This window comes from Cydia amplana, chromosome 8 (genome assembly GCF_948474715.1).
Source record: "Cydia amplana chromosome 8, ilCydAmpl1.1, whole genome shotgun sequence".
Taxonomy (NCBI): Eukaryota; Metazoa; Arthropoda; class Insecta; order Lepidoptera; family Tortricidae; genus Cydia; species Cydia amplana.
This window is the reverse complement of record NC_086076.1, coordinates 19,824,652-19,895,918: the sequence shown is the minus strand read 5'-3', so window position 1 is coordinate 19,895,918 and position 71,267 is coordinate 19,824,652. Positions and strand designations below refer to the sequence as shown.

At 46.9% G+C, this 71,267-nt stretch overlaps 4 protein-coding genes across 4 annotated transcripts in view; 1 reads left to right on the top strand and 3 right to left on the bottom strand.

The window, feature by feature from the left end:
* LOC134650140 (uncharacterized) overlaps positions 1–2,623 on the top strand; it is a 12,720-nt gene extending 10,097 nt beyond the window's left edge. Inside the window, exons 7-8 of the mRNA XM_063504997.1 lie at positions 1,215–1,370; positions 2,564–2,623. Of these exons, the coding sequence (XP_063361067.1) occupies positions 1,215–1,370; positions 2,564–2,623 (216 nt within the window). The remainder of the gene's footprint in view (positions 1–1,214; positions 1,371–2,563) is intronic.
* Positions 2,624–14,079: 11,456 nt separating this feature from the next.
* Positions 14,080–17,935, bottom strand: LOC134650523 (probable cytochrome P450 313a1). Its single transcript, XM_063505479.1, has 4 exons — positions 17,688–17,935; positions 17,007–17,158; positions 16,226–16,405; positions 14,080–14,312 (listed from the first exon to the last, which is right to left on the bottom strand). The coding sequence occupies exons 1-4, from the start codon at positions 17,933–17,935 to the stop codon at positions 14,080–14,082; spliced, it is 813 nt and encodes a 270-aa protein (XP_063361549.1).
* A 250-nt stretch (positions 17,936–18,185) lies between these two features.
* On the bottom strand, positions 18,186–23,327 carry LOC134650522 (cytochrome P450 4C1-like). The gene is made up of 6 exons (XM_063505478.1): positions 23,080–23,327; positions 22,119–22,208; positions 21,808–21,921; positions 19,498–19,683; positions 18,750–18,946; positions 18,186–18,311 (listed from the first exon to the last, which is right to left on the bottom strand). Exons 1-6 carry the CDS (start codon positions 23,234–23,236, stop codon positions 18,186–18,188), a joined length of 870 nt encoding a protein of 289 aa, XP_063361548.1. The 5' UTR covers positions 23,237–23,327.
* Positions 23,328–31,903: 8,576 nt separating this feature from the next.
* On the bottom strand, positions 31,904–70,820 carry LOC134650519 (uncharacterized). The gene is made up of 23 exons (XM_063505476.1): positions 70,684–70,820; positions 69,735–69,898; positions 67,863–68,012; positions 65,796–65,984; positions 65,313–65,498; positions 64,798–65,135; positions 64,546–64,696; positions 64,265–64,453; positions 59,628–59,888; positions 57,408–57,608; positions 57,106–57,313; positions 54,099–54,250; positions 50,984–51,175; positions 44,723–44,877; positions 42,705–42,795; positions 42,059–42,308; positions 36,381–36,619; positions 35,934–36,265; positions 35,508–35,726; positions 35,232–35,346; positions 34,623–34,693; positions 33,935–34,013; positions 31,904–32,050 (listed from the first exon to the last, which is right to left on the bottom strand). The coding sequence occupies exons 1-23, from the start codon at positions 70,739–70,741 to the stop codon at positions 31,904–31,906; spliced, it is 4,137 nt and encodes a 1,378-aa protein (XP_063361546.1). The 5' UTR covers positions 70,742–70,820.
* Between the last annotated feature and the right edge of the window lie 447 nt (positions 70,821–71,267).

The window sequence follows — 71,267 nt, the reverse complement described above, 5'->3', positions numbered from 1 at the left end:
GTACTTGAATACTAAATAAATACCCATACTCCTATAAAATATTACATACTTAAACTACATTAAAACTGAATATAGGGAATAAATAAATTTGTGTTTTCAAGTACTTATTCACACCAGAGTCACGTTTATACATTATAGGTATAGGTATATATAGGTACATTATAAACTGTAATAGATGTCATATTCCTACTAAAGAACGTGATCAAGCGGAATCCAACCATCTTCTTCAGCTTCCGCGGCTAACGTACAAGGAATATAAACCAGAAGTAGGTAGGTATAACATTTCAAACTATGAAAGAGGTCGCATTAGGGTTGTCAGATCAAATGACCCCATTAATCTACTTTTGTCGGGAGAAACAAAAAAAAACAAATTAAACCAAATATTAGATTTAAAAAGAAGCGGCCAAGTGCGAGTCGGACTCGCCCATGAAGGGTTCCGTATTTAGGGGATTTAAGACTTATTAAAAAAAACTAACTAGATCTCGTTCATACCAATTTTCGGTGGAAGTTTGCATGGTAATGTAGGTACATCATATATTTTTATTAGTTTTATCATTCTCTTATTTTAGAAGTTACAGGGGGGGGGACACATTTTACCACTTTGGAAGTGTCTCTCGCGCAAACTATTCAGTTTAGAAAATGATATTAGAAACCTCAATATCATTTTTGAAGACCTATCCATAGATATCCCACACGTATGGGTATGATGAAAAAAAAATTTTTGAGTTTCAGTTCTAAGTATGGGGAACCCCCAAAATTAATTGTTTATTTTTTCTATTTTTGTGTGAAAATCTTAATGCGGTTCAGAGAATACATCTACTTGATCAACTTTCAACAGTATAGTTCTTATAGTTTCGGAAAAAAGTGGCTGTGACATACGGACGGACAGACAGACGGACAGACAGACAGACATGACAAATCCATAAGGGTTCCGTTTTTTGCCATTTGGCTACGGAACCCTAAAAAACAACAACATTAACTAGAGTACTTCAAACTATAAGTATCCCTGGGACATTTTTAAAAGTAAATTTTAGGAGGTCAATACCTGAATATAATAGATCATACTGAGCAACTTTATTAACAATGGGACTAGCCTCAAATTCGCAAAAAAAATCTTTGCTCCTTCACACATTGATCAGATAGGTATTCGATGTTTTCATGGGAGACCCAAAAATTGTTTCGTGATTACGGGTCGTACTTATATTTATTTTCAGAGCGAGCAGCTAATCGACGCCGTATATGCCACACCATGGGAACAGATGGACAAGCGCAACCGAAAAACGGTGATGTTCTTGATGCACAAAATCCAGAGGCCCGTCAGCCTGAAGGCTGCTAAGATGGTACCGGTGGGAGTCAACACTATGTCCGCGGTAAGGCTGCTCCCCTCTATTAGTCTCTCTGTATCTCTCTGCTGGGCCTCGTCTTTGAAGGCCTGATAGAAGATGGAGAAGACGAAAATAATTGTATTCAGCCTGCTTACTATATAATTAAAAGACTTTTCACCACACCAGCTGGTAAAGGCTCTCTTGATTGTTCCAATACTGATAAAATAGTTGAATTTTATTCACATGTGAAGCAAAGTAATCAAATGCAAATTTTAAGTTGTTTTCTTATGTTTGCTTATATAATTGACTTTTAAATGATAAATATTTTTTCTACTCCCGTACTTTTATTTGTCATATATATAAAGGGTCGTGCACACATCTTTAAAACCCTACCTTATAGTTGTCAAGACAAGTCTTTAGTCTATTCCCTAAAATCGCATTTGTGCATACCTACACGCATTATCTTTTTGTCCACTTTTCGATACTTCCGTGTAATGACCATTTAAAAATATTGTATGAAATAGGCTATAAAAATATTGCCAACCTTATTTTAAATGTCATCTCTGACAAATGAGTGAACCATAGACATTTAAACAACGGTTGCATAAAATACTATAATAACATTAATTTTGAATCGATTACCTATCTTTGATTTTGTTTGATACTTTACAGTTAGTATTTTCCTTGTCTTTGTGTGGTAAAATATGTTGTGTTTCACTCGGTGGCAAATTTTCGTGATTTGAAACCCTCGCAACGCTCAAGATTCCATTTTTCGAACCACTCGCTACGCTACGTGGTTCATATTTGAAATATTTCGCATGCACGGTATCAATATTAGCACGAGCTTGTCCCCCTTGAAAAACAAATAACTATTAACTAATATATGTAAATAAATCTGTTGTTTTAACTGTGTCACTCGAGTAACATGTCAGCGACCTTGACTCGGGTCTTCCATGTAGCTAGGTAGATCTAAGAGTGCAGAGTTCGCGTCAGAACGTAAACTTACGGGTAGTTCTTTAGTTGAATTGTTCAAAATTTAGATACTAACACTGATTTAAGCGTCACCATTTTTACACATTATTATTTATATCAATAAAAGATTAGAAATGGAAAATACAGCTAAAATATATTTTTATTTAAAAAACGAAACAATGTTTACTCTTTTATATATTATAACTTGATGTGTAAGAAGTACCCTACCCTTAATATTATCTTACTTAACTAGGATTGTGTTCCAGGTTCTGAAAACTACGTTCTCGTTTTACATGGTGCTGAAGGCTTTAGCTAAAGAACGATGAATCTGGCAGGAGCGGCGGCGGGGAGGGGAAATCATTTGCTAACACATTTTACACATTCCAAAGCCTTTATCGACCACACTTATGGGGGAAACCAAGAAAGGTTATAAAATTGGGCATATATTTATCTCTTATACTTCATTGCTTTCACCATATTTCCACGGTTTCTTATTTTTAGTGCAACACGAGTACCTAATACCTACGTACCTGTCCTATAGTATTTTTCATTTGAATAAAAAGAAGATTTCAAACTAAAATAACATCCCGTGTTCAGCTTTAATTACAGGGTCATTCCATTCTACTTTTTACTGAAAGAAAGTATTTATGTTTATATTTGTAAATTATTATTATGTCTTATGGCTTTATTCCTGAATAAATACGTAAAATTGTAGTGTAAAATTTATATTTGAGATTATGTATCAACATAAGTAAATCACGTTTTAATGCTATACCTTGTACCCAAAATAAAAAATATTTTATCTTAATTTACTTTTTTATTTAAGTAACAAAGTTGTCATTATGAGTAGGTACCTACGGTACTGGGACGGTAACATGCTCCAGGCTATAGGTACATTCTAAAGATAATAAATACAAAGCCAAGGGTCAAATTGGGGCCTATTATATTATTCTGTGCAAAAAGAAAAGGTATTTATAGTTTACTTCTAATCTACAATACATATACCTACATACAATGATATATAGTAATGGACCCTATAATGGACGTGGAACCGGTAATCTATATATATAAATGCAAGTGTCCTGACTGACTGACTGACTGACTGACTGACTGACTGATTCATCAACGCAGAGCCGAAACTACAAAAGCTAGAAAGTTGAAATTTGGACACGAGGTTGCATTTGTAAAGTGTACACGAGATAAGAAGCGATTTTGAAAAATTCAACCCCTAAGGGGGTTAAAAAGGGGATGAAAGGTTGTATGGGGTTCAAGTTTTAGTTTAAGCTAGGAATTTGAAACTTTGTGAAAATGTATTATATTAAAAAACAAGAAAACTAATTTCAGCGTTTTTGAAAATTCATCCCCCAAGGTGGTGAAAAAGGGGTTGAAAGTTTGTATGGAGATCAAATATTTTTGTGAGTGTGGAACTTGAAACTTTGTATATGGGTATATTATTATAAGACAGGAAAAGTAATTTCAGCGTTTTTGAAAATTCATCCCCTAACAGGAATAAAAAGGGGTTGAAAGTTTGAATCCATTACAAATGCGTTGAAACTTCTTAGAAAGGCATAATAGCCGATTACAAAACAAAGTAATTGCGACGTTTTAGGAAATTAAACCCCTAAGGGGGTAAAAAAGGGGATGAAACTTTGTCTTGGGGTGCAAATTTTATTTTAAGCTAGGACCTTGAAACTTTGCAAAAAGGTATTAAATTAAAAAACAACAAAACTAATTTCAGCGTTTTTAAAACTTCATCCCCCGAGGTGGTGAACGAGGGGTTAAAAGTTTGTACGGAGATCAAATATTATTGAGGGTGCGGGACTTGAGTCTTTGTATAAAGCCATATTATTAGAACTCAAGAAAAGTAATTTCAGCGTTTTTAAAAATTCATCCCTTAAAAGGGTTAAAAAGGGGATGAAAGGTTATATGGGGTTCAAGATTTATTTTAAGCTAGGAATTTGAAACTTTGTAAAAATGTATTATATAAAAAAATAAGAAAGCTAATTTCAGCGTTTTCGAAAATTCATCCCCCAAGGCGGTGAAAAAGGGGTTGAAAGTTTGTATGGAGATCAAATATTTTTGTGAGTGTGGGACTTGAAACTTTGTATATGGGTATATTATTATAAGATAGGAAAAGTAATTTCAGTGTTTTTAATAATTCATCCCCTAACAGGGTTAAAAAGGGGTTGAAAGTTTGAATCCATTACAAATGCTTTGAAACTTTTTAGATAGGCATAATAGCCGATTACAAAAAAAAGGAATTGCGACGTTTTAGGAAATTCAACCCCTAAGGGGGTAAAAAAGGGGATGAAACTTTGTCTTGGGGTGCAAATTTTATTTTAAGCTAGGACCTTGAAACTTTGCAAAAAGGTATTAAATTAAAAAACAACAAAACTAATTTCAGCGTTTTTAAAAATTCATCCCCCGAGGTGGTGAACGAGGGGTTGAAAGTTTGTACGGAGATCAAATATTATTTAGGGTGCGGGACTTGAGTCTTTGTATAAAGCCATATTATTAGAACTCAAGAAAAGTAATTTCAGCGTTTTTAAAAATTCATCCCTTAAAAGGGTTAAAAAGAGATGAAAGGTTGTATGGGGTTCAAGATTTATTTTAAGCTAGGAGTTTGAAACTTTGTAAAAATGTATTATATAAAAAAATAAGAAAGCTAATTTCAGCGTTTTCGAAAATTCATCCCCTGGCGGTGAAAAAGGGGTTGAAAGTTTGTATGGAGATCAAATATTTTTGTGAGTGTGGGACTTGAAACTTTGTATATGGGTATATTATTATAAGATAGGAAAAGTAATTTCAGTGTTTTTAATAATTCATCCCCTAACAGGGTTAAAAAGGGGTTGAAAGTTTGAATCCATTACAAATGCTTTGAAACTTTTTAGATAGGCATAATAGCCGATTACAAAAAAAAGGAATTGCGACGTTTTAGGAAATTCAACCCCTAAGGGGGTAAAAAAGGGGATGAACTTTGTCTTGGGGTGCAAATTTTATTTTAAGCTAGGACCTTGAAACTTTGCAAAAAGGTATTAAATTAAAAAACAACAAAACTAATTTCAGCGTTTTTAAAAATTCATCCCCCGAGGTGGTGAACGAGGGGTTGAAAGTTTGTACGGAGATCAAATATTATTGAGGGTGCGGGACTTGAGTCTTTGTATAACGCCATATTATTGGAACTCAAGAAAAGTAATTTCAGCGTTTTTAAAAATTCATCCCTTAAAAGGGTTAAAAAGGGGATGAAAGGTTATATGGGGTTCAAGATTTATTTTAAGCTAGGAATTTGAAACTTTGTAAAAATGTATTATATAAAAAAATAAGAAAGCTAATTTCAGCGTTTTCGAAAATTCATCCCCCAAGGCGGTGAAAAAGGGGTTGAAAGTTTGTATGGAGATCAAATATTTTTGTGAGGGTGGGACTTGAAACTTTGTATATGGGTATATTATTATAAGATAGGAAAAGTAATTTCAGTGTTTTTAATAATTCATCCCCTAACAGGGTTAAAAAGGGGTTGAAAGTTTGAATCCATTACAAATGCTTTGAAACTTTTTAGATAGGCATAATAGCCGATTACAAAAAAAAGGAATTGCGACGTTTTAGGAAATTCAACCCCTAAGGGGGTAAAAAAGGGGATGAAACTTTGTCTTGGGGTGCAAATTTTATTTTAAGCTAGGACCTTGAAACTTTGCAAAAAGGTATTAAATTAAAAAACAACAAAACTAATTTCAGCGTTTTTAAAAATTCATCCCCCGAGGTGGTGAACGAGGGGTTGAAAGTTTGTACGGAGATCAAATATTATTTAGGGTGCGGGACTTGAGTCTTTGTATAAAGCCATATTATTAGAACTCAAGAAAAGTAATTTCAGCGTTTTTAAAAATTCATCCCTTAAAAGGGTTAAAAAGGGGATGAAAGGTTGTATGGGGTTCAAGATTTATTTTAAGCTAGGAATTTGAAACTTTGTAAAAATGTATTATATAAAAAAATAAGAAAGCTAATTTCAGCGTTTTCGAAAATTCATCCCCCAAGGCGGTGAAGAAGGGGTTGAAAGTTTGTATGGAGATCAAATATTTTTGTGAGTGTGGGACTTGAAACTTTGTATATGGGTATATTATTATAAGATAGGAAAAGTAATTTCAGTGTTTTTAATAATTCATCCCCTAACAGGGTTAAAAAGGGGTTGAAAGTTTGAATCCATTACAAATGCTTTGAAACTTTTTAGATAGGCATAATAGCCGATTACAAAAAAAAAGGAATTGCGACGTTTTAGGAAATTCAACCCCTAAGGGGGTAAAAAAGGGGATGAACTTTGTCTTGGGGTGCAAATTTTATTTTAAGCTAGGACCTTGAAACTTTGCAAAAAGGTATTAAATTAAAAAACAACAAAACTAATTTCAGCGTTTTTAAAAATTCATCCCCCGAGGTGGTGAACGAGGGGTTGAAAGTTTGTACGGAGATCAAATATTATTGAGGGTGCGGGACTTGAGTCTTTGTATAAAGCCATATTATTGGAACTCAAGAAAAGTAATTTCAGCGTTTTTAAAAATTCATCCCTTAAAAGGGTTAAAAAGGGGATGAAAGGTTGTATGGGGTTCAAGATTTATTTTAAGCTAGGAATTTGAAACTTTGTAAAAATGTATTATATAAAAAAATAAGAAAGCTAATTTCAGCGTTTTCGAAAATTCATCCCCCAAGGCGGTGAAAAAGGGGTTGAAAGTTTGTATGGAGATCAAATATTTTTGTGAGTGTGGGACTTGAAACTTTGTATATGGGTATATTATTATAAGATAGGAAAAGTAATTTCAGTGTTTTTAATAATTCATCCCCTAACAGGGTTAAAAAGGGGTTGAAAGTTTGAATCCATTACAAATGCTTTGAAACTTTTTAGATAGGCATAATAGCCGATTACAAAAAAAAGGAATTGCGACGTTTTAGGAAATTCAACCCCTAAGGGGGTAAAAAAGGGGATGAAACTTTGTCTTGGGGTGCAAAATTTTATTTTAAGCTAGAACCTTGAAACTTCGCAAAAAGGTATTAAATTAAAAAACAACAAAACTAATTTTAGTGTTTTTAAAAATTCATCCCCCGAGGTGGTGAAAAAGGGGTTGAAAGTTTGTACGAAGATCAAATATTTTTTAGAGTGCGGGACTTGAATCTTTGTATAAAGCCATATTATTAGATCTCAAGAAAAGTAATTTCAGCGTTTTCAAAGATTCATCCCTTAAAATGGTTAAAAGGGGGTTAAAAGATTGTATAGGGTTTAAACTTTATTTTAAGCTACGAATTTGTAACTTCGTAAAAAGTTATTTCATTAAAAGAGAAGAAAACTATTGTCAGCGTTTTTCAAAATTCAACATTTAAGGTGTTGAAAAAAGGGTTGAAAATTTGTATGGAGGTCAACATTTGTAAGTACGGGACTTGAATCTTTGTATAATGACATATTATTAGAATACAAGAAAAGTAATTTTAGCGTTTTTAAAAATTCATCCCTATAAGGGTCCAAAAGGGGTTGAAAGTTTGTATAGGGTTCAAATTTTATTTAAAGCTAGGAACTTGAAACTTCGTAAAAAGGTATTTTATTAAAAAACAAAAAAAAACCTATTCAGCGTTTTTAAAAATTTATCCCCCGAGGAGGTGAAAAAGGGGTTGAAAGTTTGTATGGAGATCAAATATTTTTGAGAGTGCGGGACTTAAATCTTTGTATAAAGCCATATTATTAGAACACAAGAAAACTAATTTCAGCGTTTTTAAAAATTCATCCCATAACAGGGTTAAAAAGGGGTTGAAAGATGGTATAGGTTATAATTTTATTTAAAGCTAGGAAGAAGTTTCGTAAAAAATATTTTATTAAGAGAAAAGAAAACTAATTTCAGAGTCTTTGATAATTCATCCCCCAAGGTGGTGAAGGGGGTCGAAAATTTGTATGGAACCCAAATATTTACTTGAGTGCGGGACTTGAATCGATGTATAAAGGCATATTATTACAATACAAGAAAAGTAATTTCAGCTTTTTTAAAAATTCATCCCCTAAAAGTTTAAACAGGGGTTGAGAGTTGGTAGAGGGTTCAAATTTTATTTAAAGCTAGGTACTTCAAACTTCGTAAATAGGTAGTTAGGTAGTAGGTTTTATTAAATAGTGGACTTGAAAATCTTCTGGGGGTTGAGAGAGAGATTATATCGAGAACAATTTTATTCAGTTAGGGCAGCGGTCGGCAACCTTTTAGCAGCCAAGGGCCACATAGTAGCTAACGTAGGTGACGCGGGCCGCACTTTGTTAATTTTTATGACTTGGTCAGACATTGTCGTTTGTCAATATTACATACAAAATAGCCAGGGAGGCTCGCGGGCCGCAAGTGACAGGTTCACGGGCCGCATGCGGCCCGCGGGCCGCGGGTTGCTGACCGCTGAGTTAGGGGCTTGAAACTTCGTAGCCAGGTTGTGAAAGACAAATCTCATGCGTTGTATAATAATTAACAAATGATTAACCGTCCCTTCTGCTATCTTTTGCTGCATAATGTTCTAAGCTAATGTAGAATTTATAACCACCAATTAGTACGTAACAATAAGTATGTGTAAGTACGTAAGAAGCAATCTAAGCTCTTATAAAACCCGTGAGCAGCAGTCGGGTAGAAGCACGCGCGGTGGAAGTCTCATTCTGGTACCGGCCCATACTACCGCTAAAGCTAAGAAATCCCTTGGTGTTTTAGGCGTCAGACTGTTCAACACGTTACCTGCTGAAATCAGATATGTCCTTAGTGATGTCACATTTACTAGAAAGATTAAAAAAATGTTATTGGAGATGGCCTGCTACACGATCGACGAATTCTTCGACAGGGTGTCATTGATCCATACACACAATGTGAAAGTCTAAATCACTGTTTCGATGGGACCATGATGGGACATTACTTTCACTGTAAAATGTTATTTTTAATTTAGATATTTTAATATGGATTATTAGAAAGCCTTAATGTAACTATTTAAAATTATTTAACGAAACATGGATTTATTTTAGTTTTAAGTTTATAATTATGATCGACACGACATATGTATTTCTGTTCTGCTTTTATTTGTTGTTAAGTATGTTTACATTTAGTGAAATGTAATTTTATTTTATGTACTTACTCCTAACATGTAATTAACGTTATCAATAAAATATGAATATGAATATACAAATCCACGCGTACGAAGTCGCGGGCAACAGCTAGTGGGACATAAAACCACAAATCCTCTAAAATAAGTATGTAAAAGTAGTTTATAAACACTGGCAATATTTTACCATAAATAAGAGTCATAGAGCTGTTTAAGTTTGACTTTTTATTAATTTCGGTTACTTTTTAAGAAATTGGCGCCAACCCAAAAGTTGTCGTGTCACTGGAAAAAAAGCGGCCAAGTGCGAGTCGGACTCGCCCATGAAGGGTTCCGTATTTAGGCGATTTATGACGTATAAAAAAAAACTACTTACTAGATCTCGTTCAAACCAATTTTCGGTGGAAGTTTACATGGTAATGTACATCATATATTTTTTTTAGTTTTATCATTCTCTTATTTTAGAAGTTACAGGGGGGGGGACACACATTTTACCACTTTGGAAGTGTCTCTCGCGCAAACTATTCAGTTTAGAAATAAATGATATTAGAAACCTCAATATCATTTTTGAAGACCTATCCTATATATAGATACCCCACACGTATGGGTATGATGAAAAAAAAAATTTTGAGTTTCAGTTCGAAGTATGGGGAACCCCAAAAATTTATTGTTTTTTTTCTATTTTTGTGTGAAAATCTTAATGCGGTTCACAGAATACATCTACTTACCAAGTTTCAACAGTATAGTTCTTATAGTTTCGGAGAAAAGTGGCTGTGACATACGGACGGACAGACAGACGGACAGACGGACAGACAGACAGACAGACATGACGAATCTATAAGGGTTCCGTTTTTTGCCATTTGGCTACGGAACCCTAATAACCAGTAAGAATTCTTAACAACTTCGCTAAGAGAGGTGAGTTCATATATTAAATTGTAATTAATTATTACTTGGTGTAAACTAGAATGTGTTTTGTTAATTGCATTTACCATGAGATAAGGTATACAACACATTATGTTGTGACTCTAGAGATGTATAAAAAATAGTGGTATTTTGCCCAATCCCATTATAGGAGCTGTAAAACTGCATACCTCCTATGATGGGGTAATTTACATAATGATGCTTGCCATGGCGTAATTTCATGTTTAAACAATACAGAAGTATAATGTAGTTACTCGTACGAACTATGTCAGGAGGTCTTCTCGGACTTCGGATAAATTAATATCGTTTTTACAAATTTTTATTTAACTTGCCCTGTTAGTTTGTATACAGGGTGGATTTTCTTTTTGGGTCAGTGAGGGCAGCTACCAGATCCCGTGCTGCGACGAGAAAACGGTCTTAGAAAACCTTCCCTCGATTTCAAATTAATTAAGATTGGCTTTTACAGATTTTGGAAAAAACATACAGGGTGCGAGAAAAAGGTAACTTTTGACAATCTTTTTTTTGGTGCCAATCGATCCCATTCCTATTGAGGATCAAAAGCTTGTATGGAACTAAAAAAAAAAATCCCTAGAAAAGCCACAAATCGAGGAAAACTTTTCCCATACAATTTGTAAGTTGACCCCAAAAAAACTATTGATACTGGATAGGAATGGAATCGATTGGCATACAAAAATAGCATATGAAAAATATAAGTTTTCATTTTCATACAAATTGTATGGGAAATGTTTTCCTCGATTTGTGGCTTTTCTAGCCGGATTTTTTTTTGTTCCATACAAGCTTTTGATCCTCAATAGGAATGGGATCGATTGGCATCAAAAAAAAAGTTTGTCAAAAATTACCTTTTCCTCGCACCCTGTATGTTTTTTCCAAAATCTGTAAAAGCCAATCTTCATTAATTTGAAATCGAGGGAAGGTCTTCTAAGACCGTTTTCTCGTAGCAGCACGGGATCTGGTAGCTGCCCTCACTGACCCAAAAAGAAAATCCACCCTGTATTAGTTAGTGTGGTTCAAATCTTGGAAATGGCATTTGATCCACTTTCGGATTTCCGATTGAGTTGAAATTTTGGATACGTATGCAAATCGGATGACAATGCAATCGGGTGACAAAAATGACTAATAACTAGTTTTTTGCCAAAATCTTATTCCCTATTCCAATATCTTATACTGATAGGGTATGCCCATTATAGGGGGCCCATTACTGGATCCACGTCCATTACTGGGGTTCCATTACTGGAGCTTTGGTGTCCATGACTGGAGAAAAAAAACATACTTTTAATTTATTAATTATGTGGAAACTAACTGCAGTATCTTTGATACAACACGCCTGAAACATGAAAGAAGGATAGGATAATCATCTTTTAACAAGCTAAGCGGTAGAACTTTTACATGTATCAGGGAAATATCACAAATACTCCAAATTTCCTCTTAAATGTCCCATGACTGGTGCCGTTACTATATGACCTACAACAAAGATATACACATATATATATATATATATTACAAACATACAAAAAAACTACTAGACTAAGTGGATGAGCTTTCTGTAACTTTGACGAAGCCTGCGCTGTAGATCTGAGGGCATGCTATTTTTTAGGTAAATAAAGTGTTTTTTGATTTAAAACTATAATACCACACACATCATTTAAATTACATAATTAGTTTCGTCCTAAAGCCATAACTTTTTTTAATTCGCCTTTAGCGATGCGACAGATTGACACTGTCGACGAGAATATGGTAAAATTGGACAGTAAGCCGTGAAGGAGTTGTATATAAGAGAGAGAGATTCGCACTGGAACGAAGTCGGTACCCGAGGGGAAGAAGGAGAAAACAGGACATTCAAGAGAAGGGAAAGTATATGGATGTCTCTACGGCGGATGGGCAGCCACTTGGACGGAAAGATGATATGCTGTGGTCAAATTTAGGTACCTAGGTACGTAGGCCAAAAATATGTCTGAGGCACATTTTGCAAACGTTCAATCTTGTCAGCCAGTTCCTCAGTGAGAGTGAGATCTAGAATGGCCATATTCGCATAAACCAGAAGTGGAATCAAAAGAGAACGTGCAAGCATTAAGTACTTTTGTGTGAGTAGGGAGGAAGCTTTGGAGACGACGAAGCGAGTGCGACGTGTCAGTCGCATGGGGAGCCAGCAAGAAGGGGTCTGATCAATGACGATTCCTAGATCCCTGGCGGCAGAAGAGAAAGGAATATGTTCATCGAAGATGATTTCAGGCATTGTCACTTCAGACATGTTGGAGATGAAGTGAGGAGTTATCAAAACAATTAAGGCTCCGTTAACGATTTTAGAGCCAAAATGTAAAATTGATAGATTTCGTTGTTGAAATTGTACACATTTTGTTACGTAATATCTAAATAACAAGTATTGGTTTCTATTAGCACGTCTTCTCATCTTGCCTTTTAATAATGAGGTCTCGAGCGTGCGTCATCGGCAATATATGACGAGAAGGGGCAGTTTTTAAAAATTCATCAAAAAATTATAGTGGTAAATTATACAAAATGATGTATAAGAACAGTTTCGGGAAATGTTGTAGATTGTTTAAGTATCAAAATTACGTTGAAATTAAGTCGATTTTCACGAAAAAAAATCCCTTGTTTTGAAGTAATTTCTGGTGAAAATTGATATCGTCTAACTTTCATTTACTCTTGTTCAATATCATATAACAAAAATGTAGTCTATGAAAGTTGGAGTACAGGATATGTGTAATACAAAATTACCATTTTTAGCAGTCCAAACTTTACGAAATTTCCAAATAAGATCGACTAAATCAGTGCTTTGCGCGCGTTTACCTAAACGTCCATCAGAAAAAATTACTAATTTAGTGAGTCTGTTTTTAAAAAAATTATCTGTACAAGTGCAAGATAAGAAAACGTGCTAATTGACCGAAGCGTAGCGAAGGTCTACGTTTTGACTCGGGCATTTTGCTTTTGTATGTCCGGATGTTCTCCTCTACAGGTCGCAATTCTTAACCGATTTTCGTGAAATTTTGTGACCGAATTCTATGATTAAATAAAAAAATTTTGTCGATCCGGTTTTTGGAAATTTTTCAAAATGGCGGAGTCGTGATAGCTCCCGCCTAAACAAATAGTCGTATGGGTATCATAATAGTTTTTTCTTTTTGAGATATGTTTATAGTCTTTATAGATGAAATGGCCAAAAATTCAGAAAATTTGTATCGCTGGTTTTGGCGGTATTTAGATATTTAGTTTTTATTTGAGAATGAGTAGCTAAATTTCGTCAGCTTTAGTAAGAACTATAATGGTGTATTTTGCAAACGTTCGCTTTTTTTGTTTGCATCGGCAGGTCTCTGGTTCCATCCCCAGTAATTGTATACTGCTACATAACTTTTTGTATTTTTTTTATACTTAAATTTCGTATAGTTGTTTTTTATTTTATTTTTTTATTTTGAAGAAATGAAAGATTTCGTATTTTTTATTTATTAAGCGCGGGTTAAGCGTATTCGTTTAATTTTAGTTTGTAGCTTTATGTAGTTTTTAATTTTTTGTTTATATTACATGTACTATACCTATATTTTAATAAATATTTTTGCCATACATTTATTCAGTTTTAAGCTCTGCTCGCGAGGTCTACAGCTCACAGAGCCACTAGTAGATACCAGTACTTGTTATTTCTATTACGTAACAAAAGGTGTACAATTCCATTGACTAAATCTATCAATTATACATTTTTGCGACTAAAATCGATACCGGCCTCTTAATTACCTAGATGAATCTATTTCTAGTCCACGAGTTCCACTCGCACCATGTAGTTGTCAACGTGCTTCATGGCGATGTCGAACTTGACTCGCAGCGGCGCGTCGGCGTCGTCGGCGGTGTAGCCGGAGGCGGCGGTGCAGCCGGAGGCGGCGGTGTAGCCGGAGGCGGCGGGCGCGCCGGTCGGCCGCAACACGCGCAGGTGCAGCAGCGAGCGCGCCAGCACCGTCTTCATCGCCAGCATCGCGTACTGGGAACCTGCGCACACGTACGGTACGCCATACAAATACAACACATTTATCTTAGAAGGTCTACTCAACTTTGGAAACAAATCAAATTATTTTGACAAAATTTTGGTTTGTTGGACGTCACTAGAACGGCGATGTCTATGTAGGTAAACCGAATGGCGCGGTTTCCTAGAGGGCGGTGATTGACACCGTAACGTGAAAAAGCGGTCAACGCCAAGACGGCCGTCATGCAAAAGCGCCATTTGCATGACGGCCGTCTTGACGGTGTCGATAGTTTCGTGAACGTTTTATTTGATAGCGGTGAAGCCATTTGTACTGCCGTCTTTAGGCGTCCGCTATATGACGGCACCGCTTTCGGAGTAAACCAAAGCTTTAGACATAAAAATATAACATTTTCACTAAAACCCCATATTACCTACTGTGCATGCGTGCTGTGTGGTAAATATGGACGTATCATGATAATTATATAGAGATGACATTATACAGGGTGGATTTTCTTTTTGGGTCAGTGAGGGCAGCTACCAGATCCCGTGCTGCTACGAGAAAACGGTCTTAGAAGACCTTCCCTCGATTTCAAATTAATGAAGATTGGCTTTTACAGATTTTGGAAAAAACATACAGGGTGCGAGAAAAAGGTAATTTTTGACAAACTTTTTTTTTGATGCCAATCGACCCCATTCCTATTGAGGATCAAAAGCTTGAATGGAAGCAAAAAAAAATTTCCGGCTAGAAAAGCCACAAATCGAGGAAAACTTTTCCCATACAATTTGTATGAAAATGAAGACTTTTATTTTTCACATGCTATTTTTGTATGCCAATCGATTCCATTCCTATCCAGTATCAATTGTTTCCTAGGGATCAACTTACGGTAATGTACTAAAAAGCCACAAATTAATAAAAACTTACTCCATACATTTACTATGGAGAAAATGTGAAATTTTATTCACAATTTTCTACCTCGCCCATCAGTCCTACAGCAATGTCTTCATACAGTATTATGGTTCTTAAATGTAACAGGACTGATTGGGCAGATAGAAAACTGTGAATTAAATTTCACATTTTCTCCATAGTAAATGTATGGAAAAAGTTTTCTTTAATTTGTGGCTTTTTAGTACATTACCGTAAGTTGACCCCAAAGGAACTATTGATACTGGATAGGAATGGAATCGATTGGCATACAAAAATAGCATGTGAAAAATAAGAGTTTTCATTTTCATACAAATTGTATGGGAAAAGTTTTCCTCGATTTGTGGCTTTTCTAGCCGGAAATTTTTTTTTGGTTCCATACAAGCTTTTGATCCTCAATAGGAATGGGATCGAATGGCATCAAAAAAAAAGTTTGTCAAAAATGACCTTTTTCTCGCACCCTGTATGTTTTTTCCAAAATCTGTAAAAGCCAATCTTCATTAATTTGAAATCGAGGGAAGGTCTTCTAAGACCGTTTTCTCGTAGCAGCACGGGATCTCATAGCTGCCCTCACTGACCCAAAAAGAAAATCCACCCTGTATAGATCCCCTAATCATTAATAATGAGAGCGTTCAATGAAAGACGTCCAACTCACGGTCTTTACTGGACAAGACTGTGTATAAATTATAGCACTCGTTACATTCCTCAAGCCGGAAAAACCAGTAGGCTAGATTCAATACTATCTAGACTCGAAACCACACGGTCGAGTGTAGGTAAGTACATATAGCTCGAGCGACTAGTGACTATCGCCGACCCAGCGGACCCACCGCCGGTATAGTGTACCTAGACTCGAAGCATACATATACTTAGGGTCGGTCGCACCAAACTTTAGTCATCGTTAAAGAGTTCGCTAAAATGTATCGTATCGAAAGTTTCACAGTGAAGCGCCGGGGCGCGCCGGCCGACGTCGATCAGGCTGTCACGCGCGGACGGTGCAACCGGCCCTAAGTACGTTACCGAGGCAGTTCCTCGCGGAGTAGCCGAAGGGCATGAACTGCGCGGGGTGGCGCGGCGGCGCCTCCAGGAAGCGCTCGGGGCGGAAGGCGTCGGCGTCGGCGCCCCAGTGCGCGGCGCTGCGGTGCGTCGCCCAGGTGTTCAGCAGCACCGCCACGCCCGCCGGCAGCACCAGCCCGCCCGCTGCAACACGAGCAGCGCCACCGTCACACACACCGCCACAAGCTCGAGAACGGCCCGCCCATTAGTGAGAGCACAAAATAGATGCAGTACAGAAATCAATCTACATACAAAGTGCGCTCGAGCAACGCACACAGACACTGCTCACGGACACGATATCTCGGACCGGTTGGGACCGGTGCGAGCGCGAGTGCCATCCGCTTGAGACACGCGTCTGTCAACTTTTTTGTGCAATAATGGAGAAACAAAAAAAAGTTATTATAACTGTTCAGTGGACGGTCGTTTGAATTCAACATAAAACGATGCATTGTCGTTTTTTAAGCTACCAGTGGTTTCAGAGAAGTAAGTATCTGCTTGTATTTCGATGGTTCGTTTTAACGTTAAACAGAACAGTTAGGTAGGTAGGTACCTATGCACCCCGCCCCGGCCACTACTAGATACGAGTGCCACTATCACGTCACTACGATAGTTTTTTGTGCATAAATCATAGTCGACAACCCTAGAGCGACCGCCGAGCGTAGGTATGAAAAGTGAAGTACATACATGTGATTGACTTCTGTACTGTATCTATTTTGTGGTGAGAGTGAGAAGAAGGGCCAGTTACGCAGGGCGAGGTCGTCGCGCACCTCGCGCACGGTGACGGGCACGGGCGGGTAGAGGCGCAGCGCCTCGCGCACCACGGCGTCCAGGTACCCGAGCCGCGCCAGCGCCGCCGCCGACACCGCGCCGCCGCCGGCGCCCGCCACCTCCCGCAACCTGCACGGAGTTAACTCAAAGTTACATCTTCACTCATCATTTTAGGCATATTATAATAACGCGCTTAATGAATGTCAAAAACTACCACCGGTCCTAACCTTCACCGCGGCCCCGAGAACATACCGATAGGTACTGTGTTTATTAACAAACGCTGACGTGGATTTTATTTTTATATGAGAATGCGGTCAGTCGAGTACGAATCTCGCCCCGGCTCTATCTATATTTATACCTACGTCAATCATCGGAGCCGACTATCCGAACGGCTGATTAATAAAACCCAGGGCTGCAATCGTGCAGCACTATAAACTGTAAACCATTAAAAATTGTGATGTTTTAAGTTTTGAGTGATCCTAGGAGCGGTCCACGAGCTCCCTTGTTTTTAGGAAACTTTACTCTCTTTCTGTGATTGATGCTCCACAGAGAGGGAGAGCTCCGTGGGATAAGATATACACAGCTGTGGGTACTATGAGCTACATTGAGAATATCGGCTACTCTTGGTACAGTAGGTAGGTACGTATGGGATAGTCACTCTCGGCGCAGCCGGTCCTGCACTGGCGGGTGTTTGGCCAGCATGAGCAGCGCGAAGGCGGCGCCGAGGGCGGTGGTGTCGGAGCCGGCCATCACCAGCACCATCACCTCCTCGCGCAGCTCCCGCGCCGAGTACTCGCCGCCGCGCAGCATCAGCTCCAGGAAGCTCGCGGGCCCGCTGTCCGTGTCCGCGCTCACCGAGTCTGCAATATGTACAGTACGGGTATTATATATCCCTCCCCTACACATCGTGCGAGCATCCACATGATCGCCTGTACCACGCAACCACCCGGCGATTCCCTTTTGACGCGTGCCCAAAAACCGACAACTCACGGGTCGCAGGCGATGATAGACGACGACGCGGGGAGGGGACTGCCGAGTATGCTCTACAAGGCTACACCACCGTGCCCGTCGGCCATCGTCTATCATCGCCGCGCCGATAGTGTAGAGGAGCCATTACAGATTACCAGCATATATCTATATACATATACTGTACCATTTATTGCGACTCATTATTTCCTAGTACGTAGTTGTCAAAAATAAGGTTCATAGAGAAATGACTCTCGGGTCTCAACTTGCCTTTATTTTGTAGTGCTGACATTGAATTTTGCTTGTCCCTTATTATCTGCAATACAAGGGTAAAGGTTGTAATGAAATGTGTTGATTTTAAAGAAGTATTAGGGCCTAACGAAGTTGTATCTATCCAGCGTAATTAGTACCTACATATACATTCGTAGACAATGAAATACTTGCTCATCAAATCAAGGACTTAACGAGGAGAATGGGAACCGGTTACTAGCGCTATCTAGCATCAACAATGAATACAGATTAGTTTTTCTACTCACCACCGAATGGAGCTGGGTGTTGTACTTATACACGTACAGAGTTTCAATACTTTCCACGTTTGATAATGAAGTGCGCCTTGAAGTATGCTCTTCCTACGAGTTGACTTTGTTATGTTGGCAGTTAGAAATGTTAGAATAGGTAGTTAAGATAAATAGATTTGATAAATGTTAACGCTTTGCGGCAATAAAGTTGCGATTGTCTCATAGAGTGTCATCACCTCATCTATGAAGTGGTGTATCTGGGTGCGGTAGCGCACGAAGCGGCGGTGCGGCGGCAGCGCGCGGTACAGCAGGTCGGGGTAGAGCCACGGCGCGCACATGCGGCGCGCCAGCTCGCGCTGCGCGCCCGCGAACGCGCGCAGGAACGGGTGCGGCGCGCCGCCCTGCGACCGCAGCTGCACGCCCAGCGTTGTCTCTGCGAATACTCAACGTATTAGCCAAAACATAAACGTCGACACAATCCACATTGTATCAATCAGGGCTATAACCGCGAAAATCGAAGTTCGCAAGTTACGGGCATCTGTCTCTGTCACTCTAATTACGCCTTGGAGTAAAAGGGAAAGATCCCCACAGTCAGATGTGACCAATCTTCGCCAGATCGGTCATAGAGAAATATAGTAAGACGAGAGTGCTCACTCCATACATCAGTTTTGGTACCAAAAAGACTATTATTTTCAGTGTCGACATCTAGCATCGAGTAGTTTTTTTCTCTATGGATCGGTACATAGTTTACTTAACAAACCTAGAAAGCCACTCTTGTGTTCGTCATGCTTCCCAATTTCCATTACACTCATAAGTACGAGCCTACCTGCTTTCGGCCAGCAAACTAAACCAGTTGCGCAATGTTCACTGTACTTTTTTTAGAGGTAATAAGTACCATCTGTTATAATCCCTAATTTTTTTTACCATGGTTTTATTTTACCATGCATCTGTAGTTATACTGATTACTGAGGTGTAGTTAGTTACCGCAAACGGCGTCGAATGTGTACGCGCTGAGCGTGTCCCAGAGCGAGAAGTCACCGGCGCCGGCGTGCGCGCGCAGCTGGTCGGCGGCGGCGGCGGCGTGCCGGTCGAACACGCCGACGAACGCCGCCACGCGCCGCACGCCGAACACCGGCGCGAGAATCTTGCGCCGCGGACGCCAAATTTCCACTGACGATCAAAATGATCATTCACAAACAAACTATAATATTGCAAAGTAAAGCTGCATAGGTATTTTTCATTAAAATTTAGTACCTAACATGCAGTAAAATATCAATACATGAGACAAAATGAAAATAAAATACATAATATTAAATTATGCCGGTCTGTGGCCTAGTGGGTAATGACCCTATGAAGCCGATTTGATTGAAGCCAAAAAATCATTTCAGATAATTCATACTAGGTATACCTATACATATGTACATGTAGTTAAGTTACTTAAAATGTCATTCAGTAGAACTTGCTAACTATGTAAACAAACCGCCATACTAAAATTGACACTGACTGTCAATTTACTAGTAACTTTTGTTTACATAGTTAGCAAGTTCTATTGAATGACACTTTAAAAACCCTAGTTCTTGACATTCTATAGTTCGTTTTTTTAGCATTAGAAAGAACTTGAAAGAAGGTAAGCGATCTTGACATGTCTTTTAATTGAAAAACGCTTTTTAAAAATCAGTAACTATTACTTATGAAAGCAGAAGAATATAAATGATCGTATTAGATTCATAATTGTTACATATTTGCCGTAACTTATTTTTAAAATGTGTTTTTCAATTAAAAGACACATCAAGATTGTTTACCTTATTTCTAATGCTAAAAAAAACGAACTATAATGCCCAATAAATGTCACCCTGTGGCCTGTTGTCACCTCTATTGATTGACAATGACTTAAGTTTAAAGATGACAGTGCGACTTGCGAGCACCCGGACGTTTCTGTGTCTGCATAATATTTAAACATAAACAAGACTACTTTATTTAAAACACGTAGTACAGCTGTACGTGCGTGTTTATAGTAACTAAATATATATTTGAATAAAATAAATGTACCTATAGGCAAAATAATAGTAACTAAAGTCTATTTTTTTATTCCGTAGACTGAAATGACAGTTAATTGTATGAACATGAAATGTCATTTCATACTATTAACTGTCATTTCAGTCTACCGAATAAAAAATTTAAAACACGTAGTACAGCTGTACGTGCGTGTTTATAGTAACTAAATATATATTTGAATAAAATAAATGTACCTATAGGCAAAATAATAGTAACTAAAGTCTATTTTTTTATTCCGTAGACTGAAATGACAGTTAATTGTATGAACATGAAATGTCATTTCATACTATTAACTGTCATTTCAGTCTACCGAATAAAAAATTTAAAACACGTAGTACAGCTGTACGTGCGTGTTTATAGTAACTAAATATATATTTGAATAAAATAAATGTACCTATAGGCAAAATAATAGTAACTAAAGTCTATTTTTTTATTCCGTAGACTGAAATGACAGTTAATTGTATGAACATGAAATGTCATTTCATACTATTAACTGTCATTTCAGTCTACCGAATAAAAAAATAGACTTTTAGACATTATATGCTATAAGTAGTACGCGCGTCGCCGTGACCGTGACCCGGCGGCGACCCGATTAAATTACGCGAACGAAATTCAAAGAACAACTGCTTTTAGTTTTAACATATTTTAACTCACATGACATGAATATTTGTCTTTCTCTATACACATATCTGTTTACTGCTTAAGACACATTATTAAGTAATTCCATGTTATTTCTAGCAAGTTCATTGGCCTATTGTTCGAATACATATAGGTATAATTTATGTATTTATTTGAAAAATGTTTACATGACCTTACAGACAGATGCAATGCGCCATGAAACTTAACATTAACATATGTATACCAAGCAGGTAGCAGGTACATATCATATAACTATTAGGTACGAATAACAATCAGGTACAAACAAACAATTACAAATAACACAATTAAAAATCACTATAGTCCCTTATCACATCCACAATTACACCTTAACGGATGTAGGCCTCGCATCCATCACCTCACAGAATCTCAGACATTCATTTCTCACGCATAATGACGCAGGTGCCTCAGGGTGCTGTGCTTGTTCTACACTCTACAGCATATTAAACGACCGAGCGATACCGGAGTACCCGCGGTCTAAATTCCAGCAGTTCGTTACCGCACAGCCAGGCCGTGAGCTTCGTTCCTCCCGAAAACTAACTTTGTCAGTTCCTGTCCACACACACACACTTGTCTAGGTACCTGGCGCGAAGATGCTGCCGTTGCCGAGCAGCGTGCGGATGAAGCCCATGGTTGCCTCGTCCTTGTCGAGGCAGCGCCGCGCCACCACGCCCGCCACCTCAGCGTCCGCCACCACTGCGAACAATGTCACTTTTACGTAGTTTTTACATTGCTCTCGATGTTTAATATCTCACTTTGAAAGAGAATGGGTATAAAATCCTGTATCTTACCCACAATAGAGTCGGTTGAGCATCCAGGCGCTGGTCAGCCCGCCCGGTCGCAGCTGGAACGCCTGCACCCGTCCTGGAGAACACTGCAGCCCTTACACTTACCCACGTAGAGTCGGTTGAGCATCCAGGCAGATGCCAGCCCGCCCTGCCGCAGCGCTGTGCGTCCGATCAGCTGAAACGCCTTCATCCGATCTGCGAATACACAAAGGCTTTTGCGTATATCGTCGGCGTTCAATTTGGCTTAAAAATATTAATATTTGGAAACTTAATCCTTTCGTCACTAGATGGCGTAAGGTGTAGGTACTACCAATTACTTTACTCTTTGGTACCACTACCACCTATAGGTTTCTTTGAGCATTCATTATAATATAAATACCTACCTAATATGTAATCGAAGTACGCAGCTGTATACCTATCCTTAAATTTATTACATAACTAATACGCTTATTAATGATTGTGTTCTACATACCTTGTTCACCTTCCCTTATAGAGTTTCACCAAGAGACGGTAAGCATGCCTGCTCTTGGAGGAGCTGCTGCTCGCCTAATTTTGGGCAGCCTAGTTAACTTAGTTTACGAAATAATCTCTCTAGAATTTAAATTCTTGTTGCAATCTCCAAGATCTGCGTAATGTACCAATTCAATTGGGAACTGGTGGTTGCTAACGCCATCTATAGCATTGAGATACTTTGACTTCATACTCGCCACCGATCGAAAGACGTGCGAATACGTAAACGATTCCACTCCAGCAGTTTCATTACTGCAGAAACTGGGTTATTGTAACTTTTAATCCTTCTATATTGGTAGCTATATATACACGGGAATTACAGGATAATATACATAGATAGGTACAGTCAGCAGCAGAAGTTGCTAAGCGGGCGAGGTGTTCAAAATGATCTTGACGCGACTTTATTGTAAAGGGAATAAGAGCGCGTCAAGGTAATTGTGAACACCTCGCCCGCTTAGCAACTTCTGCTGCTGACTGTACCGGCGAGACCCATACATTTTCCTGCTATTTTTAACCAACGGTATATGTAATATAATGTGAATGCTCCGGTGTATACCTTCATCAGTGCCGACTAGTAAGGTGGTGTGCCCCACGAGGGGGTAGCTGGGCAGGTCGGCGGCCAGCGCCGCGTGCAGGCGGTATATGGCGCGCCGGCGCCAGCGGTAGTGCAGCCCCGCCAGCGTCAGCGCCACCACCACCAGCTGCCACAGCATCCTGAGGGTTTCACAGCTCTTCGACAGTTACCACTCGCGTCAGCGCAGCGAGACACCCTTCAGATCGATGATTGTTCTCAAAATGAATCGATTAACAAAATTTGAGGAGGATTGTTTAACAAAAATGATAATTTTTAGGGTTCCGTAGTCAGCTAGGAACAGGAACCCTTTAAGTGGGCGGCTTAGCTCAGTTACCGTTAAGTAGGTACTATTAGGGTAGTACCTAATAAATAGTAAAAGGCTAAAATTTGGCATAGAGGTACAGTATGCTTGCTGTGTGGTTTCCGTCTCTTAGAGAAAACCAGGGTAATAGTCCAATGAAAATACCTACTTACTTTTGCTTGTTCTGTATCCTGCATCGCGAGCGCGGATTCTAGGTCTGTGGTATCCTGCAAAAACCCCTAATGATAATGAGAACCTATAATTGGCTCTGTGATTCTATTGTAATTTCTGGATATATGTAGCGCTGTTGGTTTTCCATGTACTAAAATAAAATAAAATAAAATAAAAAAAATAAATAAATAAATTAAATTCGCCTATTATGACGGAAGCTAGGGCATCTTCAGAACCCTACATCGAGTATTGCCCGATATGCTCTTGGCCAATTTTGTAATTTAGGTATGTATGTACTACGTTAAACGAACTGAAGGTGATGAATATTGATGCGGATGCGTTGACCTCCGCGGTTGCAAGCGCGCGCGCGCGGGCGATGCGTCAGTGACGCGTCATCACCATGCTGCCACGTGCAAAATATAATAACAATTGAGTTTGTTCTTTAACAGTATAGCATTTCAAACGCAGCGCTATACTGCTACCTTACCCGTAGCGGAAAGTGCCACGGACTGGGGCCTTTTAGGGTCGAATGGACAAGGTGCATGTTGTGTATATGTAGGAATGGTCCACACAGGACCATTCTTAAACCTTATTGTCGACTACGTGAGGCACCTCGAAAAGTTGCACGTGTATGTACGACGAAGAGAACGTCAGGCCAAGGTATGGTTCGTGACTTCGTGAGGACCCATAGTGGTGGCAAAGCCTGTAGCCTCAACAGGATTTCGTTTCTCCAGGAGTCTTGGGAAGTTGGGACCCTTAGACTACATTAACCTTTTCGACGCCGTGTCAAACACAAAAGCTGTCACGCTGACGCCACGTCACCGAAGTGTCAAAACTGAAATTGCACTCTATGCATATGCACGTAGGTCTATGTTGCTCTGTGGTCTGTGACCGATTAATCAGTCTTTGGCGTTGAACCTACGGTGCGGATATATCGGTCATTGGCGTCCAAAAGGTTAATACTGATATAATTTTCATATGGTTTGACATGTCATATTTTTATTTACCTACTACCTACATTTAAAAAGTATTGAATCATGTTCTTGTAATTTTCGGCCAACGGTGTACTTATGCCATGCCTAGGTCACAGACTAGGTACAGTAGGTAAGTACTATGCCTCTTTCATTTCTGTTCGTTGCACTTGAGCCTCTTGCATAACATCCGTTCCAGCTGCTTCTCGTCCGTACCTAATCCTAATCTCCACTTTAAGAGCCCATCAACTTGCACACTAGCGCCACTGCTAAATAATCGTCATTATTTAAATTTAACGCTACGTACTGTATCTTGTATTAAAGTACCCTTTGAATACATCAAACTATAGTTTCTATGTTGCTGGATTCGTCAATCTATGCGTCCAAAGTTAAAACGGCCGTTTTTGTTTCGAGTTCATAGACTGACGAATCCAGCAACATAGAAACTAGTTTGATGTATTCAAAAGGTACTTTAATACAAGATACAGTACGTAGCGGCCCCCTTTTTTTCAAAATATTTTTCGTTAAATTTAAATAATCACGATTCTTTAGCAGTGGCGCTAGTGTGCACGTTGATGGGCTCTTAAAGTCTCGAAGCAAATGCACAAGAACGTTTTACGTACGTTACGTTGTTCCAAATAAGGTATTTAGTTTTCTAACAAAGAATGCATCATAACATAAGGTCTGCCAGATGCCGCGAGTGGAGTAGGTACATAAGTAGATAGGTCGGTATCCTAAATAAAACACGTAATAAATGTAAACATTATTTAATTTCATCCCTGTCTTATATAGCTCTAGGAAGTTGTGACATTAACTTATTTTAGTAGATATACTTTCAAACATCGTTGCTATTACATTTATACCTGAATCGGAAACATAAACATGTAGCTACATTAACACTTCACGCCAAAGCAAGAGTGCTGCCATCTACATTCTACACGTTTATGTTTCCGATTGAGACCACAAGATGGCAGACCCTTCAACGCGCACGGGGGCGTTTATCAATAAATGTACATATGTATATCTTTACGTACACAAACTGCAGTCGCAGGGAGGAAGGGAGATAAAACTACGTATACAGTCATATCCTACGTATGTACCTACTATAAAAATATATTGTACCTAGTTATATAATAAACATAATATCGAGTTAAAGCGATCAAGTCTTATCAGTAGCCACGAGTACACAGTTCGGTTTGTCAGTAAAGTAACAAAATTCATTATACCAGTAAACTGGGCTCCCAAAACTTGTGCAGTTCCTTATATAGCTGGTCAACCAGATCTTGACAGTAGAAAAAGGCGGCAAATTTGAAAAATGTAGGCGCGAAGGGATATCGTCCCATAGAAAATTTGAATTTCGCGCCTTTTTTTACTGACAAGATTTGGTTGACCAGCTATAGTTTAAAATTCGATGATCAATGTTTCCCCGTGATTCGAAGTTTTTATATTACACGCTACGTTACGCTGGTGCACAAGAACTTTCATTACAACATCATGTCAGTTATGAATAATTTATGATACTAGGTTTTTAGGCTTCAAGTAACTGCTGTATATTGCGACATAAAATAATAGAAATTAAATAAAATGGAACTAATAAATCTATACTAAATAGTTGCCATGTGCCATGTTTAAGCATTTTACGTCATGCGACATCAGTTACGTATTAGGAAGTGGCGCCCTCAATAATTTTCTATAATTTCTTGTCGGACTATACCTTGTAAGTCTTAGTGATATATATTTATTCACAAACAATAAGAACAGGTAACTTTACTGATTAATATATAATTGTAGTATTAAATGCGTTTCGCAGGTAACAGCTAGGTACCTATGTGACCAGCATCCATGATCGCACTCGTGGCCGACTGCCTCGTTGCCCGATATACACCTACCAACAGATATTTCGCACATTGTTAGTGAATCCATAAACTAACAATATCTTCCTTTACACTTTTATAAAAGCGCTTTTCATTTATTTTATTTGATATCAAAGCGTACAAAATGATAACGTTTTTGGATTATTTTTGTGCGTTTCGGCGTGCACTTCTTGCACACATTTAGTTTCACGCCTCGCAGTAGGTACTCTAACATAAGTAGGTAAAGATTAAAACTAACATAATAAAACATTACAGGTAAATATATATAATCGCTATAGAGCACATTGAAGCTACCTACCGCATAATAAACATTCAATATAAAGCACCATCTTATCTTACTCGTAACAGCGAGTAAAACATTTATCTTAGCTTACGCCTAACCTCGGAATAAATAGGTGATGTTCCCTTAAAATATACCTATACTTGCTACGGTTCAACAACAAGCACAAATTGGCACGTTTCTTATCGGAAGATGTGAGCAGAAAACGTATACTACTTTTACTTATGATTACTTAAATCTATAGTCTCAGGTTAAAGGTAGGACCTAAGCTACTCACGGAGTCGAAGCTGTAAACAGACAGCTGACAGAAGCTGCTCACTTCTTACTTACACATTACACACCAGCCAATACCTACAGGGCAGGAAGCGCGCACAGTCCACGACAAATACACACACATCACACTTTTGCACGTTTGTATACTGAATAAGGCGAGAAATGTAACCACAGTGAAAACAATCAAATGGGTAATCCCACTTGATTATCCCCCTTGAATGTAAATTTCCATACAGCGTGACTTATTTTCATTGTTCTTGAGTGTGTACATAGTTTTGAGGTCGAGTGTATAAAAGATAGATAGGTAGATAGAATACTCTTTATTGGCACACCTCAGTAAAAAATAACAAAAGAAAAGAACAATTTATTAAATGTAGAGGCAGACAACAGGCGCTCTTATCGCTAAAGAGCGATCTCTTCCAGACAACCTCTGGGTAGAAAGAATATCGAAGTAACGCGCGTTTCCCCCATACCTAAAGGAACTCTTAAAACAGCACCATCTCTATCCTCATCGAGCCGAGCAAACCTGTTGCCGGTACCCGACCCCTAGCCTAGACCTACGGCGGCTACAGGCCTATATCAACCTTCGTGCATGGTTGCACGCGATGGGCGTGGCGTCCAAAGGGTTAATGCACCTTGTTTTTATTATCCAGATATTAAAAGGACAGTCCAATATAATCTGCCATTTGAGTACAAAATTGTGTGAGTAGTAGGTAACTTGGTCAACCGAGCTGTCATTTGTTTGGGATATAAACACAGCGTAAAGCCTGACAACTGACAAGATTCTAGTTGGCCACGAGATGCATTACATATGGCAAAAATGTGCGTCCGTCATGTGTAGTCAAATAAAATGTCAGTACCGATCATGTCAACATTATTTATTGAACTTTATTGTAGGACGAAGACCATTTTAGGGTTCGAAAAAACGGAATCCTAATAGGATCACTCGCGTGTCTGTTTGTCCGTCCGTCCGTCCGTCTGTCACAGCCTATTTTCTCCGAAACTACTGGACCAATTACCTAAGTTGAAATTTGGCACACATATGAAGTTTGTGAACCAAAGATGGACGTACATATAACGTAAATAAATGAATTTTAAATATGGAGGCCATTTTGGGGGGTAAGTAAATGAGAAAATTAAAAAATAAAGTTTTTCAAACTCTATCTTGTTACATATCAAATGAAAGAGCTCATTGTAAGAATCTGAAATATATATTTTTTATAATTTTAGGATAAATAGTTTAGCAGTTATTCAAGAAAATAGGCAAAAAATGACCATTCCCCCTCTTATCTCCGAAACTACTGGGTCTAAAATTTTGAAAAAATACACAAAATAGTTCTTTACCTATAGATGACAGGAAAACCTATTAGAAATGTGCAGTCAAGCGTGAGTCGGACTTAATGTACGGAACCCTTGGAACGCGAGTGCGACTCGCACTTGACCGGTTTTTTTTTAATTTAATATATTGTTATATTTAAAATATTTTTCTTGCATTTTTGTGGTAAAATTATTTATGTATGCGAAATCTTTTGTTCTTGTTTACATCGGTGACATTCGTTAAGTATCTTCCAACGTCTGTTATCAAAGTGTACTCTTTGCCAGTAAAATAAATTAGTACCTACCACTCAAAATCCGCAACATGGCGAAGCGAAGGCCAAATAGAATCTTGTCTGGGTTTATCTACAAGCTAGTGATTGTCACGCATTCAATAGCCCTCGTTCCTAAATACATATATTAATCTCATCCGCGTTGGCAAGAAATCTTACGTAACATCCGTACAACTTGTAACGTAAAAAATGTACAGCATTAGGAAGAGCGAAATGCGCTCTCAGTCACCCATACATTAAGGCACCTACATACAATAAATGTATGACTGAGTGAGGCAAAATAGTTTCTTAACTACAATATTTATTTAAAAGTAAGTATCAAAATTACGTTGAAATTAAGTAGATTTAAAATATATTTAAAACTAGTGCATTAAAAGTTCTATCTATTTAACATAGCAATCACACGGGCGTCATCACATTCATTTACCATTGTATTCTATCTACTGGAGTATGCAGGAGTGTGTCACGGATTTACCATTGTATTCTATCTACTGGAGTATGCAGGAGTGTGACACGGATTTACCATTGTATTCTATCTACTGGAGTATGCAGGAGTGTGACACGGATTTACCATTATATTCTATCTACTGGCGTATGCAGGAGTGTGCACGGATTTACCATTGTATTCTATCTACTGGAGTATGCAGGAGTGTGACACGGATTTACCATTGTATTCTATCTACTGGAGTATGCAGGAGTGTGACACGGATTTACCATTATATTCTATCTACTGGCGTATGCAGGAGTGTGCACGGATTTACCATTGTATTCTATCTACTGGAGTATGCAGGAGTGTGACACGGATTTACCATTGTATTCTATCTACTGGAGTATGCAGGAGTGTGACACGGATTTACCATTGTATTCTATCTACTGGAGTATGCAGGAGTGTGACACGGATTTACCATTATATTCTATCTACTGGCGTATGCAGGAGTGTGCACGGATTTACCATTGTATTCTATCTACTGGAGTATGCAGGAGTGTGACACGGATTTTTTCGATACCTACCTATAGGTACATACTTTATAATTTTATAAGATTCGTTCGTGCCTTCATGATTCAATTAAAAATTATTCGTCGTATTTACCTAAAGTAATGATTATAAATGAATGTATAATGTATATGTACCTACATATTGAGAGAAAAACATGCAGTAAGTAGGTATACTAAATCTTTTAAAATAGATAAAACTTATGTCGAACGTCACATAATAGTTTTTTTTAGATCACATCAAAATATGCATAAAATGACAATAAAAAATGTTAGAGCATTGCTCTCCGACGCAAATTACCAAAACATACCTGTTAAAACGGGTTCAGGTCAGTAGACCGGTTCCCCATCAGTGGCATACTGTGGGAGCTTCAGACAGTAGAAACGGACAGTACTTATCTTATAAATATTTTTACGTCACCCTAGGCCCGTAAGTGGGATTTTCTCCCCGCTACGCGAGGAGAAAATCTCACTTCCTGGCCAAGGCAAGACGTAAAACTTTAGACAAACCACGGGCGGTAATTCGTAAAGCCCCAGATCGTATATTTATGGACCTCACCTTCGGTTCGGGCCACAAACAACTGCGATCTGGAGCATTCACGAATTCACCTGGCGTTAAAGTGCGTCCAAATTGTTCGAATGTGCCGCGGCTGTTAGTTTTAGACATAGACTAGGAATCCTCTAGACTGAGCATAGTAACGCTACCCCCTCTGCCACTTACACGGTAGTTTTACTCCATCTTCGAGTCAATCCCGTGCCGTGATTGGTCCGTGTCTTTGAACGGACCAATCACGGCACGGGATTCGCTCACCTCGTCCCCCCGCACCCCCGTATTTTTGGCAGCATCGGTTTCATGAAATAATTGCTCTAAACTCAGTCTAGAGGATATTATACCTAGTCTATGGTTTTAGATTGAGACTTAAATCAAGCTTGCGTTAATCAGATTTGCAGTGTAGGTAACTAGAGGGCCACGTTACGGAAAGTCCGCACGAGCACGATGAAGACACATGCATTTGTACGGCTCCCCTACACTATCGAGCACGATAGTCGTCGTCCATCATCGCCAATGATCACCCGCGACCCGTGTGTTATGAGAATAGGGTCAGGTACGCATTCAGTCGATTTAAAAAAATAGGTATGCCCTCTCAGTAGATCAGTTTCTTTTCCTCAATTTTTGGCATTCGCACAAAACTTGCCAAGTTAAGCCGCGGCCGACCGAGAGCTACGCTACGCTAAGCGTCAGCTACGCCTACAGAGTAGGTACGAGTATTTTGTATGTTTTTAGGGTTCCGTAGCCAAATGGCAAAAAACGGAACCCTTATAGATTCGTCATGTCTGTCTGTCTGTCCGTCTGTCCGTCTGTCTGTCCGTCCGTATGTCACAGCCACTTTTCTCCGAAACTATAAGAACTATACTGTTGAAACTTGGTAAGTAGATGTATTCTGTGAACCGCATTAAGATTTTCACACAAAAATAGAAAAAAAACAATAAATTTTTGGGGTTCCCCATACTTCGAACTGAAACTCAAAATTTTTTTTTTCATCATACCCATACGTGTGGGGTATCTATATATAGGATAGGTCTTCAAAAATGATATTGAGGTTTCTAATATCATTTTTTTCTAAACTCAATAGTTTGCGCGAGAGACACTTCCAAAGTGGTAAAATGTGTGTCCCCCCCCCCTAACTTCTAAAATAAGAGAATGATAAAACTAAAAAAAATATATGATGTACATTACCATGTAAACTTCCACCGAAAATTGGTTTGAACGAGATCTAGCAAGTAGTTTTTTTTTAATACGTCATAAATCGCCTAAATACGGAACCCTTCATGGGCGAGTCCGACTCGCACTTGGCCGCTTTTTTTTATCAGGTAGGGCGTCACGGAGTCGGCCACGGGCGAGCGGGACCGCGCCGACTATAGACGACGACACGAGCAACGATCGTCACCGACAGGGCAGAGGAGCCATCAACTAATGCGGGTTCTAGGTTCGGGCGATTCGGTCGCATTTTTGGAGCTCACATCTTGATATTTTTGGACTCGCAGGGCAGACCGCGACGAGCACTCTATTTCAAAACGTAAGGGTCTCCCCATACTTATCGACGCGGATTCGGCGAAAGCCGATAGTAAACAGCATAAACAGGTAAGGTTCGGTTCGGCTCCGTTCGGCCGTCGACGGCCGACGCGTCGGCGTCTCTTTCGCTCTTATTGCGCGGACATAAAGTTTCATTTCTATTGGCATTGCCGATTCCGCGTCGATGAGTTTGGGGAGACCGTAAGGTGTCGGGTGTGGTCGCTCGCACTGCGGCGCGGCGCTAGCAGGCCGGCGGCGTCCGTCAGGAGGGCGGCGGGCGCGGGCGGCGCGCGGCGGCGGCCAGCGAGTACGTCTCCGGCACGAACGTGGGCGGGCACTGCAGGTGCGGGTAGTGCGGCGTGCGCCACGCCCACTCCGAGCTCGCCGCCGTCGTCGGGGGCGACGGCTCCTGCGACCCGACCGTCACGCTCACCACGAGTTGCCGACCGTTGTATAGTTTGTAGCTTTCTAGTAGAGCCCGAAGGCTTATCCTATTGTATATTGTTCAGTAAAACCGCACGTGCTACTTACCTGCAAAAAAGGGTCCTAAATATTCTATTTGGCACCTGAGCGCGGGCTAGTCCAATGCTCAAAAAACCAGTGTAGGTGCGCTCTCCGATAACGATTTGTTACGCATCTCGATGACACATTTTAGACTGGTTCTGTAGCGTTCGACTCGCCGGCACTCAGTAACCGAAGTACCGATTTTTTATGCAGGTGGTTGTGGCACGTGGCACGAGCGGTTTTACTTAACAATAGACAATAGGATTAGCCTTCGGGGTCTATTAGAAAGCTACAAACTATAGAATGCTTAGGGCTCATTTAGACGGCGCGCGAACTCGTCGATTGTAGTTACATTGCGGACCGCTGTAGACCGCGGGCCGGGAGCAAATATCGTCAGTCATCGCCTCCCGCTTGATACTTTGTCAGATGATAGTTTATGTTATCATGAATTAAAAAAATAGTCAGCCGGTTGTATCGCGGTGGAAACTAGACTGTCAATTGATCACCAAACATGTAAAAAGAAACAAAAGTTTCAGTCATCGTGTCCCGATTAATACTTTGCCAGATGATAGTATAGATGCTATTAGGTATAAATAAAAAAACAACGGGGTGCACTCTGGGAGTGCCGACAGAAGTGAAAACTCAATGACTAGACTAGTCCAAAATGTCTGCAGCACTACCTATGTATAATTTGACCCATCCTCCTTTCTATTGAAAAACTTTAGTTCCGAAATTGCTGTATGGCCAGTGAGCTTAAATTTGTAGCGTTAATTGTTTAAAATTCGAATAGAAATTGTAAAGTTACCTTGCAGACCTCGCATCTAAATATATTTGGTCATGATATTTTGAGTTTTCTTCACCAATACTAGAGTTCACTTTTAGTAGCGATTTCATCAAGATGTAGCTTTATTGAATTATATTGGAGTTGGAGTGATATAAAGTTAGAATGTAACTGTGAGATCCTAGTAATTCAGCCCGTACAAGATTAGAACATTGAGCTTTATTGCTTAATATAAAAGTCCAGTTTTAAATAATTGACCTGATTATGATACGTTATGACTAAAGTTCTTTGGTGAATAAAAACGAAACAGCAGGCTCAGGCATACATTTTCGCCGCGCGGTAGAAAGAGAGGGTTACGCCTTACGCTGTCTCGAGTTTAACATTTATTCCCCACCTCAAAAAGTTCACAGCGCCGCTAAAGAAGTTTTCACTTCAAAAAACCGTCAGCCGGTTGTATAGCGGTGGAAAGACCGTCAGTTACTTGCATAAACATGTAAAAAATACATCCATGACATGAGGGATCATCATCATCATACATAGCCGTTAACTAATATACGAGTTATCGCCCGGGAGGCGATTGGTCATGGAAATCTGTTCGTGGCTCGCGGTTTATCGAGGTTACATCAATTCAGCCGACCGATCAAATGACGCAATGTAATGAAACTCGCATGAGAGTTTCCGCACCGTCTAAATGAGCCCTTTAATACACATACTCGACCGAGGAGAGATATAAGTACTACGTGCATTTGTTGGGACGGAAGTGTCGCGACTTGTTGACTCGATGGCCACGGCCGGGGCCGTATCGGTTCCTTTACGTGCACCAAAAGTCAATGCTTGCGAACTGATGAAATCAATGCTTTTTTGGGGAATAGACTAAATACTTGTCTTGACAACTATAAGGCAGGGGTTTAAAGGTGTGTGCACGACCCTTTAAATGACAAATAAAAGTACGGGAGTAGAAAATAATTATTAAAATGACTATAAACCGAACGGTATCCTCGCCCTTACCTGCCTGGAGCCGTCCCGCGGCGCGCTGCGGCCGAACATGAGCCGCAGCCGCGACACGCCCGCGCCCGACACCGGCACACTAAGTACCAAACAAACACTCATTACGTATAAACATCTCGCACACTCCTCCCTCTGACGGCCCGGCCACGACATTAGTCAGGCGGGGCGGCTGGCGGAGCGATAAACGCGAGCGACCGCCCCATGCCACGTCATTTCAGTAGCGGCGGCATGCTGTATTCGTCGCTGGGCTGTTGTTTTTGCGACTTACCGCCGGTCGCCGCCGCCGATCGCCTTAGACCAATGTCGTGGCCAGGCCGTTATGTAGCAACATTTATGTTAACACCACAATGCTAAGTTAGTATTTAATAACAAGAACTTTAAAAACTGTATACTATGCCTATGTTCAAAGTGTACTAAATTATGCGATTACCATCTGGGGAAATGCAGTGGACGTAAAGCGGGTATTGATTCTACAAAAACGCTCGATTAGAATAATATGCGGGGTAAATTGGCGCACATCTGCGAGATCCTATATGCTTTGTGAAGCTGGAAGTAATGACGGTCATATCATTGTTTATGCACAACTCTGTGCTAGAAATTCACGTAATGATCATGTTACATTATAGTTAATAAATAAACTAAACTAAACTAATATGAAAATAATCAAAATATAGTGTTAGGTACCTACCTGTCCGGCGCCTGTGTGAAGGGCGCGGGCGAGGTCTGCAGCGGGGCCACGCGCCGCGCGCCGCTCGGGCCCTGACACACACACGCACACACGTCACTACACCAACACCACGACACATCAACAACGTCTCCGTTCTATCCAACATTTGTTCAGCAGGCCACAATGGTTTAACTTCTTATTCGGCAACGTTTTCTTTTTAACCCCTGCGTCCAGCCAGTAGAGTTAAATCGTAACACTTTTTAGGGTTCCGTAGTCAACTAGCGGCTTATAGATTCGCCATATCAGTTCGTCTTTCTGTCTGTCCGTTTGTTCGTCCGCGGCTTTTCTCGGTGCTCGTTAGAGCTAGAAAGCTGCAATTTGGCATGGATATATGCCCGCCTGTAGGTACCTAAGTCAATGATGCCGCCAAAGTGGAACAATATAATGTGGATTTTTTTTGCTCGAACCCTATAGTGTAGTGTCGTCGTATAGCTCTTTCAAAATTAATAGGGGTTTTCAAGAACCATCTTCTAAATAATAAAATAAAATATTCGGAAATAATCATTCCGAAATAAGAAAAAAAAGCTCAACGCTTTAGCGAGCTTCAAGTAGATTAGTGCAACGTTTTACCTTATCGTGCCTGACGGTGGGGTCGCGGTCCCCGGGGCCGGGCGGCGGCGGCGACGGCCGGCGCATGCGCTCGGCTCCGGCCGGCTTCTCCTCCGTGTACACTATCTTCTCGTATCTGGAACGATACCATAATAAGTACCGCGTCACACTCGCTCGTCAGGGCGGGCCCACTCGCTAAAGTTGGCAATATGATGTCAGCAGGGAATCCTTACGCGTCACGGGGGTGGGTAATAAAACTGACGTCGGTATTTTATCGGCGGTCGGTAGTACTCTTACCCGTCCTTGCCCTTGACGGAGATGGGCTTGAGGTCGCGGGCGGGGCGCGCGGCCACGCGCGGCGGCGGCGTGCGCGGCAGCGAGCGCGCCTGCACGTGCGCGCCGTGCGACCCGTGCGACACGTGCGCGCCGTGCGACCCGTGCGACACGTGCGCGCCGTGCGACCCGTGCGACACGTGCGCGCCGAGCGTGCGCGGCGCGGCCGCGGGAGGCTCCGGGCTGTATTAGCAAAAGATAAAATATGTAAGATTTACACGTTCGAAAATAGTACGAGTAGGTATATGAGCACATTCGAAGGTATCGACGGAAGTCTGAAGTTACTTACGGAGCCCTCTACATTACAGTTATATTAACTATGACTATAAATAATTGCACGGTGCCGCAGCGAGCCCGCCTCCACGCCCGGCGGCACCCTGTTGTAGTCACCTGTGCTCGGGCTCGAGCCGGGAGGTGCCGTACAGCACGTCGGGCACGACCCGGTCGAGCCGCCGCCGCAGCGAGCCCGCCTCCACGCCCGGCGGCACCCTGTTGTAGTCACCTGTGCTCGGGCTCGAGCCGGGAGGTGCCGTACAGCACGTCGGGCACGACCCGGTCGAGCCGCCGCCGCAGCGAGCCCGCCTCCACGCCCGGCGGCACCCTGTTGTAGTCACCTGTGCTCGGGCTCGAGCCGGGAGGTGCCGTACAGCACGTCGGGCACGACCCGGTCGAGCCGCCGCCGCAGCGAGCCCGCCTCCACGCCCGGCGGCACCCTGTTGTAGTCACCTGTGCTCGGGCTCGAGCCGGGAGGTGCCGTACAGCACGTCGGGCACGACCCGGTCGAGCCGCCGCCGCAGCGAGCCCGCCTCCACGCCCGGCGGCACCCTGTTGTAGTCACCTGTGCTCGGGCTCGAGCCGGGAGGTGCCGTACAGCACGTCGGGCACGACCCGGTCGAGCCGCCGCCGCAGCGAGCCCGCCTCCACGCCCAGCAGCACGCGGTTGGTGTACAGCTCGCGGCGGTCCTCCTCCTGCTTCTGCAGCATGAACTCCTCGAGGGTCACGAAGCCCGAGAAGGAGGCGGGCGCCGGCCGCGGGGGGAACATGCGGGGCGCCACGATGTCGTTGTTGCCGAACTCTGGGGGAACCAAACAATCCGCTCGAGTTTCTTACAATCGTCTTGATGCGTCTCAGAGATGGATAGCTTTAACTGTTAAAACCTACCGATAAAAGTTTGTGTAAAAAAAACACAATATAAATATATGTTAGTATATTTCTGTTATAAGTACATGTTTTAGTGAGAGCTGTTAAGGAAATAAGTGAATGTTCTTAGTGTATCTTGTAAACTTATCTCCTGCTCACCTATGTCTGTTTGCTTTCCAAATAAATAAATAAGTATACCTAGGTATATCTATCTACTCAGTACATATAGTCCTCATCGTCGCTTTCGATGACACAGTGCGGCGATAAATAATAAACATTATGTACATTGCCAAACACATAACGTCTCTATAATGAAGAACGCGTATGAATCTTCCCTTAAAATACCTAAAACATACCTCTTTCTCTATGGTTACCATGTTTTTCTCTATGATCCAGCTGGGATGTCCGCTCGCGCTTGACCGAAGCGAGCTGTCATCCCCGTTGGTTGACGTCTGTCATGTCATAGCGTATGTTTTCCCGGCAAAAGTAGCGTCATAGTTCCGTGAAAACATTGTTTTATTACTATAAAACGTGAAAAAACGTGAAAAAATGACCTCGAAAGTGCACTCATTGACCTCGGAGTCCTCGGAGTCGTCTTCGTCCTCGGAGGAGGAGACGCCTCCGCCCAACAAGCGACCACGGAAAGCTCTCGGCGAGCAACTTCCGTCGCTCGTTTACGACCCGAGAGTGGACTCAATCATTACTCAGGTGAGTCAGCTCACTAATTTTCTTGTACACTCACAAGCGGCCAGTGACGAGGGCCCGTCAGACCGGGTTAACGAAAATGATGAGTCCTTAGCGAGTTTAGTGCCACCACGCCAGGTAAAAAAGGTAGTGGACTTAGGTGAGATAGATACCGAAATCAAAGAGGGCACTGTGGTTCAACCGGCTGAACCAGGTAACTTAAGAGCCTTAGACAAGCTACAAAAATTTAACTCTCCGGCCTGGCAAGCTGTTCGCTACAAAAATTCCTTGAAGACAATGCTAGCAACTCCCGGGTTTGTTGAGCTAAAGATTAATGAAGAATTAATGCATTTTAATAAAGGAAAAGATTATCTTGCATCAACAGAGAATGTGTTAGCAGGCCTCGCTAATGCAGTCCTTACAAATAGAAGTATTTTAAAACAGGGCTTACAAGATTTAATTGATTGGTCTAGTAGCCATGAGCTTAATGCAGATACCTTATATGATAAGGTTTCGTCTATTTTTGGTTCAGGTTCGAGCATCTATAAAAATTATGAAACAACCTTACAGATCATAGTAGGGAAACGAACAGAATGCATAGAGGTAAGGCGTAACCGCATCCTTAACGAAGTGGAGAACCCTAACTTGAAAGCTAGTTTGAAAAATATTCCACCAAGCAACGAGTTCCTTTTTAGTAGGGAGGCAATGGCTCCACTGATACAATCCCTCGGAGGGACTCAAGTATGGCTAAACACCCCCACTTATGTGAAAGAAAAGAAGGCACCCTCAAGTACTAGCTCGACCAGACAACCTGAGAGGCAAGCGAGAGATTATGACAACTCAAACTTTAAGAGAGTTCAGTCTGAAGCTCACAGTACTCAGACTCACTACACCAATCAGAAGCGTGAGAAAAAGAATAAGAAGCACGGTTATAAGCAAAATAAGCCCTTTCATTTTAACAAGGCCTCTTCCAAGAAGAAGTGACAATCAATCCTTTCAAGGGGGATGTCTACAATTATACAAAGACAACTGGAATCAACTTGGTGCAAATCAGTTCATTGTAAAAACTATAACAGGATCAAGGATTCCATTCAAGACCAAGCCCCCACTTACATATCCAACACAACACCAACAGCGCAAATTCTCAACAAGAGTATCCCCAGAGATGACAGAAGTGATAGAACAGTTAAAGAGCCAGAAGATCTTGGAACTCCCACCGATCAAAAATCCCAGTTTCATTTCAAAAATGTTTTTGGTCAAAAAGACAGATGGTGGGGTCCGGCCTATCTTCGATCTGAGAGGTCTGAACCAGCATATCTCAACCAAAAAATTCAAACTGGTATCTCAGGCAACAGTGCCAGAATTTTTACAACAACAGGACTACATGATCAAGATAGATCTGTCACAGGCATACTTCCATGTTCCAATCTTAAAGTCTCACAGAAGATTCCTCAGAGTGGTTTACAATGGAGAACTGCTCCAACTAACAGCGTTACCCTTCGGCCTCTCCTCAGCACCTCGAACCTTTGCAGCCCTTTCAAACTGGACAGCGGAAGTCTTGCGGGGCAAAGGTTTTCGAGTTCTAGTATATCTGGACGACTACTTGTTGGCAAACCAGAGCCGTTCAGAGTTGAAGTCACAAACCGCGGAGGTGGTGACTCTTCTCGAACATCTGGGCTGGAACATAAACTACTCAAAGTCAATTTTAGAACCAACCCAAAATCTAGAATACTTGGGTCTGTGTTGGAACACCCTAAAAAATACAAAGTCCTTGCCACAACAAAAAGTACAAAAGATTCAGGACAAGATAGATTGCCTAGAGAAGCGAGGCAGGTGTTCTCTTCGAGAAACACAGACCATTCTAGGTCATTTGAACTTCGCCAACATAGTCGTACACAGGGGTCAACTGAACAGCAGGAAGATGCAGATATTCCTCCGACAATTCTGTCAGAGCAGACCACGACAGAAGAAGATAATCCCGACAGGGGTTCTAACCGAGCTTCAATGGTGGAGGAATGCTCTTCACTGTGCCTCAATGCCCCTACAGAACAAGGACATAACTCATTTCTTGACCACGGACGCGGCGGACGCGGGATGGGGAGCCCAGTTAAATGGACTTCACCTGTCAGGAACGTGGAACAAGAAACAGAAATTATGGCATTCAAATCTCAAGGAGATGTATGCAGTATATGCTGCAATAAGGAGTCAGATGAACCACCTCGGCGGTGCTCACATATTAGTCCAGACAGACAACCGAACCCTCGTTGCCTATATCAGGAAGGAGGGGGGCACAAAGTCCTTATTGCTACTGAGCCTAACAACCAAACTGCTGACACTTACCGACCAGCTGAAAGTTTCACTGTCGGCTTGCTACCTCCCGGGGAGGTACAACAGTATTGCAGACCGGTTATCACGAGCAAAACCTCTTCCAGAGTGGCATTTACTCCCAGAGGCTACGGAAGCCATATTCAAGGAGTGGGGAGTGCCAGACATCGATTTGTTCGCATCTGCAGTAACAAAGATAGTGCCGAGATATGCAACACTAGACTCCAAAGACCAGCTAGCGGAGTTCTGCAATGCGTTCAGTCGTCCTTGGAAGTACCGGCTAGGATGGATCTTTCCGCCTCCGAACTTAATTCCACAGGTTCTACGTCACCTCAACCAAGCCTCGGGCACATTCATACTAGTGGCACCGGTTTGGACACAGTGCTACTGGATGCCAGATCTCCGGGCAAGAGCGCTACAGAAGCCCAGGCCAATACCGAACCTACACAGAGTTCTAGTGGACAAGACCACAGGATATCATCCCCCTCAGATAGAGCTTCTGGAACTACAAGCCTGGAAGATTGGGGGTGGTATAAACAAATATCCAGATGGAATACTCAAGAAAAAGAATTGCTTAAAAAGAGTTGGAGATCATCTACCTTGACCACTTATGCACCAGCAATAAGGAGATGGACAAAGTGGTGTACTGAAAATAGTGTAGACAGTAAATCTCCAGGTGGACATGAGGTAGCTAGATTCCTAGCAGACTTACATTTAAACCACAGGCTAGCGTACAATACAATTTTATTACACAAATCAGCTATAGCCACGTATTGTGCTAACTCAGAGATGTTGTCTAGGTGTTTCCTAGTTAAACAGATTTTAAAATCTATTTCTTCCGCTAAACCAATAACTCAGAAACCCCCAATATGGGATACAAAGGTATTGTATGACTGGCTATTGACAACAGCAACAAAAGATTCATTTTTTGATATAGCAAGAAGAACTGCTATAATATTATTACTAGCATCTGGTAGAAGAATACACGATTTGACCCTGCTGCAAATATCAAGTGAGAGCCTGATAGAATCCCAGGATAATATTGTTTTATGGCCAGCCTTTGGGTCAAAGACTGATACAGCAACCCGAAGACAATCAGGTTGGTGTCTATCAAGGCATCCTGAAGAAAAGATTTGTCCGGTTAGACATGTTAAATTATTAATAACTTTATCAGAATCTAGACGTGCCTTAGTTCAAAATCTCTATGAGTTATTTATAACTGTAACTGGGCCCGTCAGGCCAGCCTCTAAAACTAACATAGCAGGTTGGATCAGATCCATATTCAGAGAGGCTGGCATTGACGCTCCACCAGGGAGTGTAAGATCTGCAGTTGCCTCTAAAGGTTGGCTAGACAATAGACCAGTTGATGAAATCCTGGAAAGAGGCAACTGGCGATCCTTCAAAACTTTTAAAAATCATTACTATCGTTCTGTGCAAAGACCAGAAAACAATTCCAGTACTGATATGCTTCACAATAATTTCACAAGTGCATAACCCTGTTTATTGAATTAAGATTAATCTTTATTTTGTTAGAAATATAGACAAATATTTCTTATTGTTTTTTCTTGTCAAAGACAGAAAAAGTTTTTTAGTTTGTTACAATTATTAACAGTAATAATATAGATTTATGTTACTACAAGCATCACAATAAGTAGATAGGATGCTAACTAATGATACTGATCTCAAGTGTTATCTAAGATGATTGTTGATCTCATGTTAGTTGTTGATAGGCAGATGCCTTATTAAGTTTATAACAAAGGCTGCTAATAGCTATATTTCATTGTATTATGTACACCTAATTTAATAGAGAATTCACATAGCGTATGGGTGTTTTTCTTTCAACCAGCAGATATCAGACACGTCTTCATTATAGAGACGTTATGTGTTTGGCAATGTACATAATAGGAATGTTTTGCATTCCAACAAAACATGTATTATGTACTGAACAAACACATAACGTCTCGGCAAGGGCCTTGCTGTTGAAGACGCTATGACATGACAGACGTCAACCAACGGGGATGACAGCTCGCTTCGGTCAAGCGCGAGCGGACATCCCAGCTGGATCATAGAGAAAAACATGGTAACCATAGAGAAAGAGGTATGTTTTAGGTATTTTAAGGGAAGATTCATACGCGTTCTTCATTATAGAGACGTTATGTGTTTGTTCAGTACATAATACATGTTTTGTTGGAATGCAAAACATTCCTATTAATAGGTAATTAATTAAGGCCGACCTTGCTTCCAAATAGTTTGTTGCACGATTTTCACGTAAATATGGAGTCGGCCGGCAGCGTTAAACGCGTATAAGTGGGAGGGCTCAAGTTTTTCTTTCTGTAGCTATATAAGGAGGTGGTGGGTTACCTACCCAGTAAATTGGGATTAGAAGCGTGCATATAATTATGCGGCTTCCTCGGCGGCGCGGGTGGGGCCTGCAGCAGCGGCGCCTGCGGGGGCTGCGGCGGCGAGGCCGGCGGGGGCTGCGAGGCCGGGGAGGCCGCGGGGGCCGGGGAGGCCGCGGAGGCCGGGGAGGCCGGCGAGGACTCGGCCTGCGACTGTGACGGCCGCCGGTAGCTGCGGTAGTGCTCCGTCGGCACCGGCACCAGGGACTGCTTGCTCTTTATCAATTAACGAAAACCCATATTTAGGTCATTCTCCCGGGCAATGTCGCTCTAAACGTCGGAGATCAAGATTTTCAAGATTTACACATGATGAAGTCTCGCTTTAGTAAATAATAAAGCCCGTGATGAGATATTATCTTTGAGCAGTCAGGCGCCTTATTGTAACGTATGCAATTGCATCTAAGCTGCATATTGCTAACTGGTCACCTTGTTGCTGTATAATGTTACTTTTTCTTGCAATGCAATGTTCTTTAGCTTAGATTCTTTATATTTATAAACACAAACACATGTAATTACCTATGGTGTTAAATAAGAAATAAAATATTACCTGAATTGTTTAAAAAAATGTAGTCGTTTTGTATGTTTCGTGGAGCACACATGCATGGTGCGTACCTTTTTGTCGTGTTTGTTCTTGTTCCGCGAGAAGAAGCGCAGGTACTTGCGGTCGAGGCTCGCCGCCGCCACCGTCTCCGTCGACTCGCTCCTGCCACCGACACTAATACATGTTGTACACCAGGGATGTTGCGGATGACGATTTTTTGACATCCGCGGATGCGGATGCGGATTTTTAAAGGCTCACATCCGCGGATGCGGATGCGGATGTCAAGATAGTATCATAAAAACGTCAAATATTACACTTTAGTAATTTTTATTTCAAAAAACCGGCCAAGTGCGAGTCGGACTCGCGTTCCAAGGGTTCCGTACATTAAGTCCCACTCACGCTTGACTGCTCATTTCTAATACGTTTTTTTGGTTAATGACTAAATTAGCTAGCAGTCTAGCACTTACGCCGATGCTAAGACGTTCCTGTACCGACCTGTTCCACATCCGCATCCGCATTAAATCCGCATCGATTTATACACATCCAAATACCTACTTATGTACATATCTCGGAGAGTTTCAATTCTTAGAACAATTCAAGGAAACCGCATATTGGTTTCATTTGATTTGTTGACGGCGAGGAGCTTTATTGTGGGGCGCGTTCGTGTGACGCCAAAGGCTCATTCAAGCAAGCTTCATTGGCGCTGAACTCGAACAAGAACGGCCAATCGTTTTATAAATCGATGCCCAAGGCCAAGCTCTGCATGGGGCCTTTGCATAGGAACGAGTTATGAGGCAGGATAGATTACGCGGCTTATCATATTTTATGCTATTTTATTAAATTAATATCTGGGCAACCTTTGCTCGGAAAACATATAAAAACTAAAAAATGCGCGTTTTCCCAATAATAAGACCTAGTTAGATCGATTTTTCGGCCCCGAAAACCCCTTTATAACAAATTTCATCGAAATCGTTAGAGCCGTTTCGAGATCTCCGAAATATACATATATACAAGAATTGGTCGTAATTAAAGGTATTAGATTTCGCATACACATTAATATACAGGATGGATTTTCTTTTTGGGTCAGTGAGGGCAGCTACCAGATCCCGTGCTGCTACAAGAAAACGGTCTAAGAAGACCTTCCCTCGATTTCAAATTAATGAAGATTGGCGTTTACAGATTTTGGAAAAAACATACAGGGTGCGAGAAAAAGGTCATTTTTGACAAACTTTTTTTTTGATGCCAAGCGATCCCATTCCTATTAAGGATCAAAAGCTTGTATGGAACCAAAAAAAAATTTCCGGCTAGAAAAGCCACAAATCGAGGAAAACTTTTCCCATACAATTTGTATGAAAATGAAAACTTTTATTTTTCACATGCTATTTTTGTATGCCAATCGATTCCATTCCTATCCAGTATCAATAGTTTCTTTGGGGTCAACTTACGGTAATGTACTAAAAAGCCACAAATTAAAGAAAACATTTTCCATACATTTACTATGGAGAAAACGTGAAATTTAATTCACATTTTTCTATCTGGCCAATCAGTCCTGTTACATTTAAGGACCATAATACTGTATGAAGACATTGCTGTAGTACTGATGGGCGAGATAGAAAATTGAGAATAACATTTCACATTTTCCCCATAGTAAATGTATGCAAAAAGTTTTTATTAATTTCTGGCTTTTTAGTACATTACCGTAAGTTGACCCCAAAGAATCTATTGATACTGGATAGGAATGGAATCGATTGGCATACAAAAACAGCATGTGAAAAATAAAAGTTTTAATTTTCATACAAATTGTATGGGAAAAGTTTTCCTCGATTTGTGGCTTTTCTAGCCGGAAATTTTTTTTTGGTTCCATACAAGCTTTTGATCCTTAATAGGAATGGGATCGATTGGCATCAAAAAAAAAAGTTTGTCAAAAATGACCTTTTTCTCGCACCCTGTGTGTTTTTTCCAAAATCTGTAAACGCCAATTTTCATTAATTTGAAATCGAGGGAAGGTCTTCTTAGACCGTTTTTTCGTAGCAACACGGGATCTGGTAGCTGCCCTCACTGACCCAAAAAGAAAATCCACCCTGTATACCTCTGCATGCGATTTGTCAGTTTCTTGAGCGAGCCGAACTTGGACTTGTCCTTCTCCTTGTTGTCGCGGTCGCGGTCCCTCGGCCTCTCGGCCTCGATGTCCGAGTCCGTTGAGTAGTCCGTCTCCGAGTACTGCTTCGGTAGGTCCGCAGATAGCTGCAACACGAATGATCTCTTAACATTGGGATTTCTTAGAAACGTGGAAAATAGAAGGCTTAATAATAGCTTTTATCACAAGTGTTAGGTATGCGAAATAACTTGTGTTCTACACGTTAGAGATTTATAGTTTGGAAAGAGAAGAAAGTTTTATTTAACAATTTCATTATCATACAAACTGATTTTTATAGCCCATCTCGACCTGTAGGATGTTCGCAACACTCACGGGCGCGGGCTGGTCGTGGCGCGGGTGTGGACCTGCAGGATGCTCGCAACACTCACGGGCGCGGGCTGGTCGTGGCGCGGGTGTGGACCTGCAGGATGCTCGCAACACTCACGGGCGCGGGCTGGTCGTGGCGCGGGTGTGGACCTGCAGGATGCTCGCAACACTCACGGGCGCGGGCTGGTCGTGGCGCGGGTGTGGACCTGCAGGATGCTCGCAACACTCACGGGCGCGGGCTGGTCGTGGCGCGGGTGTGGACCTGCAGGATGCTCGCAACACTCACGGGCGCGGGCTGGTCGTGGCGCGGGTGTGGACCTGCAGGATGCTCGCAACACTCACGGGCGCGGGCTGGTCGTGGCGCGGGTGTGGACCTGCAGGATGCTCGCAACACTCACGGGCGCGGGCTGGTCGTGGCGCGGGTGTGGACCTGCAGGATGCTCGCAACACTCACGGGCGCGGGCTGGTCGTGGCGCGGGTGTGGACCTGCAGGATGCTCGCAACACTCACGGGCGCGGGCTGGTCGTGGCGCGGGTGTGGACCTGCAGGATGCTCGCAACACTCACGGGCGCGGGCTGGTCGTGGCGCGGGTGTGGACCTGCAGGATGCTCGCAACACTCACGGGCGCGGGCTGGTCGTGGCGCGGGTGTGGACCTGCAGGATGCTCGCAACACTCACGGGCGCGGGCTGGTCGTGGCGCGGGTGTGGACCTGCAGGATGCTCGCAACACTCACGGGCGCGGGCTGGTCGTGGCGCGGGTGTGGACCTGCAGGATGCTCGCAACACTCACGGGCGCGGGCTGGTCGTGGCGCGGGTGTGGACCTGCAGGATGCTCGCAACACTCACGGGCGCGGGCTGGTCGTGGCGCGGGTGTGGACCTGCAGGATGCTCGCAACACTCACGGGCGCGGGCTGGTCGTGGCGCGGGTGTGGACCTGCAGGATGCTCGCAACACTCACGGGCGCGGGCTGGTCGTGGCGCGGGTGTGGACCTGCAGGATGCTCGCAACACTCACGGGCGCGGGCTGGTCGTGGCGCGGGTGTGGACCTGCAGGATGCTCGCAACACTCACGGGCGCGGGCTGGTCGTGGCGCGGGTGTGGACCTGCAGGATGCTCGCAACACTCACGGGCGCGGGCTGGTCGTGGCGCGGGTGTGGACCTGCAGGATGCTCGCAACACTCACGGGCGCGGGCTGGTCGTGGCGCGGGTGTGGACCTGCAGGATGCTCGCAACACTCACGGGCGCGGGCTGGTCGTGGCGCGGGTGTGGACCTGCAGGATGCTCGCAACACTCACGGGCGCGGGCTGGTCGTGGCGCGGGTGTGGACCTGCAGGATGCTCGCAACACTCACGGGCGCGGGCTGGTCGTGGCGCGGGTGTGGACCTGCAGGATGCTCGCAACACTCACGGGCGCGGGCTGGTCGTGGCGCGGGTGTGGACCTGCAGGATGCTCGCAACACTCACGGGCGCGGGCTGGTCGTGGCGCGGGTGTGGACCTGCAGGATGCTCGCAACACTCACGGGCGCGGGCTGGTCGTGGCGCGGGTGTGGACCTGCAGGATGCTCGCAACACTCACGGGCGCGGGCTGGTCGTGGCGCGGGTGTGGACCTGCAGGATGCTCGCAACACTCACGGGCGCGGGCTGGTCGTGGCGCGGGTGTGGACCTGCAGGATGCTCGCAACACTCACGGGCGCGGGCTGGTCGTGGCGCGGGTGTGGACCTGCAGGATGCTCGCAACACTCACGGGCGCGGGCTGGTCGTGGCGCGGGTGTGGACCTGCAGGATGCTCGCAACACTCACGGGCGCGGGCTGGTCGTGGCGCGGGTGTGGACCTGCAGGATGCTCGCAACACTCACGGGCGCGGGCTGGTCGTGGCGCGGGTGTGGACCTGCAGGATGCTCGCAACACTCACGGGCGCGGGCTGGTCGTGGCGCGGGTGTGGACCTGCAGGATGCTCGCAACACTCACGGGCGCGGGCTGGTCGTGGCGCGGGTGTGGACCTGCAGGATGCTCGCAACACTCACGGGCGCGGGCTGGTCGTGGCGCGGGTGTGGACCTGCAGGATGCTCGCAACACTCACGGGCGCGGGCTGGTCGTGGCGCGGGTGTGGACCTGCAGGATGCTCGCAACACTCACGGGCGCGGGCTGGTCGTGGCGCGGGTGTGGACCTGCAGGATGCTCGCAACACTCACGGGCGCGGGCTGGTCGTGGCGCGGGTGTGGACCTGCAGGATGCTCGCAACACTCACGGGCGCGGGCTGGTCGTGGCGCGGGTGTGGACCTGCAGGATGCTCGCAACACTCACGGGCGCGGGCTGGTCGTGGCGCGGGTGTGGACCTGCAGGATGCTCGCAACACTCACGGGCGCGGGCTGGTCGTGGCGCGGGTGTGGACCTGCAGGATGCTCGCAACACTCACGGGCGCGGGCTGGTCGTGGCGCGGGTGTGGACCTGCAGGATGCTCGCAACACTCACGGGCGCGGGCTGGTCGTGGCGCGGGTGTGGACCTGCAGGATGCTCGCAACACTCACGGGCGCGGGCTGGTCGTGGCGCGGGTGTGGACCTGCAGGATGCTCGCAACACTCACGGGCGCGGGCTGGTCGTGGCGCGGGTGTGGACCTGCAGGATGCTCGCAACACTCACGGGCGCGGGCTGGTCGTGGCGCGGGTGTGGACCTGCAGGATGCTCGCAACACTCACGGGCGCGGGCTGGTCGTGGCGCGGGTGTGGACCTGCAGGATGCTCGCAACACTCACGGGCGCGGGCTGGTCGTGGCGCGGGTGTGGACCTGCAGGATGCTCGCAACACTCACGGGCGCGGGCTGGTCGTGGCGCGGGTGTGGACCTGCAGGATGCTCGCAACACTCACGGGCGCGGGCTGGTCGTGGCGCGGGTGTGGACCTGCAGGATGCTCGCAACACTCACGGGCGCGGGCTGGTCGTGGCGCGGGTGTGGACCTGCAGGATGCTCGCAACACTCACGGGCGCGGGCTGGTCGTGGCGCGGGTGTGGACCTGCAGGATGCTCGCAACACTCACGGGCGCGGGCTGGTCGTGGCGCGGGTGTGGACCTGCAGGATGCTCGCAACACTCACGGGCGCGGGCTGGTCGTGGCGCGGGTGTGGACCTGCAGGATGCTCGCAACACTCACGGGCGCGGGCTGGTCGTGGCGCGGGTGTGGACCTGCAGGATGCTCGCAACACTCACGGGCGCGGGCTGGTCGTGGCGCGGGTGTGGACCTGCAGGATGCTCGCAACACTCACGGGCGCGGGCTGGTCGTGGCGCGGGTGTGGACCTGCAGGATGCTCGCAACACTCACGGGCGCGGGCTGGTCGTGGCGCGGGTGTGGACCTGCAGGATGCTCGCAACACTCACGGGCGCGGGCTGGTCGTGGCGCGGGTGTGGACCTGCAGGATGCTCGCAACACTCACGGGCGCGGGCTGGTCGTGGCGCGGGTGTGGACCTGCAGGATGCTCGCAACACTCACGGGCGCGGGCTGGTCGTGGCGCGGGTGTGGACCTGCAGGATGCTCGCAACACTCACGGGCGCGGGCTGGTCGTGGCGCGGGTGTGGACCTGCAGGATGCTCGCAACACTCACGGGCGCGGGCTGGTCGTGGCGCGGGTGTGGACCTGCAGGATGCTCGCAACACTCACGGGCGCGGGCTGGTCGTGGCGCGGGTGTGGACCTGCAGGATGCTCGCAACACTCACGGGCGCGGGCTGGTCGTGGCGCGGGTGTGGACCTGCAGGATGCTCGCAACACTCACGGGCGCGGGCTGGTCGTGGCGCGGGTGTGGACCTGCAGGATGCTCGCAACACTCACGGGCGCGGGCTGGTCGTGGCGCGGGTGTGGACCTGCAGGATGCTCGCAACACTCACGGGCGCGGGCTGGTCGTGGCGCGGGTGTGGACCTGCAGGATGCTCGCAACACTCACGGGCGCGGGCTGGTCGTGGCGCGGGTGTGGACCTGCAGGATGCTCGCAACACTCACGGGCGCGGGCTGGTCGTGGCGCGGGTGTGGACCTGCAGGATGCTCGCAACACTCACGGGCGCGGGCTGGTCGTGGCGCGGGTGTGGACCTGCAGGATGCTCGCAACACTCACGGGCGCGGGCTGGTCGTGGCGCGGGTGTGGACCTGCAGGATGCTCGCAACACTCACGGGCGCGGGCTGGTCGTGGCGCGGGTGTGGACCTGCAGGATGCTCGCAACACTCACGGGCGCGGGCTGGTCGTGGCGCGGGTGTGGACCTGCAGGATGCTCGCAACACTCACGGGCGCGGGCTGGTCGTGGCGCGGGTGTGGACCTGCAGGATGCTCGCAACACTCACGGGCGCGGGCTGGTCGTGGCGCGGGTGTGGACCTGCAGGATGCTCGCAACACTCACGGGCGCGGGCTGGTCGTGGCGCGGGTGTGGACCTGCAGGATGCTCGCAACACTCACGGGCGCGGGCTGGTCGTGGCGCGGGTGTGGATCTGCAGGATGCTCGTAACACTCACGGGCGCGGGCTGGTCGTGGCCCGGGTGTGGACCTGCAGGATGCTCGCAACACTCACGGGCGCGGGCTGGTCGTGGCGCGGGTGTGGACCTGTAGGATGCTCGCAACACTCACGGGCGCGGGCTGGTCGTGGCGCGGGTGTGGACCTGCAGGATGCTCGCAACACTCACGGGCGCGGGCTGGTCGTGGCGCGGGTGTGGACCTGCAGGATGCTCGCAACACTCACGGGCGCGGGCTGGTCGTGGCGCGGGTGTGGACCTGCAGGATGCTCGCAACACTCACGGGCGCGGGCTGGTCGTGGCGCGGGTGTGGACCTGCAGGATGCTCGCAACACTCACGGGCGCGGGCTGGTCGTGGCGCGGGTGTGGACCTGCAGGATGCTCGCAACACTCACGGGCGCGGGCTGGTCGTGGCGCGGGTGTGGACCTGCAGGATGCTCGCAACACTCACGGGCGCGGGCTGGTCGTGGCGCGGGTGTGGACCTGCAGGATGCTCGCAACACTCACGGGCGCGGGCTGGTCGTGGCGCGGGTGTGGACCTGCAGGATGCTCGCAACACTCACGGGCCCGGGCTGGTCGTGGCGCGGGTGTGGACCTGCAGGATGCTCGCAACACTCACGGGCGCGGGCTGGTCGTGGCGCGGGTGTGGACCTGCAGGATGCTCGCAACACTCACGGGCGCGGGCTGGTCGTGGCGCGGGTGTGGACCTGCAGGATGCTCGCAACACTCACGGGCGCGGGCTGGTCGTGGCGCGGGTGTGGACCTGCAGGATGCTCGCAACACTCACGGGCGCGGGCTGGTCGTGGCGCGGGTGTGGACCTGCAGGATGCTCGCAACACTCACGGGCGCGGGCTGGTCGTGGCGCGGGTGTGGACCTGCAGGATGCTCGCAACACTCACGGGCGCGGGCTGGTCGTGGCGCGGGTGTGGACCTGCAGGATGCTCGCAACACTCACGGGCGCGGGCTGGTCGTGGCGCGGGTGTGGACCTGTAGGATGTTCGCAACACTCACGGGCGCGGGCTGGTCGTGGCGCGGGTGTGGACCTGCAGGATGCTCGCAACACTCACGGGCGCGGGCTGGTCGTGGCGCGGGTGTGGACCTGCAGGATGCTCGCAACACTCACGGGCGCGGGCTGGTCGTGGCGCGGGTGTGGACCTGCAGGATGCTCGCAACACTCACGGGCGCGGGCTGGTCGTGGCGCGGGTGTGGACCTGCAGGATGCTCGCAACACTCACGGGCGCGGGCTGGTCGTGGCGCGGGTGTGGACCTGTAGGATGCTCGCAACACTCACGGGCGCGGGCTGGTCGTGGCGCGGGTGTGGACCTGCAGGATGCTCGCAACACTCACGGGCGCGGGCTGGTCGTGGCGCGGGTGTGGACCTGCAGGATGCTCGCAACACTCACGGGCGCGGGCTGGTCGTGCGTGGCGCGGGTGATGAGGTCGAGCCAGGCGCGGGTGGCGTCGGCGCTGTCGCACGCGAAGTAGAAGGCGGTCCCGGTGTGGTACACCTTGAACGCGTGCGGCCGCGACTTCACCTCCCCTGCTGCGGCAGCAGTGAAGCCCGCTAGCTGGATCATGCAATCCGCGCGGGCGCCCTGCGATAAAACATATTTATTTCCTCCAATATGCTCGGAAATGTTCACCAAATTGTAGCAAAAATTGTACGGAAAATACTTCTTTATGGTCAAACAGAAATTTAAAAAATTCAAACCATTATTGTCCTGTTTTAACTGACGGGAATTTCATTACTGTATTGTTTTATACTTTTTAGGGTTCCATACCTCAAAAGGAAAAAACGGAACCCTAATAGGATCACTCGTGCGTCTGTCTGTCTGTCTGTCCGTCCGTCTGTCACAGCCTATTTTCTTCGAAACTACTGGACCAATTAAGTTGATTATGATTATGGTTGAAATTTGCAGCGTGCCTGCTGCTGCCCTCGGGCTCGCACGCGCTGCCACACGGCGCCGCCACGCCGCGACGCTCTGTAACAATACTCACGTCGGGGCTCCTGTAGGCGTACAGCGTGGTGTCGGCGAGCAGCAGGTGCCGCCTCGCCCAGCGTGCCTGCTGCTGCCCGCGGGCTCGCACGCGCTGCCACACGGCGCCGCCACGCCGCGACGCTCTGTAACAATACTCACGTCGGGGCTCCTGTAGGCGTACAGCGTGGTGTCGGCGAGCAGCAGGTGCCGCCTCGCCCAGCGTGCCTGCTGCTGCCCTCGGGCTCGCACGCGCTGCCACACGGCGCCGCCACGCCGCGACGCTCTGTAACAATACTCACGTCGGGGCTCCTGTAGGCGTACAGCGTGGTGTCGGCGAGCAGCAGGTGCCGCCTCGCCCAGCGTGCCTGCTGCTGCCCGCGGGCTCGCACGCGCTGCCACACGGCGCCGCCACGCCGCGACGCTCTGTAACAATACTCACGTCGGGGCTCCTGTAGGCGTACAGCGTGGTGTCGGCGAGCAGCAGGTGCCGCCTCGCCCAGCGTGCCTGCTGCTGCCCGCGGGCTCGCACGCGCTGCCACACGGCGCCGCCACGCCGCGACGCTCTGTAACAATACTCACGTCGGGGCTCCTGTAGGCGTACAGCGTGGTGTCGGCGAGCAGCAGGTGCCGCCTCGCCCAGCGTGCCTGCTGCTGCCCGCGGGCTCGCACGCGCTGCCACACGGCGCCGCCACGCCGCGACGCTCTGTAACAATACTCACGTCGGGGCTCCTGTAGGCGTACAGCGTGGTGTCGGCGAGCAGCAGGTGCCGCCTCGCCCAGCGTGCCTGCTGCTGCCCGCGGGCTCGCACGCGCTGCCACACGGCGCCGCCACGCCGCGACGCTCTGTAACAATACTCACGTCGGGGCTCCTGTAGGCGTACAGCGTGGTGTCGGCGAGCAGCAGGTGCCGCCTCGCCCAGCGTGCCTGCTGCTGCCCGCGGGCTCGCACGCGCTGCCACACGGCGCCGCCACGCCGCGACGCTCTGTAACAATACTCACGTCGGGGCTCCTGTAGGCGTACAGCGTGGTGTCGGCGAGCAGCAGGTGCCGCCTCGCCCAGCGTGCCTGCTGCTGCCCGCGGGCTCGCACGCGCTGCCACACGGCGCCGCCACGCCGCGACGCTCTGTAACAATACTCACGTCGGGGCTCCTGTAGGCGTACAGCGTGGTGTCGGCGAGCAGCAGGTGCCGCCTCGCCCAGCGTGCCTGCTGCTGCCCGCGGGCTCGCACGCGCTGCCACACGGCGCCGCCACGCCGCGACGCTCTGTAACAATACTCACGTCGGGGCTCCTGTAGGCGTACAGCGTGGTGTCGGCGAGCAGCAGGTGCCGCCTCGCCCAGCGTGCCTGCTGCTGCCCGCGGGCTCGCACGCGCTGCCACACGGCGCCGCCACGCCGCGACGCTCTGTAACAATACTCACGTCGGGGCTCCTGTAGGCGTACAGCGTGGTGTCGGCGAGCAGCAGGTGCCGCCTCGCCCAGCGTGCCTGCTGCTGCCCGCGGGCTCGCACGCGCTGCCACACGGCGCCGCCACGCCGCGACGCTCTGTAACAATACTCACGTCGGGGCTCCTGTAGGCGTACAGCGTGGTGTCGGCGAGCAGCAGGTGCCGCCTCGCCCAGCGTGCCTGCTGCTGCCCGCGGGCTCGCACGCGCTGCCACACGGCGCCGCCACGCCGCGACGCTCTGTAACAATACTCACGTCGGGGCTCCTGTAGGCGTACAGCGTGGTGTCGGCGAGCAGCAAGTGCCGCCTCGCCCAGCGTGCCTGCTGCTGCCCGCGGGCTCGCACGCGCTGCCACACGGCGCCGCCACGCCGCGACGCTCTGTAACAATACTCACGTCGGGGCTCCTGTAGGCGTACAGCGTGGTGTCGGCGAGCAGCAGGTGCCGCCTCGCCCAGCGTGCCTGCTGCTGCCCGCGGGCTCGCACGCGCTGCCACACGGCGCCGCCACGCCGCGACGCTCTGTAACAATACTCACGTCGGGGCTCCTGTAGGCGTACAGCGTGGTGTCGGCGAGCAGCAAGTGCCGCCTCGCCCAGCGTGCCTGCTGCTGCCCGCGGGCTCGCACGCGCTGCCACACGGCGCCGCCACGCCGCGACGCTCTGTAACAATACTCACGTCGGGGCTCCTGTAGGCGTACAGCGTGGTGTCGGCGAGCAGCAGGTGCCGCCTCGCCCAGCGTGCCTGCTGCTGCCCGCGGGCTCGCACGCGCTGCCACACGGCGCCGCCACGCCGCGACGCTCTGTAACAATACTCACGTCGGGGCTCCTGTAGGCGTACAGCGTGGTGTCGGCGAGCAGCAGGTGCCGCCTCGCCCAGCGTGCCTGCTGCTGCCCGCGGGCTCGCACGCGCTGCCACACGGCGCCGCCACGCCGCGACGCTCTGTAACAATACTCACGTCGGGGCTCCTGTAGGCGTACAGCGTGGTGTCGGCGAGCAGCAGGTGCCGCCTCGCCCAGCGTGCCTGCTGCTGCCCGCGGGCTCGCACGCGCTGCCACACGGCGCCGCCACGCCGCGACGCTCTGTAACAATACTCACGTCGGGGCTCCTGTAGGCGTACAGCGTGGTGTCGGCGAGCAGCAAGTGCCGCCTCGCCCAGCGTGCCTGCTGCTGCCCGCGGGCTCGCACGCGCTGCCACACGGCGCCGCCCGCGCCGCCCGCCAGCGCGCGCGCCGCGACGCCGCGACGCTCTGTAACAGAGGCTTCGTTCACACGGCATTGTCCTGCACGTTTTTTTGCAGTCTAGGTCTTAACGGATAAATAGTGGCACATACTTTGTGCATAGAACCATTCACATGGCGTGTGTGCTGCAAAAAAACGTACATTCTTTATAACGACACATTCACATTCACACACATTCCACATTACGTTACATTCTTTACGGATACTCACTGGACTTCTCAAGCAAATCGAATGAACTTTAACGTATTCGGTTTGCAGTGGCGAGTAGTATAGTTCTGTTTCATTCACACGACACGATGTTATACGTTTTTTTATCGAATAGCAACCGAACAAGCGTCTTTAGTACTTGAGCAAAATTTTGCGGGAACGAACGTATTTTGTGTGCAATTTTAAGATTATTTCAAAATTATTGACGAATCTTCGACAGACAATGAATTGTCAATCAATTTAGGCGAACAGAAGCCCGTTTTGTGGGATAAAACTACCGATCTTTATAAAAATACCATCCATCCAATTCCTACCACTACCACACACATAGATATTATCCACTTTTATATTGGTATGCCATCGATACCAATATAAAAGTACGATGAAGCGTTTATCCATCTCAGACGTCTGCTCACTGCGACAACTGCGTGAAAACTGTCGCTATTCGGCATGAAAACGGTTTTTATTAAACGCATTAAAATCTACCGTGTGAACACCCGACTGTTTATACGTTTAAAATCGAATGCGTGAAAAAACGTGCAGGACGTTGCCGTGTGAACCTACTCTGACGAGGGACAGCCTGCACTACCGAGCGAGATCAAATATCTTTTCATTGTACTTCAAATATAAATCCACGAAATACGCGATCAAAATAAATGTTCCACGATAACTCGAAAAATAAAAACCACAGGAACACCATAACTTCATTTCGGAATCTGTATAATAGTATTTTATGCAACCGTTGTTTAAGAGAGGTCAAAAAAGGCGAATGGCGTGAGTGACAATTTGAGGCGAAGCCGAAAATTGTTAATAAAGACCCCACGAATGTTTTTTGAATCAGTTAAACAACGTTGCATAGAATACTTTTTCTACGACCAAGCACTTACTTTGAAATAAAATTGTAAATTTTTTCATGCCATCAAGTGGACTTCTATAGCTAAGGTATAGTCCGTCAACCAAATCTTGTCAGTAGCAATGTAAAGCAAACTAAAGTAGGGCAACACTCAAAGAGCAGTATTGCGCTAAGAAAAGCAGCAATGTACATCGAACCAACAGTTTTTTTTTCCGCTGAGCGCGCCCTGCGTACGTCAATTCAAATTGTCACTCGCGGTTTATTGAAAAAAATTGAAACATGGACGGACAATTTAAAAGCGATGTTAAAACAATGTTAATCAAAATGATGAACAAATTTGAAGATATCAGTGCTTATATTCTCTTTGTTCCCTATCTATGTCTTCTAAGTTTACTAAAATAAAATCATATCAAAATGCAGATAATTAGATAGTGCATATATTTGTTATTTACAATATAATATGCCACTTGTTAATGTAAATTAGTGTACTGTTCTGGATGAATATGACATACCTGTGTAATTTTTTTTATTGGTATATATTGTACAATATACATATTAAAAATAAAACAACTGATATTTGGGTGTTTATTTAATTTAAAGGTAAATAAGATAAGGGTCACTTTTCGACTTGGTTGCGTTGTACACGTACATAAACCGCCATAGGTAAGTATTGTCTGAAAAGATACTACCTACTACGAACGCCTTATATTGGGCAAGATTTAATCCTGCAACAAACATGTATGGATTAGGTAGATATTAAAATGAAAGAACGGCGATATAATCAAGGCTCTTAATACTGTTTAAAAGGTTTACCTTTGTAAATAGTCACAACTGATTGCTGAAAATATTAGACATGTGGGCCTATGGACGGTTTCCAGGACACAATTTATGGTCTTGTTGGATAGATTTAGGCATACGTTTTAATTTTATTTATGCCTTTTATATTATTAAAACCCTAAAACAAAAAAACTGAACATAATCTTAAAAGTTCGAAAGAGTTCTTCCAATACTTGTCATAACCTCAATTTTTAGTAATGTTTACCATCAACGAGCATGATTGTACATTGTAGGCCCCTTAGCTTTGCTTATTCTTATTTAATGTATTGGTATTTAATGGTGACAGCAGAAATATCTCTTGAAACAGAAACGATTCAGAATGAAAACCAAATGAAAACAAATAAGGTGACGGCTGTCATTCACGATCCACATTCCACAGATAAAACACAGATGACACGCGTTTTGGAATTATTTGAACACAGTGTTGCTAACCCGCGATTTTTCAAATTTGCCGCCTTTTACTACTGACAAGATTTGGTTGACGGACTTTATCTACCTATTTTTAGTGACTTCTTGGGCTATCACTGATATTTCTTCAGGCGTAGACACTAAGTTTTCGTCTTCATCTATTTAAACTTGAAATACACACTGTTTTTTCAACACAAAACAACCACAATGTTTAACCACATTCAAGAATTAGCAAAAAATGGAGGGTACGGGCGGGAAAAGAACGAATGAATGAATGAAATAAAAAAAAACATTTCTACGGTTCACTTATTTCTCAGAGATGACATTTAAAATAAGGTCGGCAACAACGTATATCATACAATATTTTTTAAGCGGTCACTACACGAAATATCGAAAAAGTGCCAAAAAGATACTGCGCGTATGCACAAATGCTTTTTTGGGGAACAGACTAGAGACTCGTCTCGACAACTATAAGGTAGGGTTTTAAAGGTGTGCGCCCGACTCTTTAAATGACAAATAAAAGAACGGGAGTAGAAAAATAAATGTAACAGAACTCACTGGCGAGAAGGGAGTTCTTCTTCTTCAAGCTCTTGGACTTGGAGGTGGGGAAGATGCCGCGGGTGGGCGCGTCGCTCGCGGCGGGCGCCTCGGGCCGCGGGCCGGGCGCCTCGGGCCGCGGGCCGCGCGGCGCGGGGCCCGGCGGCGGGGGCTCCGCCGGGGGCACTCGCAGCTCGTGCCGCGTCAGGTGCCGGAGCGGGACGGATATCTAAAGCGGGATTCGCATTATCAAATTAGTGTCGGGCGCGTCGAGATCGGTTCACTCGAATACATCGAAACTATAATATAACCGTCCGGCTCACCTGCGACGCGTCGATCCCGTGCGGCCGGGGCGGGCCGGCCGGGCGGGGCTCGGGCGGCACGGGGCGCAGCGCGGGGTAGGGCGGCGGCGCGGGGCGGGGCCGCGCGGGGGAGGGGGCGGGCCGCAGGGGAGGGGGCGGCGCCCGCCCCGGCGACTCCTGGATGTTGCGGACGGCCTCGCTCACGGACGGCGAGCGCTCCTCCTGAACGACGATCATTAGGTATACAGGGTGGATTTTCTTTTTGGGTCAGTGAGGGCAGCTACCAGATCCCGTGCTGCTACGAGAAAACGGTCTAAGAAGACCTTCCCTCGATTTCAAATTAATGAAGATTGGCTTTTACAGATTTTGGAAAAAACATACAGGGTGCGAGAAAAAGGTCATTTTTGACAAACTTTTTTTTTGATGCCAATCGATCCCATTCCTATTAAGGATCAAAAGCTTGTATGGAACCAAAAAAAAATTTCCGGCTAGAAAAGCCACAAATCGAGGAAAACTTTTCCCATACAATTTGTATGAAAAATTGAAAATGAAAACTTTTATTTTTCACATGCTGTTTTTGTATGCCAATCGATTCCATTCCTATCCAGTATCAATAGTTGCCTAGGGGTCAACTTACGGTAATGTACTAAAAAGCCACAAATTAAAGAAAACTTTTTCCATACATTTACTATGGAGAAAACGTGAAATTTAATTCACATTTTTCTATCTGGCCAATCAGTCCTGTTACATTTAAGGACCATAATATTGTATGAAGACATTGCTGTAGGACTGATGGGCGACGTTTTCTCCATAGTAAATGTATGGAAAAAGTTTTCTTTAATTTGTGGCTTTTTAGTACATTACCGTAAGTTGACCCCAAAGAAACTATTGATACTGGATAGGAATGGAATCGATTGGCATACAAAAATAGCATGTGAAAAATAAAAGTTTTCATTTTCATACAAATTGTATGGGAAAAGTTTTCCTCGATTTGTGGCTTTTCTAGCCGGAAATTTTTTTTTGGTTCCATACAAGCTTTTGATCCTTAATAGGAATGGGATCGATTGGCATCAAAAAAAAAAGTTTGTCAAAATGACCTTTTTCTCGCACCCTGTATGTTTTTTCCAAAATCTGTAAAAGCCAATCTTCATTAATTTGAAATCGAGGGAAGGTCTTCTTAGACCGTTTTCTCGTAGCAGCACGGGATCTGGTAGCTGCCCTCACTGACCCAAAAAGAAAATCCACCCTGTATAGATAGATCATAGATCTCCTACTATGTAGACATCTGCGGAGTTAAGACTCCGCAGATGTCTACATAGTAGGAGATCTACACCACAGTCCGACATTCGCCACACGCGTTCTTTGGCCTCGACGTTGACATCGGCACTCAATCGTTACTAGGTCCGGCTCGGCGTTGCCGAAGACGAGCTCGCTGCGCTCGTCCGTGAGCTTCTCTTCTGCAAGATATCGGTATAAGCGTATAATTATCTATTTAAAGTACCTGTGGGCTCTTAACCGACAGTACGACCTTGGACCTCGAAGCTGAAATTAACAGCCTCAACCGCTTCCGAGCCCGCCTCGGCCTCCCCGAACGCAAACTCGTTTCTCTCACCCGTCAGCCTCCTTTCCTGCAAGATATCTGTAGATGTACTGTAGGTACCTGTGGACTCTTAGCCGACAGTCGCCGCACGCGCCCTTGGGCCTCGACGTTGACATTGACAGCCTCAACCGCTTCCGAGCCCGCCTCGGCCTCCCCGAACGCAAACTCGTTTCTCTCACCCGTCAGCCTCCTTTTCTGCAAGATATCTGTAGATCTACTGTAGGTACCTGTGGACTTGTGGCGGCCTGCTCGGCTCGCCACTCTACACGCGCCTAAGTCCGCGCGCCTGCGCGATGCGCCACCGGCCGTCGCTTGGCAACGGACAAGATCTGCCTAAGACGAAATCCCATATTTCTAATAATTCGTTGATTTGTTGTATATACCTAAATTGATGTAAATAACACTGTAAATATAATTGTAAATACTTTCGGCGACTTCTTTTGTACATAGCATTTTCCCCTACATACCTACTAACCACAGACTCTTAGCCGACAGTCGCCGCACGCGCCCTTGGGCCTCGACGCTGACATTGACAGCCTCAACCGCTTCCGAGCCCGCCTCGGCCTCCCCGAACGCAAACTCGTTTCTCTCACCCGTCAGCCTCCTTTCCTGCAAGATATCTGTAGATCTACTGTAGGTACCTGTGGACTCTTAGCCGACAGTCGCCGCACGCGACCTTGGGCCTCGACGCTGACATTGACAGCCTCAACCGTTTCGGGACCAGGCTCGGCCTCGCCGAACGCGAACTCGTTCCTCTCGTCCGTGAGCCGCCTCTTCTGCAGGATGGCCTCTCCGATCTGCGAGCTGGACTTCTTGAAGTCGAGGATCTGGTCGGCCTTCTCGGCGGAGTGCACGAACACTGTCGGCGAGTCGGCAGGCGTCGTCGGGGATTCGGGGATCACCTGGTTAATATGGACAGTATCAGGATAGGGAATTGGCTGAAGACCTTAACCTACGATGAGACAGAGACTTTACTACATTGAACTTGACTGAAATATCACACAAACAGACAAGCACACACGCACGCGCACACACCCACACACCCCCACCCACCCACCCACCCACACACACACACACACACACACACACACACATATAGAGAGGGATACATATACATTTCTTTTTTGGATTCTTGTACCTATCATAAGTCTAGATTAAATGTAAGTAGTAGCTATAAGCTAGAATTTTAGCCAGTAAATTAGAGTTAATTAGCTTAGCATATGTTATATTAATTATAATAGTTATGTCACCTAAAGGAAGAGCGGCGCCACCCAACACAGGCATTTTTGCTTACCGGGTGGCTCCATCACTGTACATTATAAACAAAGTGTGTCTTATGTAATAAAGAATTTTTGAATTTTGAATTTTTTTGAATATGATCAAGAGTGACGTTATCAGATTATAAGATAGATAAAACATTTAGCGTTTTTTTTTTGTAATTCGACATTTAGAGACTTTGTACATCTCTATGAAATACTTTAGTTTGATTTTATATTTGCGGCTTAGTTGTATTTTATAATTGTTGATGTGTTTTTTTTTGGTGTATGTAAATTCCATGTTGACGTGTAAAAGTGCCCTTGTGGCCTATTTGCTGAATAAATGTTGATGTTTGATGTTTGATTTATCTGGGGGCACGGCAGTGCCCCCGCCAAGTCGAGCGCGAAGCAAACACTGCCGTACCATCCTTTACTGGAACCATTTCGCCGCATTTTCAGGCCCCTATTTGAGAACCTTTGGATAAGACCAGAACGCAGAAATTTTCGTCATCCAGTAAGCTATAATCACATACTTAAAATTCAAAATTTCAAGTCTGTAGGTCATTTAGTTCCGAAGTTAAGCGAAAGCAAAGTTTCGCATTTATGACACTCATTCATTCACTCACTCATGATCATCAGAATAGAATTAGTACTTCCCATAAACTCAGAGAGCTGAAATTTGATACAGAGTTAGGGTTTAATGGCCACATAAAGGGTAAACCTAAAAATATTGCAATATCAGTCACGTTTTAAAGATCTGAGAACTGCATAAGTAAGTTTGTAATCCCATATAAATATATGATATTACAAAGTTACTGTTGCAGTTCCTACAAATAGTAGGTAAAGTAAAGGTACACTACGATGTACGATGTGAGTACTGAGTATGAATGAAGATATGTTTAGTTATGATATGTGTATATATGTATACATACATCAAACTACACATCATACTATGGTATGGGTATGAGTACCCGAAAAGGAGGACTGCCTACAAAAAGAGATGAGATCCCATCAAAAACATTACATGTAAAAAGGTGCAAGTCTCGCAACGCTTTTACTACAAAAAAGTTTTGAGATGTAATGTGAAACCAAGTCGGTTATTTTAATCAGTGCCAGGGGGTGTTAAAACCGTATCAATAAGATATCTTTAATTTGTAATACCACAGATTATATAATAGTTCTTACGAACAGATACTTATCTCTCAAAGAAAACGCAAATACCTACTAAATAAAACCAAAAGTACTTGTATTGAGAATGTCTACCTACTTTTCCTATCTATCGGAAGAGCAAAAACGGTATTTTTTATTAGTTTTGTTGTTTCTGCATTCATCCACACTACAAGTAGTGTGAGAGTTCCATAGGCCTGGTAATACATATAATGACTTGGCAATCGCACATAATGCTTTACTCGTACCGTACTCGTAAATATGTGTAATGCTCAAACTGCAATTAGCGCTAGCGTTATGTTCAATTAGAATTATTTTTAATGGGTGACGATGATCCTTTTGTTATTATGCAGCCGTGCGATGGCCAAGTCATTATACGTATTACAAATTAAAGATATCTTATTGATACGGTTTTAACACCCCATGGCACTGATTAAAATAACCGACTTGGTTTCACATTACATCTCAAAACTTTTTTGTAGTAAAAGCGTTGCGAGACTTGCACCTTTTTACATGTAATGTTTTTGATGGGATAAATAAATATCTAAATCATTTCTTTTGTAACCTGACAACGCAATGATCCACGCTTCTTACCTATGATTTATTAACTGTGGGAGACGATCGAAAAACCCAGAGCGGAATGGAACAGACGTTTGGTTGGAATCTGGCGCCATACTCGTACTCTACCTGCTGCGTCAGCGGGGCCCGGGCGGCTCGGCGTGGAAGTCGTATGCGGGCGTGCAGTGGCTCCTGTCGAGCTTGCCGGACCGTGCACGTCAGCCGCCGCTCCGCCGGACACATACCTGCTGCGTCAGCGGGCCGGGCGGCTCGGCGTGGAAGTCGTATGCGGGCGTGCAGTGGCTCCTGTCGAGCTTGCCGGACCGTGCACGTCAGCCGCCGCTCCGCCGGACACATACCTGCTGCGTCAGCGGGCCGGGCGGCTCGGCGTGGAAGTCGTATGCGGGCGTGCAGTGGCTCCTGTCGAGCTTGCCGGACCGTGCACGTCAGCCGCCGCTCCGCCGGACACATACCTGCTGCGTCAGCGGGCCGGGCGGCTCGGCGTGGAAGTCGTATGCGGGCGTGGAGTGGCTCCTGTCGAGCTTGCCGGACCGTGCACGTCAGCCGCCGCTCCGCCGGACACATACCTGCTGCGTCAGCGGGCCGGGCGGCTCGGCGTGGAAGTCGTATGCGGGCGTGGAGTGGCTCCTGTCGAGCTTGCCGGACCGTGCACGTCAGCCGCCGCTCCGCCGGACACATACCTGCTGCGTCAGCGGGCCGGGCGGCTCGGCGTGGAAGTCGTATGCGGGCGTGGAGTGGCTCCTGTCGAGCTTGCCGGACCGTGCACGTCAGCCGCCGCTCCGCCGGACACATACCTGCTGCGTCAGCGGGCCGGGCGGCTCGGCGTGGAAGTCGTATGCGGGCGTGGAGTGGCTCCTGTCGAGCTTGCCGGACCGTGCACGTCAGCCGCCGCTCCGCCGGACACATACCTGCTGCGTCAGCGGGCCGGGCGGCTCGGCGTGGAAGTCGTATGCGGGCGTGGAGTGGCTCCTGTCGAGCTTGCCGGACCGTGCACGTCAGCCGCCGCTCCGCCGGACACATACCTGCTGCGTCAGCGGGCCGGGCGGCTCGGCGTGGAAGTCGTATGCGGGCGTGGAGTGGCTCCTGTCGAGCTTGCCGGACCGTGCACGTCAGCCGCCGCTCCGCCGGACACATACCTGCTGCGTCAGCGGGCCGGGCGGCTCGGCGTGGAAGTCGTATGCGGGCGTGGAGTGGCTCCTGTCGAGCTTGCCGGACCGTGCACGTCAGCCGCCGCTCCGCCGGACACATACCTGCTGCGTCAGCGGGCCGGGCGGCTCGGCGTGGAAGTCGTATGCGGGCGTGGAGTGGCTCCTGTCGAGCTTGCCGGACCGTGCACGTCAGCCGCCGCTCCGCCGGACACATACCTGCTGCGTCAGCGGGCCGGGCGGCTCGGCGTGGAAGTCGTATGCGGGCGTGGAGTGGCTCCTGTCGAGCTTGCCGGACCGTGCACGTCAGCCGCCGCTCCGCCGGACACATACCTGCTGCGTCAGCGGGCCGGGCGGCTCGGCGTGGAAGTCGTATGCGGGCGTGGAGTGGCTCCTGTCGAGCTTGCCGGACCGTGCACGTCAGCCGCCGCTCCGCCGGACACATACCTGCTGCGTCAGCGGGCCGGGCGGCTCGGCGTGGAAGTCGTATGCGGGCGTGGAGTGGCTCCTGTCGAGCTTGCCGGACCGTGCACGTCAGCCGCCGCTCCGCCGGACACATACCTGCTGCGTCAGCGGGCCGGGCGGCTCGGCGTGGAAGTCGTATGCGGGCGTGGAGTGGCTCCTGTCGAGCTTGCCGGACCGTGCACGTCAGCCGCCGCTCCGTCGGACACATACCTGCTGCGTCAGCGGGCCGGGCGGCTCGGCGTGGAAGAGGTATGCGGGCGTGGAGTGGCTCCTGTCGAGCTTGCCGGACCGTGCACGTCAGCCGCCGCTCCGCCGGACACATACCTGCTGCGTCAGCGGGCCGGGCGGCTCGGCGTGGAAGTCGTATGCGGGCGTGGAGTGGCTCCTGTCGAGCTTGCCGGACCGTGCACGTCAGCCGCCGCTCCGCCGGACACATACCTGCTGCGTCAGCGGGCCGGGCGGCTCGGCGTGGAAGTCGTATGCGGGCGTGGAGTGGCTCCTGTCGAGCTTGCCGGACCGTGCACGTCAGCCGCCGCTCCGCCGGACACATACCTGCTGCGTCAGCGGGCCGGGCGGCTCGGCGTGGAAGTCGTATGCGGGCGTGGAGTGGCTCCTGTCGAGCTTGCCGGACCGTGCACGTCAGCCGCCGCTCCGCCGGACACATACCTGCTGCGTCAGCGGGCCGGGCGGCTCGGCGTGGAAGTCGTATGCGGGCGTGGAGTGGCTCTTGTCGAGCTTGCCGCGCGGGCGCTCGTCGCGCCGGGGCGGGGGCCGCGGCGGCGGCTCCGGCGGGGCTCCGGCCGGACCCGTCGGCGGCCGCGGCGACAGCTCCAACCCCGTGCTGCACGACACCGCCTGCCCGAGGGAAAGGACACGGCGTTAGATTCTAAGACACGTTCTCTCCTCCCGCGGTGTCGGAAACGAATAGAACGCGTCGGGTCGCTCGCCTTGTCGCGGCGGTAGTGCAGGTCGACGCGCGCCTGCTGCAGGGAGCACCACAGCTGCTCGAGGCCGCGGCGGTGGCGCCGGGCGGCGGGGCTGCCGCCGCTCACGGAGTGGCGCCGCGCCGTCGGCGCGCGCGGCGGCGGCGGGTACATCCTGCCGGGGCCGAGACACATAGCTGTAGTTCGACTTTACAAAAACGTTGAAACCTACGTTTCCCGGACGGGGCCCGGGTGTCGATCTGTTTAATAGCGTACCTGCGGTCCAGCGGGAGCGTGGGGGACGCGGGCTCCTCGTCGGAGGAGTCCCCGGGCGCCGGCGCGGGCGCGGGCGGCGCCAGCGTCAGCCCGGGCTCCGGCTCCAGGCGGCCGCCGCACAGCTTCCTGCACACACACACACCGCGGGTTACACACCGCCGCGGGCACGGGGGCGTCTCCCCCCACCCCCGCGCGCACCTGTCCCTGCGCGTCTGCACGCACACTCTCGCGCCGCGCCTGCGCAGCCGCAGCGGCAGCTCGCCGCCGCCCCTCGCCCGCTCCGCGCACGCGCGCTCCACGGCGGGCCCGCTCCAGCCCACCACGCACTGCCCGCCGACCTGCCGATACGAATACTTAATTATACTCTCGCGATCCCACAATATGAAGCGATAGGGCGGATTCTCACGCTCGTAGGACGAAAATATTGTAAAAATCGAACCTTGAAAACGCGTACGCGAAGTACGAGACTCGAGCGCCCTTCTTAACTGAAACCGCGGGCCGGAATAAAGAATCACCTGCACGATCTCGTCGCCCTCGTGGACGGCCCCCGAGGCGTGCGCCGGGGAGCCGAAGCGGATGTTGGCCAGCTGCAGGTGCCCGCTCAGAGAGGGCAGCACGGAGAAGCCGAGCGGCTTGCCGGCCTGGCGCAGCGACACCGTCTCCAGCGTCGCCGGCGCCAGCACGAACGAGTCCGACACGTGCTGGACAGATAACGACGACTTGACCCTTTGTACGCCACGCCTACCGTGCGCGGCGTGTCATAGTGAATCTTGTCGGGATGCGTGAAGGTCGATATTGGGTCGCAATTGCGCGCGTATTAGTTGACGTTTTTGAAGGTCAAAGGGATAAGATCGACCGATGGTCGGTTAGGAGTGCTGCCGTTAGTGCTATCGTCCATACCACTGTTCGGTGCCATTGTTAGTAAACTGCTCCGCGAACCGGTCCCGCCGCGCGCAGGTGGGCACTCGGGGCAGGCCCGCAGCGGAGCCCTACAGTACCTGCAGGATGGTGTCGGCGGAGGCGGCGGCGGCGGCGGCGGCGGAGGCGACGGTCCGCGCGGGCTGCTCCGCGAAGCGGTCGCGCTGCGCGCAGGTGGCCGCCTCCAGGCAGAGCCCCAGCAGGTGCGCCGCGCGGTCCCGGAGCACGCCGCCCGACATCGGGAAGCGGGCCAGCCAGCATACCAGCGCCTGCAAATATCAATTAAACTTAGTTTTTGATCAAAGCTACAAACGTCACGCACCTCATGCCTTTTGACAAAAAAGGCAACAATGTACGTATTGTATGCTTCAGAAATAGGATATTTTTTATAATATACATCAGGGCTCTCCAAACGAGAACTTCTTTTGCGCCACCTGCTGCACGCACTCGCGTGAGGTCTCATATTGCTGGCTACGGGCATGATGGTGAGACACTCGTACCTTGACAGCCGCCACTGCGCGGGCTACGTCCATAAGCGCCTGTGTCTCGAGCCGCTCGCAGCCGCCGGCCAGGGCCCGGGCGAGCCCGGTGGCCGCCACGGACACTCGCAGCGCCATCTGCTGCACGCACTCGCGTGAGGTCTCATATTGCTGGCTACGGGCATGATGGTGAGACACTCGTACCTTGACAGCCGCCACTGCGCGGGCTACGTCCATAAGCGCCTGTGTCTCGAGCCGCTCGCAGCCGCCGGCCAGGGCCCGGGCGAGCCCGGTGGCCGCCACGGACACTCGCAGCGCCATCTGCTGCACGCACTCGCGTGAGGTCTCATATTGCTGGCTACGGGCATGATGGTGAGACACTCGTACCTTGACAGCCGCCACTGCGCGGGCTACGTCCATAAGCGCCTGTGTCTCGAGCCGCTCGCAGCCGCCGGCCAGGGCCCGGGCGAGCCCGGTGGCCGCCACGGACACTCGCAGCGCCATCTGCTGCACGCACTCGCGTGAGGTCTCATATTGCTGGCTACGGGCATGATGGTGAGACACTCGTACCTTGACAGCCGCCACTGCGCGGGCTACGTCCATAAGCGCCTGTGTCTCGAGCCGCTCGCAGCCGCCGGCCAGGGCCCGGGCGAGCCCGGTGGCCGCCACGGACACTCGCAGCGCCATCTGCTGCACGCACTCGCGTGAGGTCTCATATTGCTGGCTACGGGCATGATGGTGAGACACTCGTACCTTGACAGCCGCCACTGCGCGGGCTACGTCCATAAGCGCCTGTGTCTCGAGCCGCTCGCAGCCGCCGGCCAGGGCCCGGGCGAGCCCGGTGGCCGCCACGGACACTCGCAGCGCCATCTGCTGCACGCACTCGCGTGAGGTCTCATATTGCTGGCTACGGGCATGATGGTGAGACACTCGTACCTTGACAGCCGCCACTGCGCGGGCTACGTCCATAAGCGCCTGTGTCTCGAGCCGCTCGCAGCCGCCGGCCAGGGCCCGGGCGAGCCCGGTGGCCGCCACGGACACTCGCAGCGCCATCTGCTGCACGCACTCGCGTGAGGTCTCATATTGCTGGCTACGGGCATGATGGTGAGACACTCGTACCTTGACAGCCGCCACTGCGCGGGCTACGTCCATAAGCGCCTGTGTCTCGAGCCGCTCGCAGCCGCCGGCCAGGGCCCGGGCGAGCCCGGTGGCCGCCACGGACACTCGCAGCGCCATCTGCTGCACGCACTCGCGTGAGGTCTCATATTGCTGGCTACGGGCATGATGGTGAGACACTCGTACCTTGACAGCCGCCACTGCGCGGGCTACGTCCATAAGCGCCTGTGTCTCGAGCCGCTCGCAGCCGCCGGCCAGGGCCCGGGCGAGCCCGGTGGCCGCCACGGACACTCGCAGCGCCATCTGCTGCACGCACTCGCGTGAGGTCTCATATTGCTGGCTACGGGCATGATGGTGAGACACTCGTACCTTGACAGCCGCCACTGCGCGGGCTACGTCCATAAGCGCCTGTGTCTCGAGCCGCTCGCAGCCGCCGGCCAGGGCCCGGGCGAGCCCGGTGGCCGCCACGGACACTCGCAGCGCCATCTGCTGCACGCACTCGCGTGAGGTCTCATATTGCTGGCTACGGGCATGATGGTGAGACACTCGTACCTTGACAGCCGCCACTGCGCGGGCTACGTCCATAAGCGCCTGTGTCTCGAGCCGCTCGCAGCCGCCGGCCAGGGCCCGGGCGAGCCCGGTGGCCGCCACGGACACTCGCAGCGCCATCTGCTGCACGCACTCGCGTGAGGTCTCATATTGCTGTCGACGAACATGACAATCAGACACGAAAGCTATAAGGGACTACCCCTTCTCTAGTATAACTATAATGTACCTAATACAGTGTGCATGTAAAATAATCAATAAAGGTGTATGTTGAATAGCTAATGAGACAATCTGTAAGTCATTATCACCTTTTGATACATTTAAGAAATCTCAGCTCAATCAATAGGCCTAGTGGGTAGAGTGACCCTGCCTATGAAGCCAATGGTCCTGGGTTTGAATACTGGGAAGGGCATTTATTTGTGTGATGAGCACAGATATTTGTTCCTGGGTCATGGATGTTTTGTAAGAATTAAAGTACATATTTGTATATTAATATCGTTGTCTGAGAACCCACAACACAAACCTTCTTGAGCTTACTGTGGGACTTAGTCAATTTGTGTAAGAATGTCCTTATATAATATATTATATTTATTTTATTTATCAAGCAATATGGCTCATAAGTCTTAAAGCTGTGAAATATATGTAATAATATTGATTTATGACAGGCTATTCCAGCATTGCCTAATCACAAAATTGGTGTCATATTTGCTGAAATGATTGAAAATGTTTTCTAAAACTCCCTGAAAACCCTAAAAAATCAATCTAAAAATATCGATGACAAGGTAGGTTTCTTAAGATTTATTGAATGATTATTAGGAAACCTTTAATTAGGCTTGCCAACATGAGTCATTGTGTATAAATGTAAGCATTACTCATCTGAGTTACAGATAAGGTAACAATAGCACATCCTCCATTCCATATATACTCACTTTAACATGAGATTACTCAACTAGTCATACTTGTTACAGAACAACAATGACTATCTCAAACTCACTTGCTCAAAACAAAACTTCTGACATTGGGCAGGCCCAGAAACAATCTCATTGTTATTTTTAGTTTTCCGTGCCAAAAAGGTACAAAAGGAACCATTATGGTGCGACTCTGTTTTCATGGACCATTAGTAACCTAGTTACCACAGAAATCCTGTATTAAATACAATAGCAAGTAAGGAAATAAATAGTGTAATTGTGCTCATAAAATATATCTTATTATTACTGCTACTCCTTATTATACCTACATACCTATATAGTTAGTCAAAGGACTGCCTCATTTCAAACATAGACAGAGAGAATCATACTATCTTTGTCTTGCACTAGTACTAGCACCCAAAAGAAAAGTATAAGTATAGTTTTCCTGGTTCTTACTGACTGACAAAATGGTTTGACCAACTATAGTTGAAATATGTAATAATAATATTTAAAAAAACCGGCCAAGTGCGAGTTGGACTCGTGCACGGAGGGTTCCGCACCATCAACAAAAAACAAGCAAAAAAACGGTCACCCATCCAAGTACTGACTCCGCCCGACGTTGCTTAACTTCGGTCAAAAAACACGTTTGTTGTATGGGAGCCCCACTTAAATCTTTATTTTATTCTGTTTTTAGTATTTGTTGTTATAGCGGCAACAGAAATACATCATCTGTGAAAATTTCAACTGTCTAGCTATCACGGTTCGTGAGATACAGCCTGGTGACAGACGGACGGACGGACGGACGGACAGCGGAGTCTTAGTAATAGGGTCCCGTTTTTACCCTTCGGGTACGGAACCCTAAAAAACAGGCAAGAAAGTAATTAAATAGTACAATTTTGCCAAAAGTATCTAATTGTTACCATCATTCCTTACAAAGTTTATTTTAGTAGTGAGCAGACAATGAACTCACAAAGTTGCGGAGATGCTCAACAGCCTCCAGCAGCAGCTCCTGGTGGCCGATGGTGGGCATGCCGAGGTGCTCCAGGTCGTCGCAGCGCAGCATCAGCAGCTTGGCGCCGTCCAGCCCGCGCGCGCGCAGCCCTGCAGCGTACCCGCCCACTGGCGCACCCAGACCTTACACACAGAAAGGAGTTTTTCCTTAAATTGATTTTTATATGTAGTACTGACATGGGACTTAATTATGTGCACTTTCTTTAGATAAGCCAAGTAGAGTAAACAAAAGTAAGTGTATGCAATGAAGTCCCGTTTCAGTTTATATTATGAGTTTTCATTCTTCTTATTATTGTTTTCAAGTTTCTTGTTTCATACATGGGATGCCCAATAGGCAGTAATGTAGAAAACCCTGGCTTGATGTACGAAGATAAAATAAGTTCCTTAATTTACTATTATCAAACAAAAATCAAGCCAAAATAAGTTCTGTCTTTGGCAAGCAAGCAAGGCGAAGTTGAGACTCCTCACAACTCACAACTGGTATTTATTTGATTTTTAAGGTTAACTAGTTATTATCTTACGACTGACAAATACCGACAATGTATTAATGGAAATAATATTTCACCCAATACTAAAAAACTGAAAGCAAGCATTACACTACCCTAAATCTACATTTGTATACAGTATCCAGCCTTCTCATGCAACTTTCATAGTACATAATATTTCCTTGGTGAAAGGACGACGTTATCTACACTCAAACTGTTCTTGCGCACCACACGGTCCACACGGCACTTTCGACACATGTACTGCTGTAGCTACGACGACTTCTACTAACTACAGTCCGGATTTTAAATGGTCAGCTGCAGGTAACCAGCTCCCGGCAAGTTAAAGCGGTGCCAAAGGCCTAGGCGTCGCAGGGGCCGCCGTGAGTCACGCTCTCGGCCGCCGGAGCCCGCCCGCGCGCATACCTTTCAGCCATCCTTCCACTTGAGCCGGGGACCACTCAGCAACGTTCAGGCAATCCATTGTAAAACTCCCGGAGCATTTTCTTGCAAAACACGGATGTTTATTGTGGAAAATTAATTGGAAGTTATGTCAACTTTTGACAGCTGCGCCATGTCAAGTCAATGTCAGATTGTCAGTTTGTTGGCTGTCACGCTACGACGCTTTCGGTCCGAATTACACTGCAAATTTCAATTTATCTCTGTAGATTTTTAATTTTCGAGCGACAAGTACAGTTTATTCTATTATATAACCAAAAAATATTAAATTTAGATGAAATTTAGTATGCATTATGCATTAGTGCATAACCGTTACTATGCTTTGCTTTATTTATTTACTGTTTTGCTAACGCCATCTATCGGCGAACACACGCATTGTATTGTAGGTACGTTGTCAATTTATTTCGATAGATGGCCTTGCTGATCCAGAAACCAGTCAAGAATTATGCAAGATTTAGTCCCTGGTGTACTTAGACTTAATTATACGGGAAATGATGATGATGGAATTTCCTTTTGTAGAGTTGCTCCTTTTGACTTACAGATTGATTTAG

Excerpts from the sequence above, each read along its gene's own strand:
- LOC134650523 (XM_063505479.1), bottom strand. The coding sequence starts at position 17,935 with ATGTGTAGGGGAGGGATATATAATACCCGTACTGTACATATTGCAGAC. Across the intron at positions 16,406-17,006 it reads GCGCGACGACCTCGCCCTGC|CGGGCGGGCTGGTGCTGCCG; the intron begins GTAACTGGCCCT and ends CTCGTGTTGCAG. Across the intron at positions 14,313-16,225 it reads CTCCGCGAGGAACTGCCTCG|GTTCCCAGTACGCGATGCTG; the intron begins GTAACGTACTTA and ends ACGTGTGCGCAG.
- LOC134650522 (XM_063505478.1), bottom strand. The coding sequence starts at position 23,236 with ATGCTGTGGCAGCTGGTGGTGGTGGCGCTGACGCTGGCGGGGCTGCAC. Across the intron at positions 21,922-22,118 it reads GCTCAACCGACTCTACGTGG|TGGTGGCGGACGCTGAGGTG; the intron begins GTAAGTGTAAGG and ends CATTGTTCGCAG. Across the intron at positions 19,684-21,807 it reads CGGCAGCATCTTCGCGCCAG|TGGAAATTTGGCGTCCGCGG; the intron begins GTACCTAGACAA and ends TTTGATCGTCAG.
- LOC134650519 (XM_063505476.1), bottom strand. The coding sequence starts at position 70,741 with ATGGATTGCCTGAACGTTGCTGAGTGGTCCCCGGCTCAAGTGGAAGGA. Across the intron at positions 51,176-54,098 it reads ACGCCTACAGGAGCCCCGAC|GGCGCCCGCGCGGATTGCAT; the intron begins GTGAGTATTGTT and ends GTTTTATCGCAG. Across the intron at positions 35,347-35,507 it reads TCCGTCAAGGGCAAGGACGG|ATACGAGAAGATAGTGTACA; the intron begins GTAAGAGTACTA and ends GTATCGTTCCAG.